We start from the raw sequence: 72,089 nt of genomic DNA, 5'->3' as shown, positions 1-72,089 counted from the left end.
AAATTATGGGTTTGAATTATAGGTTTGGATGATGTTTGGGGTTGATTTTGAAGCTTGGTTTTAAGGGGAAATCACAGGGGAGAAGACCAGATTTTTTTTCTGGTCTATCAGTGGCGCCCCAGCGCCACTTCTGGCGCCCCAGCACGAGGCAGAGCAGAGAATGGGGTTCTCTCTGACTTGGGGCAGCGGCCCAGCGCTACCTAGCAGCGCCCCAGCACTAGGTCATTTCCAGCAAGACTTATTTTTAGGGCTCGGGGGATGATTCCACTACCCTGTTTGGGTAGAATTTGAGTCCTGAGAGCCCAGAATTGGTCCCGGGAGTGAGGTTTTAGATTATGAACCTTTTATTGAGTTACTTTATTAATGGAATTCCATATTTGGTTATGACTAGGTGACCGCTAAGGGATCAAAGGATCGATCGTTCTCATGGGTCGTTCTTTTATTATTTCATGCTCGAATCAAAGGTAAGAAAACTGCACCCAGGATGTGACATGCATGGTTATTAATGAAGCATGTTGAGTGCTCTATATGTGGACATTGATTGCATATTAAATGCTTAGCAATCTTGCTTTTCTGTGAATGGTACTGACTTATTAGTCAGAATTGACAATGATGTCAGTATTGATTGTGAAGCTGTGACTCATTAGTCAAGTTCGACAGTAGTACTGAGCACTGGTTGTATGGTATTGGCTTATGAGTCGAGAACGGTATTAGCGTGTTTAACGCAAGATGAAAAGATTAGATCTAATCGACCTTAAGTTCGATGAAAACAAAAGCGCTTGTCTAATCTAAAGGCTAGTTACTTAGAGCCAGGGCCAAAAGGCCCAGTTGACTGCATCATCACATGGCTAAGGGTGCGGAGGCCAAGTTCGTGACTCACTCATTAGTCACTTATCTTATTCAAGTTTGTGACTCCATAGTCACTCATCCGGTTTAAGTTCGTGACGTACTCATCAGTCACTTTCCTGATTAGGGCTACACGCCCCAGCATGATTATTAGAATCTCGATACCATCTAATTAGGGCTACATGCCCTAGCATGATTATTAGAATCTTGATATTATCTTATTAGGGCTACAAGTCCAGTATGATTATCATAATCATCAATGGTTATTGTATACATGCAGTAATGAAAGAAAAGCTCACCCAACCTTGAGTGGAGAGCTTAGGTGGCGATGTGTACATATGCGGCCGCTTGACCACCACGGGCAAAGTGTTTCTCAAGGGAGCTAGGGGTTAACCCTATTTTTGCCGCTTAGGTCGGCAGGTTGTAATTTTTACATTGTAATGACCATTTTGGATTGTGAATAACATGTAAACGTTTTTATGGGCCCATGTACAGTTTTATGGTTTAAATAAAATATATTATTTCCTTTTGATCGAGTTTTTCACCTTAGCCTATTAATAACACCTAGATGCACGTTTATAACCAAATGACTCGTTTAGCGAGTTAAGCACGATTTAAAGTCTACAGTAACGGTCTTGGAGTAACCAAGGCGTTACTGTTAGGAACGAGTTTCATAATACGCAGCAGAACGGTGGTGGGGTTGGCCTAGTGTACAACAAAATTTTTGTAACATATTTAAACTACCTTTAAATATGCGGATCAATTAATATACATACATTAATCATAAGCAATTTAGGAATAGAAATCATACCTCTTGAAGCCTATCAAGTGTCCTTGCTATCTTTTCGTAATAAGAACGATCTTCCTATTCAAGCTGCTCCCAGGTACTCACACCAAGATCTTCCACGGCGTTCTCTACACCTCAAGAAGTGTGTGGGCACTTAGAGAATAAAGGATAGTTTATTTGTGATTCAACTTGATGTACTCAACATATGAAATCAAGAGAATAGACCTGAGAATTGGTTCTTTATCTTTTCAGGGAGAGAAAAGTATCGTTCTGTTTTTCACAAAGCGAATAGACTGAGTTGTCTGAGTTATCTGTATATTTTCTGATTAGTCATACTTAAAAGAAAATATTCAAATTTTAAAAAATAAATCTATAACCAACTTACAATTTATCTTTTTAATTAATTAATTATTTTATTAATGAAAATATCCAAAAACTAATTTTTTTGAATGATCCATTAATTATTTAATTAATTAAATAAAAATGAAAATCCTATCCCTGAAAAAAAAATAGCAATACACGCCACACACAGTCCATGGACTGTGTGTGGACGTGTACCACCCCTATTTTTAGGGATATTTGATTTTTCTATTTTTATTTAATTATTTATTCAAACTAGTTTGTCAGATTAAAATCTAACAACCTGATAACGAATTCAAATTTAAATTCAAATTTAAATTAAATTTATTTTTAACTAATTATCAAATATAATTAATTATTTGAATAAATATTAATCTTTTAAATTAAAATTCATTTTGAACTTATCAGATTATTATCTCCCACTCAAACAAAGATATTTAATTAATTCTACCAATTAATTAAATCCAATATTTTCGAAAAATAGATATTAATTTATTATAATTTCTAAAATTATAATTAATTAATTATTTAATTAAATTTCAAAATTAATTTAATTATTTAATATAATTTTGAAAATTATACAATAATTAAATATTAATTAATTTTGTTAATTACAACTAATTTGTAATTAATTAATTAATCACTATTATCATATAATTGCATATTTGGCTCGAAGAACAAATTTCTTCTTAAATATGTCTTTAAACTATTTTTCCCTTCATATCAACTCTTGCCTTGAATAGTGTTGATAGAGCTGCAGTGGGGACCTATGGACCTATAATTCCAAGCTCCAATAAATTTGAGATTATTAATTAAACTCTTTAATTAAATAATTTTAATTTATTAATCTCATGATTATTCCACTATAAATATGAGACTGCACTCTTGTAATTATAGATATTTCATTTACTGAGTACTTTATAATTATAAAGCGTCCATTGATATAATCATTGCATACAAATTGACCCTCTAATAATGGTTCATAATTAATCGGGAATAAAATTACCGTTTTACCATTTTAATTATCTCTTGTTTCCTTAAGTACCATTGACTTTACTAATGAAGGTTAATTCATAACTAAATTATGAATTTGAGCTCAATAACCTTTTAGTCCCAAAAGTCAACCCTTAAGAGAACCATTATTCAATCTCTTGCGAGAAGGCATAGATTCCATATATGTATACTATGTCCCTGGCCATTTACATTAATGAGTTCCCAAAACAAAAGTTTCTCGCCTGATCATTTTGACAGACCCTAACGAGTGAATCAAAGGACTCATATAAAATAAACAGGAGTTCATAGTAACTTCAAGATTAAGATCTATTTGTATATGATCATCAGTTGATATATTTAATTAAAACTTTGAAACGGTATTTAACTAAGTATTAATAAACATATCTGGTCCAGTTCTATATTGTAACGCCCTAGATACCCAAGACCGCTACACTGTGTACTTTATAAAGGTGCAGGACTTGCTATTCAAGTCATTAATTTAAAAAAAAAAAAAAACGTGTCACTAAACATGTATGAGCTAGGGTTAAAAAGGTTTTGGTCTCAAAAGTTTCACTTTATATAATTTAACAGTTTTATATACATGGGATCCCGAAAAGAAGTAGGGTTTAAAAGTTAATTTACAGAATCTCCAAAATACAGACAACTATCAGCCATACTAAGGCAACCGTGGCGGCTGAGCAGCTAGTCATGCACATTCAGCTCGCATAGCTCTCCAAGTCAGGGTTGATCAAGCTTGCCCTTGCCTTTACCTGCACCACGTAGCACCCGTGAGCCAAGGCCCAACAAGAAAACATAACGTGCAACACAAACAACAATAACAGAAAGTCAATTCTTTAAGCATGATCAATTATTAAATATTCCACATTAACCATTCAGCACATACTCAGAATCAAAGATGCAACTAATTACAAATAACATTTAGGTCTCATAATAATCAGGTAACATAATAGTCAGGGCCGACAACTTAGGCCGCACCCTCTGTTTACCCCACTGACTCCGGCCCGCTTAAACTGAGCTCAGTGCATAATAAGCTGTCCTCGGCTACCAATGGCCAAGCCGCGCCCTGTGCGCTAGTGTAATCCTTGGCACTCTTAGGCCGTTGGTTCACTGTTTACATGGCATAATACCATCCTTTCAAGCATACACATTAGGGAACCCTTAGTCCCATTACAGATATACAACCAGGTGCAGTTTTCTTACCTTTAGTTTCTGCGTTCACTGATTACGAGCGACGCTCCTCGAGCACGATCCATTCCCGAGCCCTAGCCTTAACACCTAGTCACAACCAAGGTATTGGATTCCATTAATATTCAAATAAGGGTTTCCGGATACAATACTACCTTTCGAGACATCGAATTCCACCAAGCACGGTGGTGAAATCAATCCCGAACAACCTAGGCTAGATTCCCGCGCTTAAAATCCCCAAATGATGAGGAATATACCTAAGGGCTAGGGCCCTTGAACCCTAGCCGCGACCCACCCCTAAAATAGAGCCCAAGGCCCTCGGCAAGCAGACAAGCGCCGCGGCCCTCCCCAAGGGCACCGCGGCGCTCTCCCTTGGCCGAGCCTCCATGGCTCTCTTGCTTCGTAGGGCCGCAGCGCTCTAGAACAGAGCTGCGGCCCTCCCCTTCGTACCCAGAAAATTCGCCATTTCTAGCATCCTAACCCCATCCAAAACCATTCCAAAGCACCCTAACTCAAAATCCATTAATCACAAAACTTTTATAATGACTCTAACAACATATTCCAACAGAAATTCAGCCTAAAAACCTACCAAAACTCCATTTTGATTCTCTGAAACCCAGCAACTCAGAACACCTAAACCATTCATGCAAAACTCAAATTTAAACCTCTAAATTACGAGTTGAAGCTTACCTCTGCTGCTGAACCACTTCCTTGACAAATTCCTGAGCTAAAACCCAAACTTCTCAGCTTAATTCAATCCTTAAACATTAAAACCATAAACACCTCAATTCTTACCTTGATCCTGGTTGGGTGTCCCTTAGCTGAGCACTAGATTCAACCTACAGGTTTCCAACCCAAATCACTAAATTCCCAACTGGTTTTCCTTGAGTTTGCTGTGTTTCCTTGAAAGAGAAGAGAGAAGGAAGAGAACAGCTGAATAGGTCGGTTTATATTTTTGTTCTACTACTTTCCATCAACTTAGTCTAATCTTAGCCAATTAAATCAATCCCGAGGCTCGGGGTACCGGAAATGTCCCCGAGGGAAAAACGGTAAATTTCCCCAATATTCCTGCCTAGACTTCCTAACCTCAAATATATCTCCATATATTTATTTCCATAACCCGATAGTCTAAATAACTACCCGATACCTAAAATACCCCTGACTTATCCAAAGTCAAATATTAAGTCTCGTTGTGACTTTTCCTACTATCTGGCTCCCTTGGATCGCCTCAAGTCGCACGCTACAAATCTACCCACATAATAATGTGGTTCTCACATATATAACATTTAATCACATTTACATTCATATAATCATACAAGCATGCTTATCATGTAATCATGCATTAAATCAATAAATTCACACATAAGCCAATTATGCCCTCCTGGCACACTAATCAAGGCCCTTAAGCCATATTAGTGATTTTGGGTCGTTACAACTATCCCCTCCTACTGAGAATTTCGTCCTCGAAATTTACCTGAATAGCTCGGGATACTGATCCCACATCGCTGTCTCTAACTCCTAGGTCGCCTCCTCGACCTTGCTATTTCTCCACAACACTTTAACTAACGGAATTGTCTTATTTCGTAAAACTTTGTCCTTCTGGTCCAAAATCCGAACTGGTCGCTCTTCATAGGACAAGTCTGTCTATAACTCCAAATCCTCATACTTCAGCACATGTGTTGTATCTGAAACATACTTCCGCAACATGGAGACATGGAATACATTATGAACCCCTGACAGTGACGGTGGCAAGGCCAACCTATAAGCCACCCGTCCAATCCTCTCTAATATCTCGAAAGGTCCAACAAACCGAGGGCTCAGCTTGCCCTTTACTCCAAATCTCCTTACCCCTCTCAATGGTGAGACTAGCAGAAACACATGGTCCCCAACCTGGAATTCCACATTCCTACGCTTAGGATTAGCGTAGCTTTTCTGTCTACTCTGCGAAGCAAGCATTCTGGCTCGAATCTTCTCAATAACCTCATTAGCCTTCTGAACCATGTCTGGCCCCAAATACCTTCTCTCACCCATCTCATCCCAGTGAATGGGTGATCTGCACTTCCTTCCATATAGCATTTCATAAGGAGCCACTCCAATCGTGGATTGATAACTGTTGGTATACAAGAATTCAACCAACGGTAGGTACTTACTCCAAGATCCCTCGAAATCAATCACACACGCCCTAAGCATGTCTTTTAAGACCTGATCGTCCTCTCAAACTGTCCATTAGTCTGAGGATGAAAAGCTATGCTAAACTTCAGTTGGTTCCCCATAGCTCTCTGCAGAGCTCCCCAAAACTTAGAGGTAAAAATAGGATCTCGATCAGACACAATAGACTTTGGAACCCCATGGAGACGAACTATCTCCTCACATACAATTCTGCATACTGTTCCACTGTATAGGTTGACTTCACTAGTAGAAAATGAGCTGACTTGGTGTATCTGTCTACTATCACCCACACCAAGTCACAATGTCCCGCTGTTCTGGTTAGTCCTCCCACAAAATCAATCGTAATGTCCTCCCACTTCCATTCTGGGATACCCAATGGCTGAAGCAATCTCGCTGGTCGCTGATGCTCAGCCTTTACCTGCTGACACGTCAAACATCTAGACACATATGCCACCACATCCTTCTTCATCCTGGGCCACCAGTATAATGCCCGTAGATCCTGATACATCTTCGTGGTACCCGGATGAAGTGAGTATGGCGTAGTGTGTGACTCATCCAGTATCTCTCGTCTGATCCCTTCATCTTCTGGAACAAAAATCTGCCCCTGATATCGAAGCATACCAATCTCAGAGACGGAATAATCTTTAGCTGTCCCCGCTAAAACATGCTGCCTCACTTCTTGAAACTACACATCCACCAATTGTCCCTCCTTAATCCTCTCTAGCAGGGTCGATTGTAGGGTAATATTAGCTAACTCACCCACCACCAATTCTATCCTTGCTCTGGTCATTTCATCTGCTAACTCCCTCGAGATCTGGGTGGAGCTATACAACTGTCCTGGGCCCCTCCGACTCAATGCATCCGCCACCACATTGGCTTTCCCTGGGTGGTAAAGGATATCCTAATCATAATCCTTAACCAGCTCCAACCAATGCCTCTATCTCATGTTCAGATCCTTCTGAGTGGAGAAACATTTCAAACTCTTGTGGTCAGTGTATATCTTGCACTTCTCCCCATACAAATAATGCCGCCAAACCTTCAGGGCGAATACCACTACCGCCAGCTCCAAATCATGAGTAGGATACCGCTGTTCATATTCCTTCAGCTGCTGCGATGCATAAGTTATAACTTTCTCATTCTGCATCAGCACATAGCCTAAACCTATCCTCGATGCATCACAGTAAACCACAAACTTTCCTTCCTCAGAAGGAAGACTCAACACAGGTGCAGAAATAAGTTGTCGCTTCAACTCTTGGAAACTGTTCTCACACCTCTCTGACCAAACAAACTTCTGATTCTTTCTTGTCAACTTTGTCATTGGTGAAGCGATCTTTGAGAATCCCTCCACAAACCGCCTGTAATAACCTGCCAACCCAAGGAAACTCCGCACCTCCGAGGCGTTCCTTGGCCTCGGCCAATCTCTCACTGCTTCCACCTTGGATGGATCCAGCTTAATCCCTTCTACACCAACTATATGCCCAAGAAAAGTCACCTCTGGCAACCAAAACTCACACTTCTTAAACTTAGTGTATAACTGATGCTCCCTTAACCTCTGTAAAACCTGTCAAAGATGTTGCTCATGCTCTGCCTCTGAACTGGAGTATACCAAGATGTCTTCGATGAAGACAATGATGAACTAATCTAAGAAGTCCTTGAACACCCTGTTCATCAAATCCATAAAAGTTGCTGGGGCATTGGTCAAACCGAAAGACATGACCAAGAACTCATAGTGCCCATATCGCGTCCGAAAGGCTGTCTTTGGTATATCCTCATCTTTGATCCTCAGCTGGTGATAACCAGATCGTAGATCAATCTTTGAGAACACCGTCTTTCCCTGTAGTTGATCGAACAAGTCATCAATCCTTGGTAGAGGGTACTTATTCTTTATGGTCAACTTGTTTAATTCTCGGTAGTCTATACACATCCTCAACATCACGTCTTTCTTCTTAACAAATAACACTGGAGCGCCCCATGGTGAGTAACTAGGTCTGATGAATCCCAGATCCAGAAGCTCCTGCAACTGTATTTTTAGCTCCTTCAATTCAGCTGGTCCCATTCTGTACGGTGTCCTTGATACTGGTTCTGTCCCTGGTGCTAACTCAATCTCAAACTGAATCTCCTTGCGCGGCGGCAACCTTGGTAGATCCTCAGGAAATACGTCCAAAAACTCACACACCAATCTAGTCTCTCTCGGTCCTGCCGGCATAACCCTAATAGTATCCACTACACTAGCCAAAAAACCTATACATCCATCCTGTAACAAGGCTCTGGCTCTCAATGCTGAAATCATGGGTACGCGGGGTACAGACACTGCACCCACAAAGACAAAAGGATCCTTTCCCTCAGGCTCAAAAGTCACCATCTTCTTCCTGCAGTCGATTGTAGCCCCATACCTAACCAACCAATCCATCCCTAAGATCATATAAAAATTCTCCATATCTAACTCAATCAGATCCACCGAAAGTTCTCCACTATCAACCATCACTAGCAGTGCCCTAATCCATCTCCTAGAAACTACCAGTTCCCCTGTAGGCAATAAAGTTCCAAACCCCGCAGTCCGATATTCACTAGGTCTACACAATCCATCAATCACTTTACTAGAAACAAAGGAATGTGTAGCACCAGAATCAATCAATACAGTAAAAGGAGAGGCAGCGCTAGAAAGCTGATCTGTAACTACCGAGGGACTAGCCTCGGCCTCTGCCTGAGTCAAGGAGAATACTCGAGCTGGAGTCAAGCTATCCACCTTTCCTGCTTCACCTTTCTTCATTGTTGGGCAATCTTTCCTGAGATGCCCCACTGTTCCCCACACAAAGCAAGCCTTGGCCCGACACTCGCCCAGATGGCGTCTTCTACACCTCGGGCACTCCGGAAAGGTCCGCCATGCCTCGCCGCCACCCTGATGGCCACCCTGACCACCCCGACCCCTCCTGTCAGGACCAGCAGCAGTCAAAGTGTCAGGAGTCTTTCTTTTGAAGTCAATGGGGCCTCCGCCCCTACCTATCCCCGAATAAGGAGGCACCACCCTATGGCCTTCGCGCCTCACTGCACTTTCCCTCCAAATATTGTTCTCCGCTTCCTCAGCAGTAAGAGGCTTCTCAACTGCCTGATCATAAGTTGTTCCTCCAGGTACCGTTGTAATCCTGACATCCTGGGCTATTATAGCAATAAGCCCCTGATAAATCTATCTTGCCTAACAGCATCAGTAGGCACAAGATCTGGTGCAAACTTTGCAAGCATGTCAAATTTTAGGGCATACTCTGTAACATTCATATTGCCCTGCACCAAACTCACAAACTCATTAACTTTTGCTGCCCTGACAGCAACATTATAGTATTTTTGGCTAAACAAGTCTCTGAAACCTTCCAAACTCAGAGTAGTGACATCCCTAGTCTGTGAAGCCACTTCCCACCAGATGCGGGCATCCTCTCTCAACATATAAGTGGCACAGGCAACTCTATCATGCCCCTCTACTCTCATGAAATCCAGTATAGTCGTAATCATAGTCAGCCACTGCTCAGCCTTCAGTGGGTCTGACCCACCTTCAAAGATTGGAGGTTGTTGCTTCCTAAACCGCTCATATAATGGCTCCCACCTGTTCCCAACCTCCCCAGACTATACAACTAGTATCACTGCAGGTGGTACAATAGGGGCAGCGCTCCCTGATGGAGCCTGTTGTTGCAGTGGGTGAATCTATTCATCCTGGCTCTGTAATCGAGCCTGCATATCTGCCATGAGTTGCCGCCAGTTCTCAGGAACTGGACCAGATATGTTTATTAATACTTAGTTAAATACCGTTTCGAAGTATTAATTAAATATATCAACTGATGATCATATACAAATAGATCTTAATTCTGAAGTTACTATGAACTCCTGTTTATGTTATATGAGTTCTTTGATTCACTTGTTAGGGTCTGTCAGAATGATTAGGCTAGAAACTTTTGTTTTGGGAACTCATTAATGTAGATGGCTGGGGACATAGTATACAGATATAGAATCTATGCCTTCTCGCAAGAGATTGAATGATGGTTCTCTTAAGGGTTGACTTTTGGGACTGAAAGGGTATTGAGCTCAAATTCATAATTTAGTTATGAATTAACCTTCACAAGTAAAGTCAATGGTACTTAAGGAAACAAGAGATAATTAAAAGGGTAAAACGGTAATTTTATTCCCGATTAATTATGAACCATTATTAGAGGGTCAAGTTGTATGCAATGATTATATCAATGGACGCTTTATGATTATAAAGTACTCAGTAAATGAAATGTCTATAATTACAAGAGTGCAGTATGAAATAGTCATGAGATTAATAAATTAAGATTATTTAATTAAAGAGTTTTATTAATAATCTCAAATTTATTGGAGCTTGGAATTATAGGTCCATAGGTCCCCATAGCGGCTCTATCAACACTATTCAAGGTAAGAGTTGATATGAAGGGAAAAATAGTTTAAATACATATTTAAGAAGAAATTTGTTCTTCATGCCAAACATGCAATTATATGATAATAGTGATTAATTAATTAATTAATTACAAATTAGTTGTAGTTAATAAAATTAATTAATATTTAATTATTGTATAATTTTCAAAATTATATTAAATAATTAAATTAATTTTGAAATTTAATTAAATAATTAATTATAATTTTTGAAATTATAATAAATTAAATATTCATTTTCGAAAATATTGGATTTAATTAATTGGTAGAATTAATTAAATATCTTTATTTGAGTGGGAGATAATAATCTGATAAGTTCAAATTGGATTTGAATTTAAAAGATTAATATTTATTCAAATAATTAATTATATTTGATAATTAATTTAAATTTGAATTCAAATTTGAATTTGAATTAGTTATTAGGTTGTTAGATCTTATCTGACAAAGTAGTTTGAATAAATAATTAAATAAAAATTGAAAAACCAACATCCCTAAAATTAGGGAGGCTACACGTGCGTGTAGGGCAATTTTCAAGGATAGGATTTTTATTTATTTAATTAATTAATGGATAATTCAAAAATTGGTTTTTTAATTAATTAAAAAGTAAATTGTAAAATGGTTACATATTTATTTTTTAAAACTTAAATATTTTCTTTTAAGTATGACAAATCAGAAAAATATTCAGATAAGTGAGACAACTCAGTCTATTCGCTCTGTGAAAAATAGAACGATAGTTTTCTCTCCCTAAAAATAAAGAACCAATTCTCAGGTCTATTATCTTGATCTCATGTGTTGAGTACATCAAGTAGAATCACAAATAAACTATCCTTCATTCTCTAAGTGCCCAGACACTTCTTGAGGTGTAGAGAACGCTTTGGAAGATCTTGGTGTGAGTACGTGGGAGCGGCTTGGATAGGAAGATCGTTCTAAATACGAAAAGATAGCAAGGACACTTGATAGGCTTCAAGAGGTATGAATTCTATCCTTAACTTGCTTATGATTAATGTATGTATATTAATGGATCCGCATATTTAAAGGTAGTTTAAAGATATTACAAAATTTTTGCTGTACACTAGGCCAACCCCACCACCATTCTGCTGCGTATTAGGAACTCGTTCCTGACATAAAAACCCAACAAGTCAATCGGTCCAAACTGTAACCCCCAGCTTCGTGCCTTCTGAACAGATTCCAAGGAATGTTCACAACAACCCAATAAGGCGAGCTGGGACCAATTCGAGGAGACAAAACACCCCAACGAATCCATACGTGCCGCGATCAGAGCCTTCTGCACAAAGGACCCAGTAGATATGCCCCAATCGAACGAGGATAGCCTCACCGATAAGACACCCGCCCTCATCGGTTAGACATCAAACACCACCGCGCTCATATAGGAACGCTCCAGTTCGAGGAGATAGCAGGAGAAATCCTTTTCCCTCATAGGACATCTATGTCCCATGGCCTCGAACTAATAATCTAGTTCCTCGATCTCAGCCGTGGGATGTAAGTTTCGCTAATGAAAGTTACTGGATGAAGAGCCAGCGTGGAGGCAGATCCGAAAGTGACCTCAGAAATCATTTGAGTTTCGCACAAAGTCTTCGTTCTAATCCACAACCTAACCTGTGTGATCAACTAAACTCACAATGGAGGTATCCAGCTCGTCGTGATGATGTGAGTTATACTCAGCATGGGGGAGATCCGTCTATCATGCACAACAATGGGAATGTCTCACCTAACCGAGCTCATGCTTGGAGGGAAAACAACCCATCTAACGCATACAATAGGATGGGGGCTGGTGATCAGCTCCCAACTAACCTAGAGACCAAAGATCCAACCCTTGAGCGGTTGGCCTTGATGGAGGAGCATATGAAGAGGCTCTTATCTGGAAAAGGAGTTGATGATTGTGATTCCAATGCGGAGCTCGATCATTTTGCTCCAAATATCGCGGAAGCTCCATATCCTGTTGGCTTCAGGATGCCAACCATGCCTACATATGATGGAAACACAGACTTATCCAATCACCTCAGGACATTCAATACACTAATTATGGCCCACAATGTCGGGTTCAACCTGAGATGTCTCCTGTTCCCCGCAACTATGATTGGACCCGCTAGGTTGTGGTTCAACAAATATAAAAGACATTTAATCACCTCGTGGAAGAAATTTTCTTCCGATTTTAAGAGACAGCTTTAAGCTTTGAAGGAAACTCGGGTTGAGGTCGATTTGTTGGCCAACATAAAACAACAACCTGGTGAGTCCCTGAAAGCATATCTGAGCGGATTCACCAATGCAGTAGCACGAGCTAAGGATGTTAATGATAGTTCTAAGCTCATGGCGATGAGGACAAGAATCACGGTTGGAGGTGATTTATGGCAAGAGCTCCAATGAAAAGGAGTAAAAAGTGTAGATGAATTCCTAGCACGAGCTCAAGAATGGATAAATCTAGAGGAGGTGTGATCTATTGTCGTAGGAACCAGCAAGACCCTTGTTCAGCCTGATAGAACGGTGGCAGATGTTGCTACTATGGCTCAACCTGTTACCCGGAATAACTAGATGGGGAACAATAAGTGGAAGGGGGTGGAGAGGGCAACCAGAACGGAGCCAAAAGAATAAGCCTGGGGAAAAGTTCGAGCCCATTTACACCAACTATACCAACCTGACTGATACGCAGGAGCATATTTTCCTGGAAAACTCAAATCGCCTACCATGGAAGAAGCCAGAGCCATTGAGGCACCAGAGGGTGAAGAGAGATCCCTCTAAGTTCTGCAGGTATCACAATGACATTAGTCATAACACTAATGATTGCCGACAATTAAAGGATGAGATCGAAACTCTCATCCCAGCTGGACCGTTAGCCTAGTATGCTTGAAACTGAGTAGTTCCCAACCAGTAAACCAGGCAAAATACTCATCCAACTCCGAATAATCTGAACAGCCAACCCTAGGCTCAGACAGATTAGAGGAACCAAGTCGATCCCCCTCCAATAGTAGGAGGGGATATAACCATTATTGTCGGAGGACCCTGTTTGGCGGGCACAACCCACAACGACGTTGAATTTATCCCGAAGCAACAATTATCAAAACAACAGCGGTTGGAGAAACAACCAATCATTTTCACACAAATGATCCGCTGGTTGTAACCATTCAGCTTTCAACCCAAGGGGTCGAAGGATATTGGTTGATAATGGGAGCTTAGTAAATGTGTTATTTAGGTCCACCCTAGAAAAAAATGGGATTGTCCATAACTGATCTTAAGGCCACCTCAATGACATTATAGGGATTCTTACGAAAAGGAACGACAACCATAGGGACGATCAGACTAGTAGTTACTCTAGGGGATGATCTGCGAACTATTTTCCAAAATACTCGAGTACATCATAATCAATTGCCCAGCCGCCTACAATGCGATTTTGGGACGACCTGCGCTGATGACCTTTGAGGCCATCACCTCGATCTGACACCTAGCGATGAAGTTTCTCTCAACATCAGGTGTATGTGCTATGAGAGGAGACCAGCTCATCGCCAGAGAATTCTATAGCATTTCCATGAGGGGAAAGTTACAACCTAGGAAGCAAGCAATGGTCATAGTTGAAGGAGGATAGGAGCCCCGGGTAATGGTAGTTACTCATGGGGCGGAAGAACCTCGAGAAGGAAATAACGAGGTTGCCCAATAGGAGGACATTGATCTGAGATTAGGCAAAGATAGGTTTGAACTCCAAGCATTGGAGAAGCTTGAGGAAATCAGTGTTGACCCAGAGTCACCTTCAAGGGTTATAAAGGTGGGGAAAAACCTTGGAGCCAAAAGGAAGAAAGAGTTAGTTAAGTTCTTGAGAAATAACCTAGATGTCTTTGCCTGGTCGCACGAAAATATGGTGGGAATCAATCCGAATATAATAATGCATACTCTAAATTTGGAAAGAAATGTGCCTGCAAAGGCCCAAAAACGAAGAATTTTGGGGAGAGAACGCTAAGAAGCTTTAGAAGAAGAAGTAGCCTGCCTACTTAAGTGTGGATTTATCAGAGAACCAAAATATCTGACCTGGGTTGCTAACCTTGTCCTGGTCCCAAAACCCAATGGGAAGTTGAGAACTTGCATTGACTTCTCTTATCTCAACAAGGCCTATCCTAAGGATTGTTTCCACTACCTAGAATCGATCAGTTGGTAGACACAACGGCTGGTCAAGAGCTTATGTCTTTCGTGGATGCATATTCTAGATATAACCAGATTGCGATGAATCCTGCAGACTAAGAGCACACTAGCTTCATGGTTGAGCAGAACGTATACTGCTACAAAGTTATGCCATTCAGGCTAAAGAGTGCCAGTGCAACATACCGGCGGTTAGTCAACAAAATGTTCATCAAACAGATCGGGAAAAACATGGAAGTATATGTTGATGATATGCTCATTAAATCAAAGACTGCTAGTAACCATGTCTCTGGCCTAGAAGAGTGTTTTGGTGTACTAAGGAGGTATGACATGAAGTTAAATCCTCATAAGTGCACTTTTGGAGTTTTGTCGGGAAAGTTTCTGGGGTTTAAAGTCAACACAATGGGGATAGAGGCAAATCCAGAGAAAATCGTATCGTTATTAGAAATTCCTTCACCTAGGTCACGTAAGGAGGTACAGAATTTAACTGGAAAAGTGGCGGACCTAAACCGCTTTGTTTCAAAATCCACTGACACGTGTCTCCCGTTTTACAACATACTCAGAGGAAACAAAAAGTTTGAGTGGGTCGAAGAATGTGAATAGGCATTTCGTGATCTGAATGCTCACCTATATGAACCCTCTGTACTATCGAAGCCTATAGCTAGAGAATGTTTGCTTCTATATATGGTTGTGACAGAAAATGCGGTCAGCGCCATATTAGTTCGAGAGGAGAATCGGGCGCAGAAACCAGTATACTACGTGAGTAAAAGACTTATAAGAGCTGAGTCCCAATATCCTTTAATAGAAAAGCTCATGACTTTCTTGATTTTGTCCTCAAGAAAACTCAGACCGTACTTTCAGTCCCACACCATCCACGTCTTAACCGATCAACATTTAAGGCATGTCTTGCAAAAGCCAGAAACATCGAGTCGTCTACTAAAGTGGGCCATTGAACTTAGCCAGTTTGAGATATTGTATATGCCATGCACAACGATCAAGAGTTAAGTGCTCGTTGACTTTGTGGTTGAATGCACAGGATTTTAGGATGAGCCAATGAGAGAACCAGTATAGGAGTTATGGAAAATTTTCGTTGATGGATCCTCTAACAAGAACGGATCAAGAGTTAGGATAATTCTGATCTCACCCGAGGGGCATCGATTCCATACAACTCTCAGGTTCGGGTTCGAAGCATCCAACAACGAGGTAGAGTACAAAGCTTTATTGGCAGGAATAAGGGTGGCGAAAGAACTGAAGTCAAAGGAGATCCAATGTTATAGTGATTCCCAGCTCGTGGTTAATCAAATATTGGGGGAGTATCAAGCTCGTGATATCAAAATGGTAGCTTACCTAGCTAAGGTTAAAGGCGAGTTATCCAAGTTTGTGTTCTGCTCCATTGAACAAGTACCGCAAACAGAATTCCAATGCAGATGCTTTAGCCCGACTTGCCACCACCAAAGAGGCGGATACACTGAACGTATTCCCGGTGGAGTTCTTATAACAACCAAGCATAACGACAAATCAGTTGAGGTTGGAGTGATTGACACAAAACTAACCTGGATAACCCCCATAATGGAGTACCTCACAACTGGTAAACTACCAGATGACCAAAAGGATGCAAGAAAATTTCTATACCAAGCCCCACGGTATGTCATGGTCGAGGGAATTCTATACTGACGAGGGCATTCGCTGCCCCACCTGTGGTGTGTTCTGCTTGGGGAAGCACAGATTATTCTACAAGAGATACATGAAGGCTTCTACGGAGACTAGAATGGGGGGCAAAATTTAGCTCTAAAGATATTGAGACATGGATATTCTTGGCCTACACTCAAAAAGGACTCGACCTTGTACGTACAAAAATGTGTGAAGTGCCAACGCTTCGCCACAATTACTCAAGTTGTACCCATTGAGTTAACCATGATCCCATCCCCATTGCCATTTGTAGTATGGGGAATGGACTTGATTGTTTCATTACCAACAAAAAAAGGAGGAGTTCGCTATGCAGTTATCGTCATCAACTACTTTACGAAATGGGTCGAGGTCGAGCCCCTGGCGACTATAACCTCGAAGAGAGTCTTGGATTTTGTCGTAAAGAACATCATATGTCATTTTGGGCTCCTGAAGAAGATTTGGTCTAACAACAGAACTCAGTTCGATAGCGATCTCTTCACAGACTTTTGTGAGAAATACGACATAATCAAGAGTTTCTCGTCAATGGCATACTTACAAGCTAATGGGCACGTTGAGAATGTAAACAAAACCCTCAAGGAGAGCTTAAAGAAGCGACTAGATGAAGCCAAGGGATTATGGCTTGAGCAGCTTCCACAAGTACTCTGGGCCTATAGAACCTCACATCGCACCTCCACAAGGCGTATTCCCTTCTCTTTGACTTTCAGAAGTGAGGCTATGCTTTCGATTGAAGCACTAGTGACGACACATAGACAAAAAACCTTCGTTCAAGATCGAGACCATGAGTTACTTAGCGCATCTCTAGATTTGATCGAGGAAAAATGAGAAGAGTCACAATTTGCAGCTCGCCCATTATCAGTAGAGAATCACTTGTTACTTTAACTCGAAGGTGAAAGGCTGTAGACTCAGACTTTGTGATTTAGTGCTTCGAATGGTGTTTTTGGCGAGTAAAGATCCCAAGGACAATTTATTAGGACCAAACTGGGAAAGGCCATACTAGATTGTAGAAATCCTACGTGAAGGAACCTTTAAACTAGCTCGGTTAAGTAGAGAGTTAGTCCCACGGACCTGGAATGCCCTACGTCTTAAAAAATACTATCAGTAATAGCTGACATGGTTAATTCTTCTATGATTTTTTTGGTACTTTTCTATGTAAGGCTTATTTATAAAAGTCATTCTATTTAAATGACACTGGATTTTTGCTTAGAACCAATATTTTCATCTTATTCTTGTCATGTGTTGTGGGCTCATTTTGTAAAAGTGACCTAGAATAGCCATAAATTCTGGTCACTTGGGGGGCATATAACCCTCGAAGAGCTTTTAAAAGAGCTTAGCAAGCTTAGCATATTTGGATAAATATTTGAAACTTAGAATTTGGAAAATTGATTATTCATCGGCTTTTTAAAGCTCGAATTTTCAAGGCAATTTAGAATATGAACTAAGTAAACAAAACCTAGAAGTCAACTAGGAAATCCTAGATATAACCAGGTCCGATGCCTGATTCCTATCAAGTATAATGTTATTAGGCGGGTAAACTCCTGGACATAACCAGGTTCGAGGCCTGATTCCTAACAGGTATAATGCTATTAAGTGGATAAACCCTTGGGCATAACCAGATCTGAGGCCTGATTCCTAACAGGTATAATGCTACTAGGCAGGAAAATTCCTAGGTATAACCAGGATATCGGCTAAAATCATTTAGTCAAGTCATTAGAAATATATCTCAATCTAAAGATAACCCCTACGAATTTGAGTGTGCAAGAATTCAAAATTTATAAGCATGAGAAGACAAAAAAATTGAGGGGAACAAAAATAGATCACAAATTAACGAACATGTACTAAAAAGTATATAAGTATCTCGAGGAGAAATAATATCGATCTAAGCCCGAAGGCGATTGTTTCAGTTTGTGAGAACTTAGTTACAGGAAAAAGAAAACAAAATAAATGGAATACAAACATCACTGAGCTCCGACAACTTGCTCATGTGATGACACCTCTTCTTCGTCCCCTTCAACAGCTCCGGAAGCATCCACGGTCTCAGAAGGCTCTTGCGAGTATCGGCTCTGAAACTTGGCGAAATAACGCCCCCAAAGCTCCGGCTCCATAAAAGAGAAATCCTTGTCCTGGTTGTAAGCCTAGCACTAGTAGAGCATCTCCTCCAAGGAATTTGTTAATTTGTCAACGTCCAGCTTCGCCTTTTCAACATCATCCTTGGCTTTGGCCTCGACCTCGGATAGCTTGCTCTTTAATGCATTGACCTCCTCAAGCTTTTTGTCATTCTCGGCCTGCAGTTGATCCCATCATTGGCTCACCTCAATGACCTACTCTTTGGCTATTCGCTTGTTCTTTGGAGATACGACCTAGGCAGCCTTGAGCTCCTCTTTTTCGGCTCGGAACCTGATGATGCCACAAAGTTGGGCTAAAGCGGACTACAAAAGGAAGACATAAGACGGGATTAGCGCATGAAATTAAAACAAAACAAAAAAGAGGAAATAATATAGAAGGAAGAAAGATGACTCACAGTCAGGTTCATCCCCAAGGCGGACTTTAGAACATCCCCAGGGGAACGCTGTTCCATGGCACATGGATCTTTAACATTTGCTCGATAGGCGTGACCCGCCATATGGTTCGCCATGTCGTAGATAGTCCCTCGGAGTGCTTCTAGGATCCTTTCCAACTCGAGGGGTTTGATTGGGATATGAATGGTGGGAACATCACTTTGACCAACCTGGGAAACTGAAGCAGGATCATCATGTGGAAGAGGTGGTGGAACCTCAAGAACGGTAACCGTAGTTACCGGAACTAGAGGCAGCGTTTGCTGTTGCTATTTTTGGGCGGAACTAGCACATTTATCCTTCGTAGGAGATTCAGTGGCAGCTCTGGGTTTGGAGGCGTTCTTCTTTGATACTCTGGCCTTTTTAATCACAGGTCCAGCTCCGGCCCAACCAGACTTAAAGGCACCCTTTAGGTCCATCTCTTCACTTGCAAAAGGACGAGCAAAAAAATTCAGATACAAGAAATAATTAGTCAAAGTAATGCAAGGAAAAGAATAGAGCAAGAATCATACCCTTCAAGCTAGAGGAGGAAACTATTATGATCTGCTCGGGGTTACGAACCGGACTGGGTAAAACCTTTAACTCATGGACTATCGGGGGAGGAGGGGACTCTAATATTATTACGCCTTGGGTCCTACGGGGTTAGACTCTTCATCCTAGCTAGTTCATCTACGGTCTGCCTAAAACCTAGGGAAAACACATCTTGACGTAGGGAAGACCACGTCACACGATTGGTACCGTAGTCTTCAAAAATGGTGGACCTAAAGTGAAGTGGATTTTCTACCACTACAATACATATGGGGTAGCTATGGTTGTAGCGTACCACCAGGTTATCCACACATTGGAGGAGGGTCGTGTTCAAATCCAGATCAATTGGATGTCGGCTCACGAGCTGTCGGGGGTTGAATTGAACTAGCCTAAAACGGGTTGTAGCTCTGTTTAATTCTCTATAAGGGTTACCTTGGCTGTAAGTGGCGGCTGTTTCCCTTGACTCAGCTCGATCTGGGTCTGGATGCTACCCATCTTCAGGAGCCTTTCTCTTGCGCACTAGTGGTACGATCTCTTCTTCCTCTACAGTGTCTTCAACAGCAGGGAGGACTTCTTGATGAGGAGGGAGCCCGGGGGTGGACCTTGAGATCTCATGGCCAACGTCTAATCTTTTCAGATCAGCTTACAGGCCACCATGGTAGCATCGTTCACTACCATTCGAAACTCATTCTCCTTCGAAGGGATACGAGACAATGTCGTATATTGACCTACAAGGGTCTCAGATCGCCCTGTCCTCTTATATATGGCTGCACAAAGTAAAAAATCAATTAGGTTGGTTAAACTCAATCAAAAAGGAATTCTCGTATGAAATTTGAATAGCTAAGAAACTTATGAGGACGCTTGAAGTACCGGTGAGTGCAGTTCTTGAACCTGTTTGACATAAAGAATTGATCTTTATATTCATTCGGGTGGTTGGGGATGTTGATGATGGAGGCCATGTTGGGGAATCGAGTGAGGTAGTAAAAACCATCACCTCGCCCCTTCTGCTCAGGGTTGGCTTTGAGGAAGAAGATATACATGATGTTGGTAGGGTGGGGATCTCCCACTCGTGCTTCAAAATTAAATATTTAAGGCCCGCAAAAAGCCGTTAATGAATTTGGAGGGGGGGGGGGGGAGCTGGAAAGGCGCTAGTTTGACGTAATTTAAAAAGTCTACGAAGTACTGGTCTAAGGGAAGGAAAGCACGTGCCTTCAGATGCTCATCACTCCAGGCCCCAAAGTCATCCTGAAGTGGGGCACAACTCCACTCTCCTTCAAACGAAGGTTGGGCAACAAGGCCGTCAGGTCTCATTTCGATCTCGTGGCTCAACAATATCTTGTTCACTTTGCCTTGAGTTTTTATTCAAGACTCGATGTTCTCGGCCTCAAAAAGGGCGTCAAGGCCGACTACGATCTCCCTATACACCACTGGGCCGAAGTGGGGAAGGGGGTTTTGGGCACTACCTGCTTGCCCTTACTCTTGCTTTGAGAAGAGAAGCTCACGATTGATTTCTTCTCATGGGCCATGATCAATCTTGCCTAACAACAAAGTGGTCTTTTAGTCGCGACCTAAAACAAAGTCTAGCTATGGTGACCAAGGTATAGTGACCTAGTGGTTCAAGTTCGATTTGTTTAAACCAAAATATACGTGAGCTAAGATATATACTAGCACCAATGCATGTGTACACGCGCGTTCCATGTCCACGTGCTATAGACCTGGGAAATCCCATGATATTTTGAGATTCGCGTGTCAGACCCAATATCTTTTTAAAAGCAGTTTAATGCAAAATCGCTCAGGGAATCATAACCATTAAGCTACCCATAACCGAACTTAAAAACCCCTCAAATTCTATGCATAAACAGGTAACCCATGTAACACCCTAATCTCCAGGGACCGTTACGGTGTGCATTTTAAACAGTGCTAAACTCGCTAATCGAGTCATTTGGCCATAAGCGTGTAACTAAGTATGATTAGCGATTTAGGGTAAATTTTTTTGGTTAAGATACAATGTTTCATTAGAACGTTTAATGTATACATTGGGATCCCAAAAAATATAATTTAAAGGTTAATTACAAGAAAATATTTACAACCAGCCAACCTAAGTGGCAAAATAGGGTTTAACCCTAGTTCCTCTTAAAACCCTCGGCCGTGGCGGTCGAGCAGCTGTATATGCACACATCGCCACCTAAGCTCTCCAACTCAAGGATGATCCAGCTTTCTTTGGCCTTTACCTGCACCACATAGCACCCGTGAGCCGAAGCCCAACAAGAAAAATCAATATGCTCATGAACAGTAATAACATGTCATCAAATCATAATGTGCATGCCTAGCAATAATAGCCTTAATCACGCATGCAAATAAGTTCAAATAATGATGGTTGTGGGACCTACCCTCTTGTATGGATGACTATCAAGTCAATCCTAAACAGATGAGTGATTAACACTTGAGGTTTTGATAACCATGCTGGGGCTTATAGCCCTAATCAAATGAGTGACTGGGGAGTAAGTCACTAACATGGGTTCTGCACCCTTAGATGAGTGATTGATGAGCAAGTCACTAGTGTGGGTTCTGCCCCCTTAGATGAGTGACTGATGAGCAAGTCACTAGTGTGGGTTCCGTACCCTTAGCCATGTGACAATACAGTCACCTGGGACTTCTGGCCCTGACTCTGAGTGACTAGCCATAGGCTAGACAAGCGCTTATAGTTTTCATCAAACTTGAGTTCGGTCTGGCATTAATGTTCATGATGAGTCATTCAATGCAGATGTCGATTAGATCTAATCTTTTTGGCTCTGCGTTCATGACGCTTATGCCGCTCCTGACACATAGGTCAATAACATACGACCAGTGCTCAGTATTGCTGTCAAACTTGACTAATAAGTCACAGCTTTACAGTCAGTTCTGACACCCTTGCCGATTCTGACTAGTAAGTCAGTGCCACACACAAGTAAGCAATGCTACCAGGCATATATCATATGTCAAATATCCAAATGTAGGGCATTCAGCATGCTTACTTAACGATTGCTAGCATAATTAGGACCACGCACAAACACATAGACTCAAGCTCTGATCAAACTCATATTCAACATTCATGGCATGCCCTAACCACATGTTTCTCGTGCATCACATGCATGACATACTGGATGCAGTTTTCTTACCTTGGGTTCGAGCGAGAAATAACAATTGAACGACCCTTGAGAATGATCAATCCTTTAATCCCTTAGCGGTCACCTATTCATAACCAAATACAATCTCCAATTAATGAAATCAACAATAAAAGGGTCTTGACCTAAACCTCACTCCCGGAATCGTACCCAAATGGTGAGTAGATTCGATCCTGAGCCTTAAGAATTGAAACCCTGAGCCAAAATCCCTCAAAAATTCTTAAAACAGGATTCTGAAAGAATTTCCCAAGCGCTCTAAGCAGAATAGAATTGCCCCTGACTAGCGTTGTAGCGCCCCCTTGTGGGCGCTGTAGCGCTACAACTAGGCAGAAATGCCCTGGTTCTTCTTCCCTTCGACACCACCATTTCCAACCTGAACCAAAAGCTTCCAAACTCCATTTAAACCCCCAATTGAATCCAAAAACCATCTACACATGACCTAGGCATCATAACCTAAGTAACCTTAGCCAAAAACTCCCATTGAAACTCAACTTTCAAACCAAAACCCAACTGAAACTCAAATAGAAAAACAGAGCAAGAAATAAGGTTTTAATGGCCAAAAACTCACCTCAATCTCAGCTTAGAACCCTCTTCAATGGTATAACACAACCCTAACTTATCAAAGCTTGGCTCCCTAGCTTGGTTCCTAAAAAAGAACTTCAAAAAAAAGCAAAGAGAAAAGAGAAAGAAATGATGAACGGTTGAAGGAGGTGGAGGTGTTCTATTTTGGTTCAGCCTTCCACAACCATCTAATGGCTAATATATATCCCTTAGGGTGAAAAGACTAAAATACCCTTAGGTCATTTCAAATCCTCTTAAAGCCACCAAGGGTAAAATTGTCTTTTCCCACCTATCTCGTTAATCATAATTAACACCCTCCAATTTCCGCTATTCTCAAATGCTAATAAATAATATCCCATTACCCTTTAATTCCCGCTAATGTTCAAATCTCCAAATTACCCCGAGACTCACCTCGAGCCCCGAAACTAACCCCGTTATGACCAGACCGATAACTTGCATTCCATGATCGTCTCATGCCGAATGGCTCGAAAAAATCCACATATAATGTGGTATTATTCATAATTCACCCACATGCATGAAAATACACAATTACGCCCTCAACGGGCAATGTAACGCCCCAACTCCAGGGACCGCTACAGTGCACATTGCAAACAGTGCTAAACTCGCTAATCGAGTCGTTTGGCCATAAACGTGTAACTAAGTATGATTAGCGGTTTAGGGGTTAAAAACTTTGGTTAAGATATAACGTTTCACTAGAACGTTTACTGTATACATTGGGATCCCAAAAATATAATTTCAGAGTTTATTACAAAAGACTATTTACATCAAGCCGATCTAGGCGGCAAAAACAGGGTTCAGCCCTAGTTCCACTTTCAAACCTCGCCAAGTATTGGTCGAGCAGCTGCATATGTACACGTCATCACCTAAGCTCTCCAACTCAAGGATGATCCAGCTTTCTTTTGCCTTTACCTGCACCACAAAGCATCCGTGAGCCGAAGCCCAGCAAGAAAACTCATATGCTCATAAACAGTCATATCATGATTTCAAGTCATATCTGGCATGCCTAGCATTCATAGCGCTATTCAGCATGCAAATGTATTCAAACACATGCTGGGGTATCCAGGATAAGAAATCCTGGCCTTCTGATTGGAGGACTATCAAGTCAATCCTAATCAGATGAGTGACTGCCAAATAAGTCACTAACCAAATGGAAGAGTGGCTGCTAGGTTAGCCACTAGCCTTCAAGCGCTTATAATATTCATCAAATGAGTGTCGCAACACTTGAGGTTCCGATAAACCACGCTGAGTGACCGACAAGCGAGTCACTAATTCAAATGGAAGGGTGGCTGTTGGGTAAGCCTCTAACCTTCAATAGGTTCTGGTAAACCATACTGAGTGACTGACAAGCGAGTCACTAATTCACGTGGAAGGCTGGCTGTTGGGTAAGCCTCTAACCCTCAATAGGTTCTGGTAAACCATACTGAGTGACTGACAAGCACGTCACTAATTCAAATGGGAGAGTGGCTGCTGAGTAAGCCACTAGCCTCCAAGCGCTTATTTCATTCATCGACCCTCGGGGTCGGTCTGGCATTAATGCTCTTTGAGTCATTCAATGCTGATAGTCAGATAGACCTCATCTTTGATGGCTTGCGTGATACACGCTAAGACCATTCTGACTAATGAGTCAGTACAACGTGACTAGTGCCCAGTACCACTGCCGAACCTGACTAATGAGTCGCAGCTTCACAGTTGATACTAACACCTTTGCCAATTCTGACTAATTAGTCAGTACCATGCACAAGTAAGCAATGCTATCAATGTGTAACATATGCCAATTATCCAAGGACAGGGCATTCAGCATGCTTACTAAACAGTTGCTAGCATAATTATGATCATGCACAAACTCAGAGACTCAAGCTCTGACCAATCTCATATTCATCATTCATGGCATGCCCTAATCACATGTTTCTTGTGCATCACATGCATCACACTTAATCATCCAGCATGCCTTGACAATAATCATATGCAAATGGGCAAGATTGCCAAGCATTCATTATGCTATCAATGTTTACATTTAAACATTCAACATGCATCAATCATAACCATGCATGTCACATATGGGGTGCAGTTTTCTTACCTTTGGTCCAAGCACAGGTTACCAACAAATGAGCCACAAGCACGATCCTGATCCAAGCCTCTAGTGTAAACCTAGTCACAACCACAAATGGTGATCCAATGAGTTCAAGTTCTAAAACCAACCCTTGAACTAAAACTTAGCCTCCAAGACATCAATCCTCACTAATCCGGGTAGTAGGAATGATCCCGAGGCTTAAAACAATGTTCCCGGGGTCAAAGCACCCAAACGGGCTCAAAAGCCTGCCTGAGCCGTGGCCCTGGCACCCTGAGCCGCGGCCCCCAGCACCACCAGAAGAAAGCGCCGCGGCGCCCAACACCAAGGGCCGCGGCGCCCAGCAAGGCAAAACTGGGGCACCTGCTTCATCGAGCAAGGGCCGCGGCGCCCAAGAACAGGGCCGCGGCCCAACTTCGGGGCAGCCATTTTCCCTTCGTTTTAACCTATTAGAACCTCCCAAAAACATGTCTAAACATTCCCAAATCATTAAATCAAAGTTCCCAAACTCCCCAATGGTCCAAAACCACCAAAACCCAAGGTTCAAACAAACTAGAAACCCAACGATTCACAAAGTCCAATTCAAGCTTAAAAACTTTTAAAAACTTAAAACTTAAACTTGAATTACCTCCGATTGAGTTGTTTCCAACTAAAACCTCCGGCTAATAAGCTTCTAATTCTCCTTAGGATTGCTATGCCTCGATCCTCGCTTGATTCCGAGTCCTAGAACTCAAGTTACCTTCGAAAAGAACGTTCTTTTTCTTTTTCTTAAAAGGTTACTTCAAGCTTAAGTAGCTTCCAATAAAACCTAATGCTCGGGGTCCCGAAAACACCCCCGGGGACATTATAGTCAAAACTTCCAGAGTTTCCCCCTGGTCTTACTAACTCCCAATTTATCACCAAATGTTAATTCCCATTACCCAATAACCCGGTAATGCTATAAATACCCCTTGACTTACTCCAAGTCAAGCCTAAATCCCGTTGTGACTTTCCCACTAGCTTACCTCCTAGGATCGTCTTGTGCTGGGTAACCCTGGCATAACCAGATAATAACAAAGCACCACGCCCATTTCACATATATGCCAAAAATGCCCGAAATAGCCAAAATATGAAAATCACCCAATTAATCACAAATGGGTTCACATGCATATTTAATACACCTAAACATGCATATTATCATTAAATAGCATAATAAAGCAATTATGGCCCTCCCGGCCTCCTAATCAAGGTCCTAAACCTTATTAGGAAATTTGGGGCATTACAGGAAAAATTACCAAAATGCCCTTATGATTAATAATGGACCCATATGCATGCATTTATCATCATATTATAATATAATTCACATAAACATGCATATAATTATTTAATAACATAATAAATCAAGTATGGCCCTCCCGGCCTCCTAATCAAGGTTCTAAACCTTATTAGGGATTTTGGGGCATTACAACCCATACGATTCATCAAAGACCATACTATTTCAAAACACAAAAAACTACCCATTTTTTGCGTACATTATTTCTAATCGAACCTAGTGTCATTTTTTTTACCTAATCAAACCCCTATTAAACTCGGACATGGCCAAAGTGAGAAACTATACTAGAAAATTTTTGAAAGAAAAATAAGAGAGAGAAATTTAAACCAAACATAGAAATACTTACAGCGTAGATGTTTGATCGAAGGGGGTGGTGATAGTTCCGAACGTAGTAGCCTAAGAGCTTCTAAGGAATGGTAAAATGGCGAAGCTTTTTGAAAATGCTCTGAGAAGAAAAGGGAAATTTTTAAAAGAAAACTTTTTGAATGCTAAGGTGGTGAAGTTCAGGTCTGGCTCTCCTATTTATACGTAAACTTTGGGAACCAATCTGGGCCACTCGATCAGGTCAGTTCGGGATCCAAAGGCCAAGATTAAATGACTCATGCAGTGGCAAAAAGTTGACAAGACAGTTGTCACAGTGTTCGAAAACTGAATGTGCACCTATTATAGACGACCACGTGTTTGACACTCGAGTAGTGGGTGGGCACAATTTCATATAATAGAAGCATAAAAGCCCCTACTATGTGTGTCAGAAGTGACGTGATGCACGAGCAAGAGCTTGGGGGGCAAATGTTGTACCCCAAAATAAGCATGAACTTAATCATTCAGCACGGGGGTACAGCTGGCAGACAAACACATGGAAAAATCGTACAAGTAGAGCATCTAGCTAACTCTGATGTGATCAGCTCGAGTTAGGCTTGGTAATATGACAATCAGATAATCTCTAGATTGCCTCTCAAGACAATAACCTAGTTCGAGGTATGCAATGGCTAGGTCTCCTTTTGGATACTCTGAACCTGGTCTGTATCAAAGTATGTTCGCTCTTTGACATCCAGCTCGAGGAAAATGTTTAGCTTGTGGAAACCTAATCATGATGCTCAATGAAGGATCGCAAAAGACTTGGAGGTTCCGTATACGCTCATTAATGTCCAGGTTGTATTACACATTTATTGCCCGAGATAACGGTAGTAAATTCCATAGGCAATCATGTAATGCCCCAAAATCCCTAATAAGGTTTAGGACCTTGATTAGGAGTCTGGGAGGGCCATAATTGATTTATATATTATTAAATGATTATATGCATGTTTATGTGAATTATATTATGATATGATGATAAGTGCATGCATATGGGTCCATTTTTAATTATAAGGGCATTATGGTAATTTGGTTCATTGAGGGCGTAATTGTGTATTTTCATGCATGTGGGTAAATTATGAATATTACCACATTATATGTGTATTTTTTCGGGCCATTCGGCATGAGACGATCTGATAATGTAAGTTATCGGTTTGGTCATAACAGGGTTGGTTTCGGGGCTCGGGGTGAGTCTCGGGGTAATTTGGTGATTAGAACATTGCCGGGAATTAAAGGGTAATGGGATGTGATTTATTAGAATTTGAGAATAATGGGAATTGGATGACGTTAATTATGATTAGCAGGATTAGATGGGAAAGGACAATTTTACCATTGAGGGCTGTTAAGGAAAGAAGATAAGCCTAGGGGTATTTTGGTCTTTTGACCTATAGGATATATATAACCTTAAGAAGCTTTAGGCAGTAGAAAAAAAGAGCACCTCCTCTTCCTTCAAACAGATCATCATCTTCTCTTCCTTCTCTTTGAATTTTGAAGCTTAAGTTTGAGGATTCTAGTGTGGGAATCAAGGCTTGAGGGTTTAGGCTTGTGTTCAGCCATAGAGGAGGATTCAATTCGGGTTCAAGGTAAGGTTTTAGTTCAATTTTATGATTCCTTACTCTGTTTTTAGAGTTATTTTTGAGTTAGAACTTTTGATTATAGAATTGAGTAATTGGTATGGTTTTTTATAGTTTAAGGCTTGGGTTTTGTTGGTTATATGTTGGACAAGCTGTGGTAATAGTTGGGAACTTTGATTTGCATTGTTGGAGGTGTTTAAGTGAGGTTTTGAATTGGGTTCGAAGAGGAAAAACAGGGGGTTTTGGCTGGGTTTCAGGTGGGGTCGCGGCTCTGTTCTAGAGCGCCACAGCCCAAGCTCGATGAAGAAGCAGGTGGGTGCAAGAAGGTCGTTGGGTCGCGGCATGGGAAAGGTAGGGCCGCGGCCCGTGTTGAGGATTTAAGGTTGTCCGCCTCTGTTTTGGGGGGCGGGTCGCGGCATGGTAGAGGTAGGGTCGCGGCCTATAGGGGCATTTTTGGCCAGGGAAGTGTTCTCATCATGGGAATCCAAACCATAGGCCTTGGGATCGTTGCTACTACCCGATTTAGTGGGATTTGATGTCCCGGAGGCTAGGTCTTGGTCTGGGAATCTTTATTATTGATTTTATTGATGGAATCCCATATTTGGTTATGACTAGGTGACCGTTAAAGAATCAAAGGATCGATCGTTCTCAAGGGTCGCTCATTTGCTACTTCTCGCTCGAACCAGAGGTAAGAAAACTACACCCAGTATGTGATGCACGAGAAACATGTGATTAGGGCATGCTATGAATGTTGAATATGAGATTGATCAGAGCTTCAGTCTCTGTGTTTGTGCATGATCCTAATTATGCTAGCAATTGTTAAGTAAGCATGTTGAATGCCCTATATTTGGATATTTGACGTATGATATATGCCTGGTAACATTGCTTACTTGTGCGTGGCACTGACTAACTAGTCAGAATTGGCAATGGTGTTAGTATTAACTGTGAAGCTATGACTCACTTGTCAAGTTTGGCAGTAGTACTGAGCACTGGTCACCTGGTATTGACTAATAAGTTAAGAATGGTCTTAGCGTGTTTAATGCAAGCCGATAAAGATTAGATCTAATCGAAATCTGCATTGAATGACTCAAATGAGCATTAATGCCAGACCGACCTCAAGTCCGATGAAAAGCTCTTGTCTAGCCTAAGGCTAGTCACTTAGAGCCAGGGCCAGAGAGCCCCAGTGACAGTTTAGTCACATGGCTATGGGTGCTGAGCCCAGGTGATTGTTTCGCCACATGGCAGTGGGTACCGAGCCCCGTACTGACTTGTTCATCAATCACTCATCTGATTAGAGCCATTACTAGAAAGCCCAGGTGACTGCTTCGTCACATGGCTATGGGTACTGAGCCCCGTGGTGACTTGCTTGTCAGTTACTCATTATAGTTAAACAGAACCTCAAAGTGATATTCACTCATCTATTCAGGACTATAAGCTCTGTATGATCATAATGATAATCATTCACATGGCTATGGGTACTGAGCCCCTGGTGACTTGCTTGTCAGTCACTCATAATGGTTAACGGAACCACCAGTGTTAAATCACTCATCTGATTAGGATTGACTTGATAGTCATCCAATCAGGAGGGCAGGATTTCTATTCCTAGACTCCCCATCATTGTCTGAACTTATTTGCATGCTTGAATAGGCTATTTTTGCTAGGCATGCACATTAAGATTTTGTGACATGATATTACTGTTCATGAGCATATTGAGTTTTCTTGCTAGGTTTTGGCTCACGAGTGTTATGTGGTGCAGGTGAAGGCAAAAGAAAGCTGGACCATCCTTGAGTTGGAGAGCTTAGGTGACAATGTGTACGTATGTGGCTGCTCGACTGCCATGGGCGAGGGTTGAAAGAGGACCTAGGGTTAAACCCTGTTTTGCCACTTAGATCGGCTAGTTGTAAATACTTTCTTGTAATGAACCTTTAAATTATATTTTTTTGGGATACCAATGCATACATTAAACTTTTTAGTGAAACGTTATATCTTAACCAAAAATTTTAATCCTAAACCGCTAATCATACTTAGTTACACAATTATGGCCAAATGACTCGGTTAGCGAGTTTAGCACTGTTCAAAATGCACACCGTAACGGTCCCTAGAATTTAGGGCATTACAAATCATATCCCAGTGTAAATGGGAAATTACTGTGATTGATTATTTACCATATTTATGCACGCGGTTATCCTTATTCAGGAATACCCACTATAAATATCAAGAATAATGGACAGAAAAATGGACTGCTTTTTAAGATACAGAAACTCTGTAGAAATTGTAAGAGATTAATAATATAGCCTCGTGGACTAGGTTGATATTAACCACTGAACCATGTAAAAGTGTGAGTATGAGAATTTGTTTATTTGATTAATTACGGTTTAAAATGGGCACTAATATCTCCATTATCAAATTTCTTAATCCATTGTTGGCGAAAAATTGCGTCAACAGAATCCATACTTTCATAATATATCGAATATTGGTCCCCTTAAGGGTTAATTCTAGAACTTAATAGTTATTGAGCTCAAATCTATAATTTTATTATAAATTAATTATGTGCTGGTGAATTAATGGTACTTAATAATCAAGAGGTAATTATAAGGGTAAAATTGTAATCTTGACCAGCTCTAATTAACGAACCAATAAATGGATGACAAAACTACATTTATTGATTATATCAATGGACTACAAGAGAAAACTCTATAATTATAATTTAATAAATACTTAGAGTGAAATTCCATATTTATAGTGGAGTAAACATAGAATTAAGGGTTTATACCTTTTTGGACCCTGTGTTTTGTCTCATTACCTGTTTGGACCCTGTGTTTTTAAAAATTATTTTTTGGACCCTATGTTTTGCAAAATAGTTAAAATAGAACCCTAAACTCAATTTTGATGAAGAAAAAATTGAATATAACAACACGGTTTTTAAGCAGAATGATTTTATTTTTGTTTTGAATTGTTAGTTTGGTAAATTATTTGTGATTTTAGTTGAGAAAACATTGACCGAAATCGGGTTTATGGTACTATTTTAACAATTTTACAAAACATAGGGTCCAAAAAGTAATTTGTCAAAACACAGGGTCCAAACAGGTAATTGGATAAAACACAGGGTCCAAAAAGGTATAAACCCAAGAATTAATAAATAAGATTATTGGATTAAAGAGTTTAATTAATAATCTGGATTATTGAAGATTCGTATTATAGGTCCATAATTCCCAGATCAGCTCTATCCTACACTGTCAAGGATAATGATGTCAAAAGAAAGATTTGTAGAGAGAATGACTTAATTGCAAATGAATTAATTTTCCCGGGCAAGGAATTAATTATGGGCAATTAATTAATTATTTAACTATATAGTTTTTATTTTGAAAAACTAGATGTTAAAATAAATATTAATCATGTTTGGATTAACATAAAGAGAAAGATTAATAACTATTTTATTTATAATAAGATATTTATTTATTTATTTAAAACTTATATTTTAAGATAAAGTTAATTTTGAATTAACTGATATTTATTTTGGGATAAATATATTACCTTAAATATTATTAAACAAACAAATGAGAAAATTAGGGTTTACCCTAATTGTATGGGGCGACACACACTGTACAATGAGTGTGTGGCGCCACACATAGATATTAGATATCTCTGGGATTTGAATTTTGAATTTTGAAATTCAAATAATTTGTTTATTTAATTATTCTTTTAGATATGATTTAAATTAAATAGGTTATAATTAATCAGTTTTATTTTAATAAAATAAATATTAATTAATTAAGTTAATTATATTTATAAAACTGAAAGAGTGATACTTTCAGGAATAAGTTGATTGTAACGACCCAAATTCGCTATTAAGGCTCAAAGGCCTTGAGTAGTGTGCCTGGAGGCCATAATGGGATTCTGTGTGTGACTTTAATGAGTTTAATGCATGATTATGATTTAATGCACGTTATATGACTATTTGATTATTTTTGATGCATGACTATGTGAATTAGTATGCATGTAGACCTGATTGAGCATATTTGTAATTTGGCCATTTTGGGCATGACTGTGTTGATATCTGTGATCTATGACTCGAGACGATCCTAGAATGAGCGGGTTAGCGGAAAAGTCAAAGCGGGAATCTGTACCCGGCTTGGGTTAAGCCTGGGGAGTTTAAATGAGAATTTGGAAATATATTGAGGTTAATCTTGATGATGAGGAATGTATATTTGATTATTAATCAGGTATTGGGTAGCGAGCGGGAATTATTAGGAGCACTTGAGGAATTAGTGGGAATTTGGGTAATATGACTAAAATGCCCCTTTATGGACATAAAGGTTTAGAATTATTAAGGGAGGGCATTTTGGTCTTTAGGCTTGTAAGAGATGAATTAAAGGGGGGCTTTATACTTAGTGGATTTTGTAGAAAAGAGTTATAGGCTGAAAAAGAAAGAAAGAAGGAAGAGAAAAGAAAAGAGGGAAAACAGAAGGGTTTGGCTTTTGAGAACGGTTTGTGGCTCTCCCAACCATTTTCCTTCATTTTTCTTGGAGCCAAGCTCAGTGGAGAGCTAGGGTAGGCTGAGCATCAAGGATCCTAAGCTAGACTCGAGGATTGGCAAGGGGTTAGCAAGATTACATCAGAAAGTTGAGGTAAGTTCTTGGGGATTTCTGTTTTAGGGCTTGACTGGTTTGAACTGTGTTTTTGAGCTAAATGGATGGGGTTTTTTGGGGAAAACAGGTCAAGGTTGTGAAGGTGCAAGCTAAGGAGGTCTAGGGTTCAATTCAAGGTCGAAATTCCACCCACGGTATGATTTCTAAGACCCTATCTTTGTTGTTTGAGTGAATTTCTGGTTTTTGGGTTCATTGTGTTAGATTTTGAGTTTTGGGTTGCTTGAGCTTGGGATTGAGTTCATGGGATGCTTGGGATGAGTGTGAGGAGTGGATATGTGTGTTTTTGGGTTTGGAAAAGGTTTGGACAAGTTTGGGGTTGAAATGGTAGAAGGAAATCGCAAGATGCGATTTTGGGTTTGGTCTGGCTGCAACTAGCGCTACAGCGCTAGTCAGGGGGCACTGTAGCACTAGCCCCTGTTTCTGATGGGGTGGTTCTGCTTGTAGCGCTACAGCGCCCTCTTTAGAGCGCTGTAGCGCTGCACTTTTCATAGAGGGGATTTTTGGGCTTTTGTGAAGGGATTTTGACCTAGGGTTCGGGGCTCAATTCCGCCACTTTGTTTTGGGGATCTAGGACTCCCCGGGGGCTCGGGATTGGTCCCGAGGCTAGGTTTTGGACTCGAGGTTTGGTAATGACTTTGACTTATGGATTTTGCTTAGGTAAGCGCTAGGGCTCGAGTAGGATCATGCTCAAGGAGTCAGGTTGATCAAGGCCATCGAATTTAAAGGTAAGAAAACCATAACACCCGGGATTAGGGCATGGGCCCACAGTGTTATTGCAGGGCATGGCCCTAGATTGTTTTACTTGCAAATGTATGACCTTGAATGAATTATTATATGTTTGAATGATTATTTCGAAATGTATTATGCGTGCAATTATAATGAAATGAACGGCTGAGGCCGAGAGCGGCAAAGGCCAGGTACGGCCTTGGGGCCGGAAGTAACACTCAGCACATGGGATGCTATAGCCAGGGTGGGACCCAAGGGATACATGAGTTATCCTTACGGTGAGGACCGAGACCCCAGGCTTTGGTAAGGCCTCTGGGGCGGCATGGCCGTGCTTGTTTAGTCTGATGGTTTTCCTGTTTATCAGTGGATTATGTCAGCTATATTATTTGCATATGTTATGTACTATTTGGGTTTTCTTGCTGGGCTTCGGCTCACGGGTGCTCTGTGTGGCAGGTAAAAGCAAGGAGTCCGTCAACCGGCCATGAGTATGGAGAGCGTGGGGGCGGCGCGTACATGTTCGGCCTGCCTGACTGCTTTGGTTGGGGGCATTTTGTATATGGCTGTATTAACCCATTCTTTTGATAGTTAACCTGGTGTAAATCCATTTTTGAGTTGTAAATATTTTGTAAACCTTATTTTGGGATCCCAGATGTTTGATACTTAATGTTTTCAATGAAACTAAACATTTTCAAAGAGTACAGCCTTAAACTCTGGTTTATACACACTTTTGGTTTTAGAAACCACGTAGAGTCAGTCAAAAGCACGATTTTGTTTTAAACTCACTAAGTAACGGCTCTAAGGTAGTAGGGCGTTACATTGATTGAGAAATTACAAAGTTTAGACTGTTAGACTTTCTCTCTAAAAAGAGAAAGCGATAGTTTTTCCTAAACTTGAAAAACTATTCAATTCATCTTCTCTCAATCAAACATCTCTAGATCTCATGTGTTGAGTACATCTAGAGAGTTCTAAATCAACATTTTAAATCCTACGTGCCCACACACGTCCTTATGTGTTTGAGGATTGGTCTAGAAGATCAAGCCTATCAAGAATCCACGAATCTTTTTGTATGAATCAACGATCTTCCAATCCAGATTCTGAAAGCTCACACCTTGATTTTCCAGACCAATCCTCAAACACACAAGAACGTGTGTGGGCGCGTACGATTCAAAATGTTGATTTAGAACTCTCTAGATGTACTCAACACATGAGATCTAAAGATGTTTGATTGAGAGAATATGTATTAAATAGTTTTTCAGGTTTAGAAAAAACTATCGCTTTTTTTCTTCGATAGAGAGTCTGACAGTCTAAACTTTTTAATCGATTAAAACAACTTGTTCTTGAAAGTATCGCTCTTTCAATTTTATAAAGATAATTAACTTAATTAATTAATCTTTATTTTATTAAAATAAAAATGATCAGATATAAACTATTTAATTAATTAATTTAAATCATATTTAAAAAGAATAATTAAATTACTGATTAAACAAATAATTTTAAAATTCAAAATTCAAATCCCAGGGATACAGATATCCCTGTGTGTGGCACCACACTCATTGTGCAGTGAGTGTGTCACACCACACTAATAGGGCTCTCCCTAATTTTCTCATTTGTTAGTTTAATCAATATTTAAGACAATATATTTATCCCAAAATAAATATGAGTTAATTCAAAATTAACTTTATCTTAAAATATCAATTATAAATAAATATCTTATTATAAATAATATAATTATTAATCTCTCTCTTTATATTAATCCAAACATGATTAATATTTATTTTTAAAGTATAGTTTTTCAGCATAAAAACTATATTTTTAAATAATTAATTAATTCATAATGAACCAATTGCCCATAATTATCACATAATTATTTCTTTGCCTTGAAAAATTAATTCTTTTGCAATTAAGTCCTTCTCTCTACAAATCTTTTTTTTGACATCCTTACCATTGACAATGTAGGACAAAGGTGATATGGGGACCATGGACCTATAATACGAAGCTTCCATAAAGCAGATTATTAATTATACTATTTAATCTAATAATCTTTGTAACGACCCAAAATCACTAATATGACTTAAGGGCCTTGATTAGTGTGCCAGGAGGGCATAAGTGGCTGTAACGCCCCAACTCCAGGGACTGTTACGGTGTGCCTTGTAAATAGTGCTAAACTCACTAATCGAGTCATTTGGCTAAAAACCGTGTAACTAAGTATGATTAGCGGTTTAGGGATTAAAAATTTTGGTTAAGATGTAACGTTTAGCTAGAATGTTTGATATATACGTTGGGATCCCAAAAATATACTTTCAGAGTCTATTACAGAAAGATATTTACAACAGGCCGTTCTAGGTGGCAAAACAGGGTTTAACCCTAGTTCCTCTTTAAACCTCAGCCATGGCGGACGAGCAGCTGCATATGTACACATCATCACCTAAGCTCTCCAACTCAAGGATGGCCTAGTTTTCTTTTGCCTTTACCTGCACCACATAGCACCCGTGAGCCGAAGCCCAGCAAGAAAACACAATAAAGCATGATATAATATCAACAATGATCATAATAATCATCCAGGACTATCAGTCCATAATAGGTAGGTGACAGTAGCCAAAGTCACAAAAATGGGTACAGCTCCCTCTAGCCATGTGACGATAGGGTCACCAGGGCTTAACTGATAAGTTATCCTTTCATAAGTTCAATCAGGATAGGTGTATGGTGAATGGTCACCAACATAACCTTCCTCATGACCATAGAGTCATAACCTGGGGACAGCACCCTTTAGCCATGTGACGGTAGGGTCACCAGGGCTTAACAAATGAGTGAGCATCTCACTAGCTTCAGCAGGATAGGTGCATGGTGACTGGTCACCAACATAACCTTCCTCCCGACTCTAGAGTCGTAATTGTGGAACAGCGTTCCCTAGCCATGTGACAAACAGTCACCGGGGCCATATGCCCTGGCTCTGAACATCTGGTCTTAGACCAGGCAAGCGCTTATAAGTTCATCGACTTTAGGGTCGGTCCAGCATTAATGCCATGGAGCCATTCAACGCTGATATCGATTAGATCTAATCTTCACTCGGCCCTGCATCCTCGACGCTTATGCCGTTTCTGACCCTCAGGTCAGTGAAACCCGACCAGTGTTCAGCTCATTGTGAACTTGACTAATAAATCACAGCTTCACAGATGAGTCCAACACCATTGCCGATTCTGACTAATAAGTCAGTGCCATACACAAGTAAGTCATGCCACCAAACATATGCCACATGTCCAATATTCATAAACAAGGTATTTAGCATGCTTACTCAACAAGTATTAATACAATTAGGACCATGCACAAACCCAGAGGCACAGGCTCTGAACAATATCATAATCAGTACTCAAAGCATGTCCTAATCACATGTTTCTCATGCATCACATGCATTATACTTAAGAATCCAACATGCACCATTCATAGCCATGCATGTCATGTTTAATAACCAACCAACATGCATCAAGAATAGCCATGCATGTCACATATACACAGGGTGCAGTTTCCTTACCTCAGATTCGAGCTAGAATGATTAAAAGAACGACCCTTGAGAACGATCAACTTTTAGTCCTTTAGCGGTCACCTAGTCATAACCAAATATAGGACACCATTAATAAAAATAATCAATACAAGTTCCCAAACCAATATCTAGCCTCTGGGACATCAATCCACACTTAACCGGGTAGTAGGATTGACCCCGAGGCCTATGGGTAGCATCCCCAAGTCAAAAACTCACTTTTGGCCAAAAATGCCCTGATGGGCCGCGGCTCACCCTCAGACAGAAGCATAATTCTTCCCAGAAACACACTCAGGCCGCGGCACACCATAGCCAGGCCGCGGCACATTACGCAAACCAGCAAGCCACCAGCTTGCTTCCCCTGCGTTTCTCCTCGAAACCAAACCTTCAAACTAGTCCTAAACCTCAACCTAACATCCAATTCAACCACTAAACATTATCAACAACTCACCCACATCAAAACCCAAGTTAAACATCAACTAAACTTCCAATAATTCCAACTATTTACCAAGAAATCACAAGCTGAAAGTTAAAAGCCAAAACAGAGTATACCATGAAACTAATGGCTGGAACTTACCTCAAACTTGATTTTGAATCCCCTTTAATGGCTGAATCAAGTTCCTAAGCTCCCACCTTTGATTTCCTAGCTTAAATCCTCAATTTGGGCTCTCAAAATTCAAAGAAAAGCAAAGGGGAAAACATGTACGGGAGAGAAGAAGAAGATGAGGATGGGGCTCTGTTTTTGGTTCTGTTTTCCATAGCCTACTATCCCTCATATAAATCCAATCTAAATGACCTAAATGCCCCTAGGTCATTTAAGGTTCCTAAAGCCACCCCAAGGGCAAAACCGTCCTTTCCCGCCTATCTCGTTAATTATAATTAACGCTCTCCAATTCCCGTTATTCTCAATAATCTCGAATACCATTAAATCATATCCCATTACCCTTTTATTCCCGGTAATGCTCTAGTCATCAAAATGACCCCGAGACTCACCCCGAGCCCCGAACTTAAACCCATTATGACTAGACCGAGCACTTACATCTCATGATCGTCTCATGCCGAATAGCTCGAACCAATCCACCTTATAATATGGCTATATTAATTAATCACCACCATGCACCCAAAATACACAATTACGCCCACAGCGGCCAAATTACCAAAATACCCTTATAATAATAAATACTCTCATATGCATGCATTTACCATCATATAATAATATAATTCACATGAACAGGCATATGATCATTAAATAACATAATAAATCAATTATGGCCCTCCCGGCCTCCTAATCAAGGTCCTAAACCTTATTAGGAAATTCGAGGCATTACAGTGGCTATGTGTGTGTTTATTAATTTAATGCATGATTATATGATAAGCTTGCTTGTATGGTTATATGAATGTAAATGTGATTATATGCTATAATTGTGAGAACCACATGATCATGTGGGTAAATCTGCAGCATGCGACTTGAGGCGATCCTAGGGAGCTAGTTAGCGGGAAAGTCACAACGAGGCTTAATACTTGAGTTTGGGAAAGTCAAGGGGTATTTCAGGTATGGTATGGTTATTTAGGTTATCGGGTTATGGAAATAAATAATTGGAGATATATTTGAGGTTAGGAAGATTAGGTGGCAATACTGGGGAATTTTAACATTTTGCCCTCGGGGACATTTCCGGTACCCCGAGCCTCGAGATTGGTTTAATTGCTTGAGGATAGATAGATAAAAACTTAGGAAAATAGTGGAAAGTTAAGGAACCGACCCTTTCCTTTCTCTCTCCTTCTCTCTTCTTCTCTCCCAAGGAAATCATTGAAAACTAAGGGGATTTGGCTGGGAATTCAGAGATTTGAGCTGAGGAATTGGAGGATTAACTCAGTGGAAGCTAGGGAATCAAACTAGAAACTAAGGTAAGCACTGAATTTCATTTTTGATCAGTTGATTGTGAGGTTTTGGGCTGGAATCTAAGAGTTCTTAGGTTCTTAATTTCAAGGTTGAATTAAGGCTGAAAGCTTGGGAGTTAACCCAGAACTTGCTTAGAGAAGTGGTTCTGCAGTGAAGGTAAGCTTGAATTTATGATCTAATGGTCGAATTCTGGTGTTTTCATGGCTGGTTTTTATGTTCCTGAGCTTCTGGGTTTCAGAAATTAAAATGGGATTTTAATGAGTTTCTAAGCTAGGTTTTTGCTGGATTATGTTACTAGAATCATGTTAGAAGTTTTGTGATCAAAGGATTTTGGAATTAGGATGGTTTGGGGTGGTTTTGAGCAAGGTTGGGATGTTAAAAATGGTGGATTTTTTGGGCACGAGGGGCTGGGCTGCGGCTCTGTTCTAGAGTGTCGCGGCCCTGCAAAGCAAAGAAGAGCCAAGGAGGCTCTGCAGTTGGGAAGCACCGCGGTGCCACAGGGCAGGGTCGCAGCGCGTGTCTATGGCCAGAGAGGCCTAGCCTCTGTTTTAGGGGGCAGCACGCGGCGCAGGTCTTTAGGGCCGCAGCCCTTAAGGGCATTTTTGGTTATTTGGAGGTTTTAAGTGTGGGAACCTAACCTAGGGTGCTCAGGATCGATTCCACCACAGTGCTTGGTGGAATTCGATGTCTCGAAAGCTAGAACTTTATCCAGAAACCTTTAATCGAATATTAATGGAATCCCTTATCTTGGTTGTGACCAAGTAAAAGCTAGGGCTCGGGAGACAGATCATGCTCAAGGGGCATTCCACGTAACCGAAGCGGTTGAAAATTAAAGGTAAGAAAACCGCACCCAGTTGTGGATTCATAATTGGACTAAGGGTTCCTTGTTTTGTATACCTTATAGAGGATGGTATTATGCCATGTAAATGGTAGACAAACGGCCTAAGAGTGATGAAGTTTACATTAGCGCACAAGACGCGGCTCGGCCACTGGTAGCTGAGAATAGCTTATTATGCACTGAGCTCGGTTTAAGCGGGCTGGAGTCAGTGGGGTAAACAGAGGGTGCGACCTAAGGGTGTCGACCCTATTTATTGTGTAATATGGTTGTTGTGGTTGATTGTTGAATACGATATGTCGAATGGCTAATTGTTAGCTTGTGAATTCATGTTTATGTCAATAAGTTATTTGTTTATTAGGGATTGCTAAATGTTTAAATATGCTTAAAGGGTTTATGATTATTATCAGTACTTGTGTTTTGATATTACGCTTTCTTGCTGGGCCTTGGCTCACGGGTGCTTCGTGGTGCAGGTAAAGGCAAGGGCAAGGGCAAGCTTGATCAGCCCTGATTTAGAGAGTTCTGGGAGAAGAATGTACATGAACAGCTGCTCAACAACCACGGTTGAGGGGAGACAGGGACAGGAGAACCACAAACATCTATTTTGCCTTTAGAATGGCTAGTGGTTGTCTGTACACTGGAAATTTTGTAAACAGACTTTTAAATGTTGTTTCTTTTGGGATCCCATGTATAAAATATTTAATTATATGAAACGTATCTCTTGAGGCGAAAACCTTTTAACCCTGGCTCATTCATGGTTTCAATAGCATGTTTTTAACTAAATGACTTGATTAACAAGTCCTGCACCTTTATAAATACACAATGTAGCAGTCTTGGCTATCTAGGGCGTTACAATCTTATTTATTAATTCCATTATTACTCCACTATAAATATGGAATTGCACTCTATGTATTTATAGAATTATATGTACAGAGTTTTCTCTTGTAGTCCATTGATATAATCAATAAATGTAGTTTTGTCCTCCATTTATTGGTTTGTTAATTAGAGTTGGTCAAGATTACCGTTTTACCCTTCTAATTACCTCTTGATCATTAAGTATCATTAATCCACTAACGAATAATTAATCTATAATCAAATTATAGATTTTAGTGCAATAACTATTCAGTTCTAGAATTAACCCTTAAGGGAACCAATATTCAATTAGTTAGGAAAGTACGGATTCCATTATTATAAATCATGCTCCCAGCCATTCATGATATTGAATCTCCAAAACAAAAGTCATTAGCCTCATTATACTAAGAAACATTAACGAGTGAATCAAAAGATCCAATAAACACAAACAGGAGTTCATGAATACTGAGGATTTAAATTGATTTACAAATGATCATCTATTATGATAAGAATTAAATCTTTATGTCAAACGACAAGTTTATAAAGATAATTAATTCTCATCAGTCCTGTCATATATAATCTCTATTATATACAACACCTTTACTAAGAAGTCTATCTACATCAGTAATCTAAATCCAGATCACTTACATCCCGTATGCTTAGTAAATTGCACTAGTAACAATTCATTAAAGATTTCTTCATTTAATATGTTATTGACTATTTTATTCATTATATATGGTCTTAATTTTCTCATACTAATACAAAATCATATTCTCATGAATGAATAAGGAATTTAGTTGGTATTATTATATAATTAATTCAAACAATTATAACATTCAAATATAATAAAATTGTACTTTTATTTAAATCAATAAAATGTATTTACATGTTTTTAGGGCATTAATCCTATCACTCACACTCTGTGATTTCTCTATCATTAATTCTCTTCCTTGTCGCTTCCATCTTAATCTCTTCAATCTCCTACTAATTAATCAATAAAGTTCCATAACACACAACACAGAGGGCAAAACACCAGTTACAAAACCTATATCACGCAATCAATTACATTCTACATCATTACGATTTACCTTTATTAATTCCCCCATGTGTCCTTCACTCCACGATAATTTCTTTTTTGTACTACCAAGGTTCGTATGCAAACCTTCAACCTCTTTCTGACAATTTCTCAGCGACAGCCTGTTTCTAGCTTCTTCTTCTGTGAGCTCGTCAGATCAAATTCCAACTTCTCAACCTTTTTCTCCACCTTTTTAATCACCCTCTCCTTTGCATCCCTCTCCATTGGGCACCAATAACATCCTCATTCAGGTCGTCAATCTCTTTTACCAAACCCTTAATTACTCTTCATGCTTTTTACAGATTTGTTGCTTCTCCATCCAATTATTTGTCATAGCCAAAAAATCCATCTTCACGTTCTCCAACTCCAATTCTAGCTTCACAGGCAACACTAATTTAGCATCACTCGCAGCAGCTTTTGCCTTTGCCTCTGCTAAATCTCCCTCTAGCTTCTTGATCGTCTCCGCTAGGCCACCACGCTTCTATTCAACAACTTTTTTTTCTCTTCTCAAACTTTCTAAAAAGGCAACTTGCTCAACAATTTTGGCACTATTCGCCAATGCCGCATAGTATTCCTTTCTGGCTGCAAATGCACACAAGCAGCTCTGCCACAAACATTTAACAATAATATCATCAGTACAATGTGAAGCTCCACTACTAACACATATAGATTCACCAACAATACTTACCATCGATATATGGTTAGCCGATTGTTGTAGCAAATCACCTTTGGTACTCGGAGCACCTAATTCCTCTACAAGCAAATGAGGTCGGCTAATATGCAACATCTCCTCTAGTACCTCCATAGACGATGCGGCTGTCACTTCTAGTGTTTCCTTTACTTCCCCCTCTGACACCCCCACATGCAATACATTCATTTAATTATTTGTTATTGCATCCGTTCCACTAAAAAATTTCACATATGCAAGGGGGCAGACACCACTGGCATTTCGACAATAAACGAAGTTATGATAGCACTGTCAAATGTCATTGTAGTAAGCTTTAACTCTGGAAACTGAGGAATGGAAGACTGACAAGTTCACAAGTCATTTCCCTTCCTCACCTATATCGCTTGGAAGGAAGGTAGGTGTTTTAATTGCTGAGGACCCGAGTTGGTCTAAGAAGGTGTTTGGAGACACAAATCTAGAGATAAATTACGAAGAGAATAGATCCCGTTGCGGCAGAAGCTCCCCTCCTTCTGTTAAAGATCTAACTATCGTCGGGATAGCAACCTCTAATCCCGATCCACCTTCGGAACACAAAGTCTGTGGTATTAACACAACGATAACCTCTGTTGTTGAACACAATGCTTCAGATTAAGGCAACCCCAGATGCTCACCATAGGGATGAATCATTTTGGATGGCACAACCAACCCCGAGTCAGCAATCGTAGGATGAGCAAGTTCTGAGTAACAAGGTTCTTTATGTTTTGCGGCATCAGAACCTCCAAGCTTTGGACCATGGGGCATGGTGGCAGGAATTTGACTTTTACTAACCAATCCAGGGAAACCGCTCGATGTATTATCATCATCACCAAAAGCTTCTTCTAAAAGATGCCTCTTCTGTGAAGCAGAAGCGGAGTGTTTTCCACCAAAGCATGGTGGGACAACTCGATGTGCTCCTTCGCCCATCGAAACAGTAGGAGTAGATGATTTCGTGAGAGAGGGACTTTGGACCGAAGACTCCAAAGCTTTCACATTAACAGAGACATCTTTCGAATGTGATGGCTTCTGAGCAGTCGCAGACCATGAATTTCTCTTGATTGCCTCAGAAGTTGATTGACCCATTAGAGGAGTAGGTGTCTTCATCAATTTATTAGACAACATTTTAGAGGGCTCAAAAGTAGAGGCCTTAGACAACATTTTGGAGGATTCAAAAGCTGAGGCCTTGGCTATCTTGAATTATGTAGCCAATGCCTTCTCATCATTAGAATCTTCACAAAGTTTCCACTTCTTAGTATTATGTTCGGGCAGAGGAACCTGCTATAGAGGCTACATAAGCAGATGCTCTTTAGAGGTCAAAGTTTTTTTCTTCACGCGAGAAGATCTACGTGACAAGGCAGAAGATGGTTTTTCAGGAGAAGCATCCAAGAAGTGCATCTGCTCATAACTGCCCTTCGTCCTAATTTCAGGTCTGGTTGCCACTTGGCGCATGCCTTAAAGGTCTCAAAGCATGCCATGTCAAATTCTGTGTCAGTCAGCTCGAGTGTGTAGGGAGCAGGAGGCCGCTTTAATAAATCCCTCATGGACTTCTCGCATAAAGCAAGAAGTTCGGCCTTAGACCTATCACCCTAGAAGGATCGAACACGAACTGTGCTTCTGTCGACCTTTTTCGAAAAACAGATGTGAGTCACTATCTGCATACAGTAAGGGATAAGTATAGCCCTAATGCTAACAACAGAATCTTTGAACTCGTGAAAAAGTCTCTTCCTTATCAATAGGGATTACCTCGCAGGTTTTATATCGACATTAGGCCAGAAAAAATCTGCAGAAGTATGAATAATAATACATAAATATTCACAAATTAAATTAAACATGAAAATTATAGAACATGACAGCAGAGGAGATTGACAATGATATAAAAGACGAGAATAAGGCGATCATGAACCTTTGATAAAAGTCTTGGCGAGTGGGAAGACCTCCTTGGGCAGAAACCTAGGGTACCATTCCTCGTCAACAACAAAAAAGAATTCGTCCCAATTTCTATTGGAACTGTCAAAATCAGTGAAGAAGGTTTTTTCCTTCTTCGGAGACAGATAGAACATCTGCCATGGCCTATTTTCTAAAGTATTATTATTGGATTTGGTGAAAGAGGCATAAATATCCTCTGCAAAAATATCAACATCATGAAAAGAATCGAGCATCTGGGCTCCTATTATTGGTTGTACGACGTTAGGAAGGAACTGCGAGAGGTGTGCTTTTGAGGAAGAAGAAATTTGGACTAGAATGGATGGAAGTGGAAAACGTAATCATTCGATATGTTTTGAGCTGAGTACAATCTCTCTAGGCTTCACCACGTCTTTGAATCACCAATCCCTAATCTCTGTGAGAAAGCATGTTGATCAATACATTGTCTGGAATGTCGCAAGGGGAACGAAGATGGTCGTACATGGATTGATATCTCTTCCTATTCATTGAAACTACGAGTGTTTGCGAAGACATTTTCGAATCAAGTAAAAAGGATACTGCCAATTGGATTTCTTCTCTAAGAAAATGCTCAAGGTGAATGGAAAGAGTAAAGTGAAGAGTGTTGGGGAAGTTTTTCAATTCTAAGAATATGGATCATTTGAGTGTGCGCGGCAAAGTCCAACTGGCCAATCAAAATTGAGATGACGCATGCCAGACTTAGTAATAATTACTGGTCTATTAATTTCACCAAAATTTGAAGACTAGGCGAATATTATGGTTAAATGAAGAGTCTACCCATGACTTAATTAACTTATTCAATCTAGTGCATTGAAGTCTTGGGCCAAGGGGCAATTGTTGGGCCCAAAATATTCGACCCAACTCATTTCCTTTTGCAGGTTAAGTGAAACACATCATTTCAAGCTCTCAGAGGCAGGACGGCTACAGAGGCTACGTGGCAAAGAAAGACCCTCTAATTAGCTTCCGCGAAAGAAAGTGTAAAAAAGGCATTTCAAGTGTGAAAATCAGTTATCCAACAACCTATCACAGGGAGTTTTTCCTTATTGGTTCTTTGTATTATTTTGCCTATAAATAAGACTAGATAGAATTGATTAAGGACCGCAAAAAACTGATTTAGGCATTTGAGTGTCTTTCTTCGTGGAAAACCCATACGACTTAGCGTTTATCGGGAATCCAAGGACTTGATCGGAGAAGAACAATAAGTTGACAGCTCAAGAAGGAACACTTCCATAAATAGAAAGAACAATTTTAAGACCTCAACAGTGATTATGATTTAGGTTTTGAAATTTTTATATGTATTATATTGACTTTTAAAGTATATGGTGGATTTAATGTTGAATAGATTTTAATATGAATTTTAGATTTTACTACTGTTTTGGCAGTTTTTCTAAAGCAAGTTTTATAACTTAAGTTGTAAAATTTATTTTGTATGGTAAATAATTTTATAAAATAAAATAAAAAATTAAAGAGTAACATTGTTTATTATAAATTTCATACTTAGATTCGTTATGTATATATAATTAAAATTAGAATAGTTTACATAAATATGGAAAAAATATATATAGTTTTTAAATTTATGAGAAAAAAAATAATTATACAAAATATAGTAAATTTTGAAAAAATAAATTTTAAATATGATAATTTCATAAAATATAGCAAAATAAATTACCATAAACTTAATTACATATCTCTCTCTTCTTTTCCCTTCTCTCCCTCCCTCACGTTCTCTCTCTCTTTTCATTTCTTTCTTTCTCCTCCCCTCTTATAGTTTAACGTCAAACACATTCAAACACAATTGACAATTCCACATTCAATAAAAGAAATCTAAGAGAAAACTTAATAAACCCACAAAATTTCTCAGCCAATACATAAAAATTCAATCACAGATGAATGTTTATTAGCATATATCAACCCGAGAGATAACAATCAAAACTACACTAATTGTTTTAACAGAGAAGCATTGAATAAAGCGAATGGAATTGAGTGAAAGGAATATCAATCAACCTGAGAACGAGACTGTAAATCGGCGATTTGGAATTTTGAGCGAAAGGAAGCAACATCAGAAGTGAGATCAGCAGGTTCAGCGGCGGTGCAATCGGGAGGTGATTCAAAGAGTGAGAGAGAGAATTGCTTATCAATGACACCCACATCGAAATAGATAAGGCCAGAGCTGGGTACATCGACGCGAATACCTTTGACAGGGAACCAAAGAAAGAGCTCCTGAGCCGTAACGCTGGACAAATTCCCGATTTGACCAAAAGTCAAGGTACCGGAGACATTGAAATCGTAGTGAACCTGGTTATCGAACTTGGCATTACAAGGCTGGTTCAGCAAGACCTGGAAATTTCCGGATGAAGGGTCGTGCGAAAATTTAGTTATACCCTTTGGGAAAAGGCCAATTGGGAGACCGTGCAGCCGGAGATAATCGTAAATGGTGGAAGGACTACTACTGACAGCTGTGGCGGCGAAAGTGAGGAGGAAAGCTAAGAGGGAGAGAAGCTGCACCAATGCTTATGAATGTAATGGCTGGAAATTGTGGTGGTAATAAGTGACACTGACGGGATACTTATTGCTAGTCTCCAAGAAGAATATTAATACATTATTGGTGGAATGCTCTATTTGGAACTTACATGTTTGAATAGAAACCTAGTTGCAATACAGTTGCGGAGATTAGCTCTGTTTTTTTTTTCTTCTTTCTTCTTCTTTCTTTCTTATTCTTCTTTTTCTTTATTCAAATCTAGTTTTATTATTCTTCTTCTTTTTCACATCTGATTTTGAACTTCAGATTTGATTTCTCTGATTTTTTTTTTTCCAAATATATTTAAATAACCAGGTATCATGACGCCTGATTAATTTTATTCATATCTGATTTTTTTAGACCTAGGTGTAACCAGTTACAATAACAATTAATTTAAATTCTTTTGTTTAGATTTGATTTTGTTTTCACACCTAACTAAGTAACCAGGTACTATAGCAATTGACTCTTTTTTTTAGATTTGATTTTTTTTCTTCAAACCTCCCTGTAACCAGTTACGATTATGATTAGTTTAGATTTTTTTGTTTGAATCTTATTTTTTTCCAAGTCTGGCTAAGTAATCGTTTACCATTGCAACTGTCTCTGTTTTTTTTTTTTTCATTTTTTTTCAGACCTAGTTGTAACTAGTTACCTTCAAGATCAATTTAGTTTATTTTTTTCATATCAGTTTTTTTCTTCTTCCAAATCTCACTAAGTAACCAGTTACAATTAAATTGATATTTTGATAATGGTACATTACTTAAAAAAATAAAAATTATTTTTATAGTTGTAACCAGTTACTACAACACCTGTTAAATAATAAAACAGATTTTATAGTTGTAACCGGTTACCACACATCATTAAAAAAATGGACAGTGGCATACATTTATTATCACAAAAAAATCAAAATTGTTTTGATAGTGGTAATCAATTACTGTGGATAAAATATTGATTAAAGAATATAAAAAATAAAATAAAAGAAGAAGAAATGATAATAAAAAGTATGGTGATGAATGTCTCAGTTTTTTATTTCAAAGAATAATGTCAAAAAATATTTTATCAAATATAAATGATAAAAATCAACACAAATAAATTAAAATTATAAAAATAATCTCAAAATAATAAAAAAATAGGTACTAAAAAATTATAAAAAATAAAATATAGTATACAAATAAAATTTTACAAATATATGAGAAAAAAACTCCCATAAAAATATATAAATATATATATATGTCATAAAAAACTTTTTAAAAAAAATCTACCTTATTTTTCAAAATTTATAAAAAAAATTTATATTTAGTGTAATTTCCTGTTAAGATTATTTCAAGTGTAGCAGATCATGTTTGGAATATCGAAGTGATCGATAGACTTTAATACCCGAATATAGTCATAAACCTTTGCCCTCAGAATAATCTTTAGTAAACTTAAAAAACCTCAAAATTGTTTATTTTATTTTTTATAATTTAGGGGAACAGAAAATATCTACAAATTTATGACTAAAACTAAAAAATACGAGGATGTTAGTTTTCAATTGCGCTTGTAATTTGTGATGTATTTGGAAAAGGAAAAATCACATAGGTGGGCTTAGACTAACAAGCTTGGTTGCAATAAATTTTTTTCATAATTGTTTTAGGGTAATTCATAAATATTTAAAACATCTATCTTTTAATAATTTCGAGTAATCAAATCAGGAAGGTGAATATTTTTATCAATATCTATCAGTTAAAAAATGCACCACATTTTATCAAAATAACTTTTCAAAAATACAAATATATTGCATATTTATGTAAAATCCTTATAAAATTTTGGCTAATTTATAATTGTTTTGACTTGTTCTTGCCTAAAATCTTAATCAACCTAACAAAAGGAAATGAGAAAATTACACCAAATATGAATTTTTTTTTTAACTTTGAAAAATATGGCAGCTTATTTTCTTATGTTTTTATGGTAGTTTTTTTGTTGACAATTTTATGGGAGTTTTTTTTTTCTATATATTTGCAATATTTTATTTATATATTATATTTTATTTTGAATAAATAGTATTTTTGTTTTCGAATTATGACCACTATATGATTGTATCTCCTAAATAATTTGCAATGTTGAAAATTCCTCTCGAACTATGCACATTACTGAAATATGAGACTTTTGTTAGATTTTATCCTGAGTGGCTAACACGATGTGACATTTTGCCTGTTGATGTGGCACTGCGACTCTCACACATTATGTTGAAAATAAGTAATAAATTGTTATGCATATTTTAATATACTCATATTCTTAACATTCAAAATTTAATTACCACTTTATTATACCCATTTTTTTTTCCAAATCAAAATGCATACATTACTTACATTACTCTATTTCCTAAAAGAAAAAGCACTTTAATTCCTTATAAGGATTTCTCCAATAGTAATATAGGGTGTCGTTGACACCCTAGAGTGCTATTTAACATTTCTCTACATAATTAGCTACTAAGTAGTATCTTTTACAATGTAATGCCAAGGAGTACCATGTATATTTTATAACAAATATATACTAACTAGTGAAATGTATCATAATTATATAATTTGATACTGATTGGTTTCTAAAATAGTATACCATATGATATGATACTAGATAGCATCCTATATAAATAGCTACTAAATGGTAACTTTTATAATGTAATACTAAAAAGTATCCTAAGTATTCTATAACAATTAACTACTGACTAGTGAAATGCATTATAATTGTACAATTTGATATTAATTGGTATCTAAAATAACTTGATGCTATTATGTATACATACACTATGTGAAGATCATACAATTAACTACAAAGTGGTATGCGATACCAAAAAATATCCTATGTATTTTATAACATGATTCCAAAAATATTTTACAGTATGATACCAAAATAAAGTAACATAAGTATTAAATTAAGAAAGTAATAGCGATGTCTTGCTAATAGTCAAATTGTATTATGGTGATGTATTCCTTCACGTTGAAATGAATATCTTCTAAAGAAATGTATAATAAATTAATCATTTGGTTAATAAAGTTATATAAGGAAAATTGTAATGGTTGTGAGTAATTTAAGGAAAGTTTATTATTTTATTAAATCAAATAAAATTAGTTATATATAATAATAATAATAATAACAATAAATATGTTTTGGATATATTATTTTATCTTTAACAAAGTTGTTATTATTTTATTTTATTAGTATACATATGTAAAGTGCCCTCAAATAATTAGCAATGTTGTCCCTCAAACTTTGACTACTATCAAATTGTGTCATTTTTCTTAAAACTAATTTTTTTTTCTAAGAAAACCTAATTTTTTTTTCTTAAAAATAATAATTATATCCTTAAAAATTGAAAAAAATATATATTTTAAAAGATTAAGAAAATAAACAACACGAAAAGTTTCAAATTAATTAAATAAATTTTCTAATACTCAAAAATTAAAAAATTAATTAATAACAAATAACTATTTTTTACTTTTTCTTTTCTTTTACAATATAAAATAAATATATCTTAAAATAAAAATTAAAAATAAATCCTAAAACAAAGATTGTTCCCCTTCGTCCTCCTCCTCTTAAATTAATTTTTTTATTTAAGTCATTCGTCGTTTGTCCTCCTCTTTAATTAAATATTTTTTCTTTGCTTTAGTATTTATTTAAAATTTTCATTCTAAAATAAATTTATTTTGTATTGTAAAAGAAAATAAAAAATAAAAATAAAAAAGAGTTATTTGTTCTTAATTAAAATTTTAATTTATTAAAAATTTAATTATTATTTAATAAAATGGGTATTATTTGGTAGCGATCAAAGTTTGGGGGGGGGGGGGGGAATTGATAATTCTACACATGGCAGTGCCACATCAATAGACAAAATGCCACATCATCAATTTGTTAGCCACCTAGGTCAAAATCTAACAGAAATCTCATATTTCAGTAACGTGCATAGTTCGGGGGGAATTTTCAACATCGAGAATCATTCGGGAGGCACGATCATATAAAGGTAATAGTTCAGGAGGCAAAAATGTTATTTATTCTTTTATTTTTTATACAATTTTAGTAGCTAGTTTTAATATGTTTTGAGATTATTTTTATAATTTTAATCTATTTGTAATATTTTTTATCATTCATATTTTATAAAACATTTTTTTTTACATTATTTTCTTAAAAAAAAAAACAAAGACTTTCTTCACCATGCTTTTTATTCTTATTTCTTCTTTTCTTCCATTTTTTTTTATCTTCTTCAACATTTTCTCCACATTAGCCAGCTAACACTTTCAAAATCAGTTTAATTTTTTAAGTGGTGTGGTGGTAATTGGTTACAACTATAAAAATAATTTTGATTATTTTAGTAATATACCATTATCAAAATAACAACAAAATTGTAACATGAAACTTAGTGAGATTCAAAAGAAAAAAAAAACTGATATTAAAAAATAAAGTAAATTGATCGTGAAGGTATCTGGTTACAACTAGTTCTTAAAAAAATTAGATCTAAAAAAAAAACTAGTTGTGATGGTAACTAGTTACTTAGCCAGACCTGGAAAAACAAAATAAGATCTAAACTGATCATAATCATAACTAGTTACAGTTAAGTTTGAAAAAAAAAAATCAATCTAAAAAAAAAAAAAAACTAGTCACCATGGTACATGGTTAATTAGTCAGGTGTGAAATCAAAATTAGGTCTAAAGAAAAAATATCTAAATTGATGGTTACTATACCTGGTTACAGCTAGGTCTAAAAAAATCAGATATGAATAAAAAGAATTAGTCACCATGGTACATGGTTACTTAAACAGGTCTGGAAGAAAAAATCAAGTCTGAACAAAAAACATCTGAACAAATCGTGATAGTAACTAGTTACAGTTAGGGTTGGAAGAAAAAAAAATCAGATCTGAAGTGCAAAATCAGATGTGAGAAATAAGAACAACAACAAATAGAAAAAAGAATAACGTTAAAATAAGAAGAAGAAGAAGAAGAAGAAGAAGAAGAAGAAGAAGAAGAGGGAGAATGAATAAGGTAACTGGTTACAGCTAGGTCCACAAAAAACTCAGATTTGAAAACAAAACCAGATCGTAACAGTAACCGGTTACTAAGACAAATCTGGAAAAAAAACCAGAAATAACAAAGAAAGCGAAGAAGAAGAAGAAGAAGAAGAAGAAGAAGAACGTGAAGAATAAGAAGAAAAACGTGAAGAAGAAGAAGAAGAAGAAGAACGCGAAGAAGAAGAAGAATGTGACGAAGAAGAAGATGAAGAAGAAGATAGCGTCGGCGGTGACCGGAGGTACGACGTCCATTTTTGGTTGTTGGTGTCAAAGAGCTCCCATTGTTGTGAGGGAAAATGGTTGGCTGCCATTGTTGTGAGAGAAAATTAGGAGAGTGAGTGAAAAATAAGTGAAGGAGAGAGAAAAGTAAGAGAAAGAGAGTGTATTTTTGTTTATAGTATTTTGTGGGATTCCCATATTTTTTTAAAAAAAAATTGTTAGAATTACCATATTTTATGACATAAGTTTTAGAGAAAATTACATTTTATATGAGATTTTTAATAGAGTTTGCAAAAATATAGCTTTTTTTCAAGAAAAGTTAATCTAAGACTTTTTTTTTTTAAATTTCACTTTTATGGGTTTAGTTTCCCATATTTTTGTATAAAAGTTTGTTTATGTCATAATTTTACTCTTAATCAAGTTTTATTAATTTGGAAGGGTATGTTTGTTATTTGATTATTTTTTTAGCTTATTTGATTTTTTTATATTAATTTTATATAACTATTTTTATATTAAATTTTTCCATGGTTGTTTTGCAAATTTTTTATTAATTTTTTTTGTAATATGAATTGTGCTTATTATTTTTTTATTTATTATAAACATTTTTTTTTTCATTTTTTTTAGAATGTAAGTTTTTTTTCTTCAAAGTCTGGGTAAGGTAACAAATCACTTCATTGGTTTTTCAGAGTTATGTAAAAAAATAACCTATAGCTAGGTTAAATAACGGGGTAACAAGTTACTTGTTTGATTTTTCACAGTTATGTAAAAAATAATATTAGAGGTTAAATAACATGTGTTACAGTGAGATTAGTAACCTTCTACCATAAGAGGGGTAACCGATTACCATAAGAGAGATGACAAGTCACTCATATTAGAAATGAAAAGAAACATCAAATTTGAAGGAAAAAAAGGAAGAGTAAGTATGATTTAGTAATCTAGGTAACCAATTACCATAAAGAACCCAGAAATACACACACATCATAACGTGAAGGTAACCAGTTACTCCCATAAATATACACACAAAGAACGTGAAGGTAACCAGTTACCACAGATCTGAAGATAGAAAAAAAAAAACAAATCTGACCACAAACCAACCTCCTCCTTCGCCTCCGACCACCACTAAAAACCCCCCATCCCCTACGCGCAAAACCCCGTCGCAACCCCAGCCATCCTCGTTGTTTTACGCAACTTCGAGCACCACGAACCACACTCAGCCTAAGCGCCACCCTTCTCCCTCGCCGACCACCACCAGCACATCCCTCGCCTCAGCCTATCCCCGTCGTTTTGGATTTGGGGGCTTGCGAATGGAATCACGCAGAATGCGCAGATTGGGGCTGTGTTCGTTGATGGCGCGACTGGGTGTTCTTGGCTAGGTTTCACGGAGGTGCACACCTAAGGTGAATCGCAGGTGGTGGGGGTGGGTGGGCGAAGATGATGGTGGAGATGGTGAGGCAAGCGAGTGGAGGACAAGGGAGGTGACAGCTAGGGAAAAATGAAAGAGAAGAGGTGGCTTGGTTGAAGACACGATATGGACTCAAGTTTCAGATGAGGAGTTTTTGCTATGTTAATTATCATAGTACCCATCATTTTGCTGATGCTTTTTTGTTTAATTTTGAGTTCCAATATGTAATTAGTTTTCCCAAAAAATGAGTTTTTGTTAATTAAATTTTTCCATACAAATTAAGGAAAGATTAATTCCCATATTTTTGCACATTGATAGCTAAAAAGCCATATTTTTTAAAATTTCCCCAAGTTTTATACTCATGAATATAGAAATTATCATATTTTTTTACATATTTTTGTAAAGTGCCCAAAGGAAATCCCTATACCAAGTCTATAATCAAACATAAAGCCCAAACTCCCAAGTCCTAAAATAGGGTCCACAATGACCAAATGTCAGATAATGAGATCTAAAATATTCTTAAGCACAGATCTCCCAGTACTACTGCTCAAAATGAAGCCCAATGTTTCTATTTACATATGGATAAAGGTGAGACATAACTGGACCATATTTCACCTTAACTCCAAGTCCAAAGCACTCTTATCTATTATTATTAGGTATTTGTCCCATGAAAACAAACTGTAACTATATCCCAAATTCAGAGTGCAAAATGGGTGTTTCGGTTGGACCTTGTGAGTTGTGACCCATTTCATTTAAAATCCCACAACCAAAACCAGTAGCTAACCAGTGGTAGTACTAGTAGTTGTTAGTACCATCCCCACTTCAGTATTCCAATTCAATTCTTTCATTAAATATAAAATATAAAATATATTGTAACACCGACGCGGAATTTAGATCCTCTTTTGCTCAGATCTAGTCTAGACTATAGACTACTACTTTCTGTCGTTTTGCTTTTGTGCTCATACTTGATACGATACTCGTTTCTCTTCTCTTCTCGTTTCATTTTCAGATTGATTTTTTAAAAAAAGATTTTTGGCTGAGAAGGTTTCTCCAATGGCGGTGGCCGTTCGAGGAAGCCGTGGCGGAGGAGGTGGATTGGGTTTTGGTGGGTTCAGTCTCCGGAGCTTCTTCTCGTACCGGATCTTCGTTTCTGCTATGTTTTCGCTTCTCTTCATTGCCACGCTTTCTGTTCTCCTTACGACAAATCCTTCCACTCCACACCACCGTGATTCTGTAAGTCTTACCGTATATATATATATATATATATATATGTATGTATGTATGTATGTATTTTTTTTTTTTAATGATGGGAAAAACCCAGTTAGGAAAATTGAGAAATAGATCATTGCCCACATGAGAATTTCGAAATTTGAAGAAAACCCAATTGAGAATTTGTAAAATGCAGCATAACCCAGATTATAGTTTTGAACAATCTATGTTTTTTGTATACAGGCACTTCCGAGTAATGGTAACGCGTACGTACATAGAACGTTTCTTGCTTTGCAATCTGACCCGTTAAAAACCAGATTAGATTTGATTTATAAGCAAGCAAGTGATCATATGACTTTGGTGAATGCGTATGCGGCTTATGCTAGAAAGCTTAAGCTTGATATATCTAAACATTTGAGATTGTTCAATGATTTGGCTTCGGACATCTCGGATCTTCAAATGAAACCGACTTACCGCTCGTCCTTGTTTGAATCCGATGGTCCTGTTGATGAGGATGTTTTAAGGCAGTTTGAGAAGGAGGTGAAAGATAAGGTGAAAACTGCACGAGCAATGGTTGCGGAATCGAAAGAGAATTATGATACTCAGCTGAAAATTCAGAAGTTGAAGGATACCATTTTTGCAGTTAATGAGTTGCTTACAAAGGCAAAAAAGAACGGTGCTTTTGCGAGCTTGATTGCTGCAAAATCAGTGCCAAAGAGTTTGCATTGTCTTGCTATGAGGCTTGTAGGGGAAAGAATTTCAAATCCAGAGAAGTATAGGGATGAGGGGCCAAAGCCTGAATTTGAAGATCCAAGTTTGTATCATTATGCAATTTTCTCAGATAACGTGATTGCAGTATCAGTTGTAGTTAGATCTGTCGTGAAGAATGCTGCAGAGCCTTGGAAGCATGTTTTCCATGTGGTTACAGACAGGATGAACCTTGCAGCAATGAAAGTTTGGTTTAAGATGCGGCCAGCGGAAGGAGGTGCCCATGTGGAGGTGAAGGCAGTGGAGGACTATACGTTCTTGAATTCTTCTTACGTGCCGGTTTTGAGGCAGCTTGAGTCAGCTAATCTGCAGAAGTTTTACTTTCAGAATCAACAAGAGAATGTAACGAAGGACACAAGCAACATGAAGTTCAGGAACCCCAAGTACTTGTCAATGTTGAATCACCTTCGATTTTATTTGCCAGAGATGTATCCGAAGCTGCACAAGATTCTCTTTCTGGATGATGATGTCGTTGTGCAGAAAGACTTGACTGGGTTGTGGAAGATTGATTTGGATGGAAAAGTAAATGGGGCTGTTGAAACCTGCTTTGGTTCCTTCCATCGATACGCCCAATATTTGAATTTCACACACCCTCTAATCAGAGATAAGTTTAACCCCAAGGCTTGTGCTTGGGCTTATGGAATGAATATATTTGATCTTGATGCTTGGAGGCGTGAGAAATCCACAGAGCAATACCATTACTGGCAGAACTTGGTAAGTGTATATATGTTGTTTCCATAATACTTGAGCTTTTTGTTTCGAAAATTTTACTTGCAAACAACTTTAGATTCCCAATTTTCTCACAAAAATTGAAATATTGTTTAACAGTTACACACTCTAGTATCCGGATGTTTGACCTATTTCTTTTTTCTTTTTCTTCTTCTAATCAGAACGCAGATCGTACACTATGGAAACTTGGGACTCTTCCACCGGGCTTGATCACCTTCTACTCAACAACAAAGTCATTGGAAAAATCTTGGCATGTGCTTGGACTTGGATACAACCCTAGTATAAGTATGGATGAAATCAACAAAGCCGCAGTCATTCACTACAATGGAAACATGAAACCTTGGCTCGACATTGCTATGAACCAGTATAAGAATCTTTGGACTAAATATGTGGATAATGACATGGAATTTGTGCAAATGTGCAATTTTGGCTTATAGACAACTACTATCTAGATTGCTCTGAATCGTTCTTCAGGTGACATAAAATACAGAACTTTCGGTAATTATCTCTCATGTTTACTTGTTCTCACATGTTTTGGACCCTTTCCTAGTTGCAACCCTCAGAGCGAAGCTCAGTGATTCTTTGTTTTTGGTGGAAAATGGTGTCTGGTAATTCTTTCTTTTATTGTTCAATCAGTAATTCACGTCAACTATGGATGTGTAAACAATGAGATCGAGTAATGTATACGGTGCAATGAATTTTTGGTTATTTTGCCATATTGTAAGATTAAGATACAGATTGCAGGCTGATATGACTTATCATATCCAATTAGTGTACTTTCATATTCTTTTCCCATACTTTGTGTTTGATGTATTAATATTAAGTTCAACTGTAAACCAAGTTCTTGATTCAAGCCTTCTATCTTTCCATAAAGAGTTTCTTAAGATAAGACAAAAGAGAGGCTATTCATTATAAGTGTTCAGGAGCAGGTTCAGAGTCCTTGCATGGCTAGAAGATGCCTTTTTCTCTCCTCATTTTTTGGGTTCCATTTCAATTAAGGCTTTGCTGCGAGTTGAGATTTGGTTAAATCTAATTCTTTTGGTGCTTGGTAGAGGCCAGAAATTGAGCCGCTTAATAAGCAGTGGAATAGGTCTTCATGAAAGAAGATTCTGAATCTGCAGAATCTGAGGAAGTTTCAATATAAATGCTTTAGAAGAAATTACAAATTAGAGATCTAATGCTGTTGGTTGTCATTGTTGAAAGTGTAAAACAGAGTAACCAAACGGTTCTGTTTTTACAATATTACCCTTCTAGTTAATATGAAAGATTGCACCAAATTGAAATTTTTACAAAGTCAATTTGACTACCATCTTATTGTAAGGACTAGAGAGCCGTAGGTTGAAAATCAATGTAGGTGTGAAATCTCCAAATTGCAATTTCTTTTCAAAAGTCAGAGACATCTTATTGGACAGATTAAAAAAAAAGAGTTTCTTCCATGCTGCAATCCTCACATGTTTCCCATCGTATGTTTAGATTATAAATGCATGTTATATGGACTCCTAAGTTTCTAAGTAATGGGGACACATTTCTTTTGATATCTATATTATCTACCCATTCTTTGCAAGTTTATAATAATAATAGCTTGGCATAATTGCAATGAAAATAGGTTAAATGTCTTCCATTATGAACATAGAAAATTGTTGGATAAAGTGTCACCTTTCTAATATAATAATGTTATCGACATTACGCTATGTCCCACTTAGTGAATGGTTATGGTGGTGACCTCTTAAGAAATTCTCATACCAACAATTTAATCCTTTAATTACATTTTATACAATTGATGGCTTCTTCAAGATTCGTCTAAACTTTTGTGCTCTAACATTAAAAAAGAGGCATATAATATATATATATATATATATACACACATGAATATAAATGTGATTGACATTTCAGGCTTACATTCAAGAAAGGCAACTAAGGATAGTGCTAGTCTTTATTTGGAAGATTCTTATTATGTAGTTAGAGACCATAAACTAAGCTAATATGAAACAAGGACTTTTAAGATGATTGGGGATTGGCTCAGTAATTTTTATTTTGTGTTTTTTCATTAATGAATTCTCGAATCAAAACATTCGACATAGTATCTACAGAAATAATAGTATTAGGAAAATATCATTCTTGTTTAGAAATTGATGTTGTTTTAAGTTTGTATTTAAAAATAAATAAATAAAATACTAAACAATTGAATATAATAGTTTAAATTCGATTCTTTAATATTTAAAAATTCAGAGTTCCTAGAATTTAAAATTTAGATTGGTTTAGAATTTAGATATGAATGTGTAAATTTAAATATATTAAATAGGCGCGACCACTGAAATTGAAAAGAACTTTTTTTTTGCGTGGAAACTGAAAATGACATTTTAATTTTTATATTCTTTATTTTATTGAAATGATAAAAAAAAAAGGAAAATAAAGTTAGAGAAAGTAATATGAGAATAGAGGATTAATGAGAGAAAAGATGATTTGAGAGAACATGATATAAAAAAAATTAGACAAAAATTATTTTGTATGATAATTTTTTTATTCCTATTTTTAAAAATAATTATAGGAAAGCAATGTGAAACACTCATTCTTATTTTTTTGATAACAATAATTTATTTTTAAAAATAAAAATGTTTTTAGTATAATACCAAATCAGCTTTATATTAATTTAAAAAATTGCAATAAAAATAAGCTACTCTATTATAACACAATTTTAATATGAATAATCATCACATTACAAATATAATTTATCTCTACCATTAAAAAAAATTCTTAAAAAAATCAACTTCATTTAAACCTCACAATATTCTCTTGCTTGAACAAAAATACATGATAAGCATGATGAAACAATTTCCATCTTATATTTGAGGAGTGCTAAAGAGACTATATAGGCCACTCTCTTTTGGACTCTCTCTTTAATTTATTAAGATTTATCATCTTTTAAATAATACATATTTTAACAAAATAATTAGTCATAAAATTTTTACTTTATTACAATTATGCCACTGCCAATTTTTTTTCTATATTGAAAAAACTGAATTGTCTAAAAAATCATTTTTTAGGGTAAAAAAAATTCTAAAAAAGTCATTTAAATAAAAATATTTGACTACATAAGTACAAATCAATAACTTATATTAAAGTGTAATGATAAATTTGTAGTTTAAACTTTTTCCTTTTTATTTAATCTTACATAATAAACGGGTTGTAAACACTGAGAACTCTATCGGTAGGACTTCAAATAAAACCATTATAAGAGAATTCCCTATAAAATATATACAAGTTATTGCCTTTTAATAGCTTTCACCTTCAATACAAAACAAAATTAAAAATTAAGATACTTTTCTATAAATTTTATTTTTTGAAAATCATATAATTTTAATAAAATTTTCGTTAGTGTGCAGCTGCATTACTTTTCTTTTTCTTTTTCTTTTTATGGGAAGTTCTTGTTTTTTTGTTTTTCGTTATATATACTTATACATTATAATAATATTATATGCACCACCATATATAAAATTCTATACTCTTGGTTACAAATTACCAGTGGATAAAAAAAGTGAATAATTGGTGACTAAACTATTTTTGTAATATTGGATAAAAAATTAGTGTTTTTATTATTATATTTTAATCTAAATTATTGATATGTAGCTGAATGATTTAATTTTAATGATTTTTTTTAGAAAGTTTACTTTTTTAATATTGAAAAAAAAAGTGTTTGGTGGGTATAAAAAACTTTATGACTAATTATTTTGTTAAAATATATATTTTTTAATTTTGACAAATATCATGAAGAGAAAGTGCAAAAGAGAGTAGGCTGGAGAGTTTCTTTAGCATTCCTCCTTATATTTTATTTACTATAACTAATAACTTAAAGATGAAGAAATACCTCTAATTTTAACCAAGTTAGGAGACTGAAATTATCATTAACTGAAAGATGCCTCACCTCACAACCATCCATGAACCAATGGAGAACCATAATCCTTTCATTTAAAAATATATTAGTTAATTTTGTTTAGTTTTGAATTATATCAGTTTGAGTTTTAGAATTTTATTTGCATTCAATTCATTGTGTACTAATGAAATACCAAAAATACCACTCAATTATGTATTGCACATGGCTTGTGGTCTTTTTCAAACTAATGAGAAGATTAAATTATTAATATATCCTGCTCATTTAATTTTTAAATAATAATAAAATGGTATAAAAGTAATAATAAAATAACCGAATTTTCTTCCCTTCCTCTCTACCAAACAACTATAGTAAAAAAAATGGATAGTTGTTTGTAGTGCTCTACAATGAGCTTCCTAGTGTGCTAGGGTGTGTAGTGTCGAGTGTGGAATCTGTGATTTCTGCTTGAGTGACTGCAATAGAAAGGTGTGGCTATGGATAAGGGGAAACGATTTGGGAACATCACTCGGTCAATGTGCCTAAGGAGGAGCTAATGGTGGAGCTTTCTCTTTGTGGGAAGGACCAAGGTCTTATGTTTCCAAGGTTTCAGCTTGGTAAGGTCTTCTCAAAAAACACCATCGAAAGCTCACTAAGAATGGCGTGGGCCTCGTTGAAGGGTTGGAAGTGGAAGGAGCTTCAACAAGGACTGCTGGAGTTTGAGTTCCGTAATGAAGATGATGTGGAGTATGTATTATCAAGATGTCCTTGGGTGGTCAGAGGTGCGTTGCTTGTGATACAACAATGGCTGGTTCACTGTGCTTACATGAAGATATCTTTTGATTCTAGCCTAGTTTGGGTTATTGTTCCAGGCATCCCTCCGGGGTACTGGTCCCCGCACAATCTCAATAGTGTGGCAGCCAAGGCAAGCAATGACTATGAAATCCCAGACAATGCCACGAGATATGTCATCGGAACGTTGTGATCTGGTTTTTTCCTCAAATGAGAAAGTATGGAACCATTTTGACTGCAGTATAAATACTTCCGCCTCCCACGCATATGCTTCAAGTGTGGAGTTTTGGGACATGACCAAAAACTGTGCTTTAGACCACCAACAATGGTGGAAGATCTGAAGGGACAAATTTTCCCTCTCTACGGAACTTGGCTTCATGCTGAAACCTGGAAGCCTTCCTGTTTCGCAGTCTGGAGGCCCAAGGGGTTCGTGGACTGATCACTAAAGAAACAAAGACAATCAGTTGATCAAGTTTGATTTCTCCATTCAACTCTCGCGGACCCGCACCTGGGTTCCTCGCCGAGGAAAAGACGCATCGGAGATTATGAGGAGGGCCGGAGGGATTCAGAGCCAAGCCAAAGGAAGAACAGAGTGTACACACTTAGGAATACGGAAGGTGTACGAAAAGAGAAAGGACAATTCGATGCACAACATGTTGGTCACATCGTTGAGGCCATGCAGGAGAAGGAATTGGGGAAGGACATAGTAGGGGGTGTGTTTGACAAGGTTCTTACGGGGTCCACGGTTGGGACCACGAAAAGCAATATAGATGGAAATGAGTCGTGCCAGGACAAGCCTAATGTAACGCCCTGGATAACCAAGACCGTTACACTGTGTGTTTATAAAGTGCTAGTCTTGTTAATCAAGTCGTTTAATTTAAATCGTGTTATTGAAACTACAAAGGAACTAGGGTTAAAATGTTTTGGTCTCAAAAGTCACATTTTCATAAAGAAACATTTCCTGTTTGTACGGGATCCCAAAAATGTTAAGTTTGAAACTGTTTACAAAAGATTCAAGGACTAAATACAGTGTTAGCCATATTAAGGCAAAACAGGCAATCTCTGTCCTGATCCACTCCTCGGTCATGGCGACCGAACAGCTGGCTATGTACATTCCACCCCGCAGCCCTCCATCTCAGGATTGGTCCAACTTGCCCTTGCCTTTACCTGCACCACGTAGCACCCGTGAGCCAAGGCCCAACAAGAAAACACAACAACAGAGCATAAGTAATCAACAGACAATTAAGTATCTCATATTGCATCACATATTCTTAATCATATCAATATTCAGAATAGTCAAGTATTCAGCATACTAAACATATCAATTCACACCAAATCACATATGATAACTAGGGTTAGCGCCCTCAGGCCGCACCCTCCGTTATCCCACTGACTCCGGCCCGCTTAAACCGAGTTCAGTGAATATTAAGCCGTCCTTGGCTACCAGTGGCCAAACCGCGCCCTGTGCGCAAATATTGTGTACGGCACCCTTAGGTCGCTATCACATGTCCCATGGCATAATACCATCATTGGAATAATACAAATATCGGGAGCACTTAGTCCCATCACAAACATATAATCGGGTGTAGTTTTCTTACCTTTCGATTCGCTAACTTTGATCACTTGACTCCTTGAGCACGATCCCTCTCGAGCCCTAGCGCTCACCTAAACACAACCATAGGTCAAAGTCATCACCAAACCTCAAGTCCAAAACCTAGCCTCGGGACCAATCTCGAACCCCCGGGAAGTTCTGATCCACCAAATAAGGTGGTGGAATCAAACCCCAAACCCTTGGTCAAAAACCCTTGAAAACAACCCTAAAATCCCTTTATGAAGACAGGGTAGCGCTACAGCGCTCATTGGAGGGCGCTACAGCACTACAAGCAGAACCAAAATACCCTCAGCATGCATGGCCTAGCGCTACAGCGCCCAAAGGCTAGTGCTGTAGCGCTAGTCACAGACAGGCAACAACTCAGTTTCCCTTCCTGCGATTTCCTCGAGCCAAAATTAACAAAAACTTCTCCAAACCTTCACCAAACTCAAAAACAAGCTTATTGACACACTCCACTCATCCCAAGCATCCCAAATACTCAAAACCCAATCACATGCATCCCTAATCTCAAAATTCACCATTGTTGCTCACAGACTTCAGAAACTCAACAAAGACAATCAAACCTTCAAAGTTTAAAGCTTAGAATTTCATACCTTTAATGGGAATTCGATTTCAAGACAACCTCTACACCTCCTTAGCTTTCTCTTCCTCAACCTTTGGCCTGAATTCCCTAAAGTTCCCATCAAATCCAGCTTATGCTCCAAAGCTCAAAAACTAAAACCAGAAACTGAAGAAGCTACAAAGTCTTACCTCAAGTGATGGTGTGTTCTTGCTAAACCCCTGCCAATTCTTCAAGCCTAGCTTAGGATCCTTGATGCTCAGCCTAACCTAGCTCTCCTCTAAGCTTTGCTCCAAGAAAACCCAAGAAAAATGGTGAGAGAACCACAAACCAACCTTAGAGAAAACAACTCTGTTTTCCTCCCTTTCTTTTTCTTTCTTTTCCTTCTTTTCTCAGACTTCTGAAGTATTCTACCACTTCCACTAACATAAAGCCTCAATAATACCTATCTTTAAAAAAATCCAAATGACCTTAATGCCCTCCCTTTTAATTCTAAACCCTTTAATCCACTTAGGAGCATTTTAGTCACTTCACCCCAATTCCTGCTAGTTCCTCAAGTGTCTCTAATATTTTCCCGCTTACTTCCCAATACCTAATTATTCACCAATAATATTCCTCGATGTTAAAATAGACTCCAATATACTCACTAAATTTCCATTTATACCCCCAGGCTCACCTCGAGCCGGGTATAAATCCCCGTCATGACTTTTTCGCTAATCTGCTCACTAGGATCGTCTCGTGTCACAGATCACAGATATATCCACATAATAATGTGGTCTCAACAATTAACACATATATGTATACAATCATGCCCATAATGGCCAAAATTACGATTATTCCCTTCTACCCTAATCAGGGCCTACATGCATACTAATACACATAGTCATGCATCACAAGTATTCAAATAGTCATATAACATGTTTTAAATCATAATCATGCATTTTACTCATTAAAATCACACTTAATTCCCATTATGCCCTCCAGGCACACTAATCAAGGCCCTTAAGCCTTATTAGCGAATTCGGGTCGTTACACCTAATGACCTAAACTTGGACTAGTGTAGGGACAATCTTTTTGAGCCTAATATCCAGGTCATCCCTTGGCCATCTCAAGAGTGTTGGGCCAATGCCTTAGCTTTGTATATGGGCTCCTTAACAGTAGATAAATATCACATCCATCCTACTTTACTTAGTCCACCATGCTCCATAGATGATCTTAGAGGCCCTGAGCATGACAATGGCCTAAGGAAACGTAAAGCATCAGCAGTCTTCATCCCAATTTCTCCTAAAATGGGATTCTCAACACAAAAGATTGGTAAAATGTCTGAGGAAGGAGGACCATCGATAGTTGAAGGAATTCAAGGCATAAAGCCCCTACCTATCGATGAGCAAAAGCTGGAATTATCCACAGGTTCGAATTCTAAGCAAACAACCCAAGGCAGCATTCAGAAAAGAGGGTGACCAAAGAAAGGTTCGCCAAAGATCCCTATCGTGCGAGAATCTTTGCGAAAGAACACTAGCAGGAAGATCATGGCTCAGATCAAGAGGAACCTAAGAAATAATCTAATTAATGTCTCAATTGACCTTGACACCCAACCCGTTGAAGCACAGAGAACAGTTTAAAATTCTGTCAGAATTGTGGAGCTCAATGGGAAAGGAAGGAAAAAGGAACAGATGGCACAAGAAGAAAATGATGAGAATGCTATCTCAATTTTTTTTCGGATTGGGGCTCCGAAGACTTGCCCGGAAAAGTCCCCACATTCGTCATGATCATCCTATCATGGAATTGCCGAGGGCTTGGGAGAAGCCCAGAAGTTCAAGAGCTTGTGTAGCTCATTCGAAGTTGGCATCCTAATCTAATGATTATCTCGGAGACTAAGCTAAAAGTTGCTAAGTTCAAGGCTTTATCAAGTAAGTTTCACTTTCCAAATTTTTCCTATGCTAAGCCTACTGGGAGGTCAAGGGGATTACCTATGTGTTGGAAAGTCGGGGTCCAATGTAATATTTCATTGAGTAAAAAAAAATATGATGTGGGGATTTGTTTCCTCGGATCCTCCAAGGAAGGTCTAGAATTTAGTGGGAGTTTATGGCCCTCCTTCTTATAAAGGAAAACAAACATTTTGGAATGATCTTAGCAGTAAAAATTTGGCTAGTAATGACCCAACGATTGTCATTAAGGATCTTAATGGCACGCTCAAAGACAATGAAACTTTGAATTATTCCAAGAGGGGGAGTTCATCGACCTACTCTTTCGATCTGCAGTGTATGGTGGCTAGAACAGGGATGGTGGACCTTGGAGCCAAAGGACCTAAATTTACTTGGCGCCAGAGGACTCTTCATGGCGATTATGTATCTCCTGCTTTGATGAAGAAGGCTAGGCTAGATCAGGCTATAGCATCCGTTGATTGGTGCGTGGCTTTTCCCAAAGCTATAGTCACTAATGCTCATGTTTTAAGCTCTGACCACAATCCAATTGTAACGCCCTGCTAATTAGGGATTGTTACCAAGTGTGTTTAAAACCAGTGCTGGACTTGCTAATCAAGTCATTTGGACTAAACGTGTGACTAAGCCACTAAAGGTTTAGGTATTGAAACTTTTGGTCAACTCATAAATATTTTCATTAAATTATAAGCATGTTCTTTACACGGGATCCCAAAAACAACAGTTTAAAAGTTGATTACAAGACTCAAATTACAAAATAAGTCGTCCTAAGTGGCAAAAGTTGAGTTCATTCCTAGTTCCCTCGAACATCTCGGCCGTGGTGGTCGAGTGGACCGCATATGTACATGTCACTGCTATAGCCCTCCGACTCATGGCTGGTTGAGCTTCTCTTTACCTTTACCTGCACCACAAAGCACCTGTGAGCCAAAAGACTCAGCAAGAAAACACATTGAACAGTTCACAGCGTAATATAATTATCAAATAGTAATAACTGAAATAGGCACTTTCATTATACAAGTTGGCAACCATGGGGTCACGCAAGTGCGTGTTGCACTTCCTTTCAATCTGTTGGCATGTGAGCCAGTCAAGCGCATGTTGCACTCCCAGGGTGGCCCAGCCATGGTGGCCTGCACTCCACGTGCACAATGCCAATCCCAGCAAGTCCTTGACTTATAAGTCAAGCCTCAAATGCCCTCGACTTATAAGTCGAAGCCTTAGGACCCTCGACTTATAAGACGAGCCTTACGAATTCCAATATACGCTTGACTAATAAGTCGATCCCCATTTAACATCCTAATAACCCTCTGGTTTATAAACCAAGCTTCCTAGTCACAACAGACAATCACATAACTCATAAAACATACATATCAACGATTACCATGCATCATAATACATCCAAACAGCAGACATAGGCACAATCATAATTATGCGCACTACAGTGTACCTAATCAGATATCCACAAGCATAATTGTAATCTTATTCATCAACAGAGCTCAAGTCTTAATCATGTCTATGTTCATCATTAACTAAACTCTAATCACACATCCACGTCATGGGTGCAGTTTTCTTACCTTTGATCCGAATGCAAGTTACTAGCGACGCCCTTTGAGTACGATCCCCGATTCGAGCCTTTAGCGTAGCCCTAGTCACAACCATAATTAAGAATTCCATAAAAAATTGGAGAATAAGAGTTTCCAGACCAAATCCTAGTCTCCGGGACGTCAAATTCCACTCAAGAAGGAAGTAGAACCGATCCCGAGCCCAAATGGCTAAGTCCCCGATCTAAAAACCTCATTAAGGCCAAAAATCCCCTTAAGGTCCGCGGCCCGCCTCTGCCTCCGAGCCCTCCTGGCTCTTTCTTGCTTCGTAGGGTTGCGGCATACCAAGAACAAGGTCGCGACCCAGCCCTTCGAACCCAGATTTTCTGGGTTTTTCCCTTAGCCAAACCCAACTAAAAACCATCTAATTCCATCCCAATCTTCCAACACAATTCCCATACTTAACATACTTCCTTCCAGCAACCAAACCTAACTAAAACACTGAATTAAAAACCCATCAACAACCTAGAATTCCTCCCCCAACTATCAAACATACAAAACTTAAACTTTAGTCAATAACCACCAAAATTTTATAATTAAACCTTGAATTAAAGATCTTACCTCTGCTGTATTGACCCTCTTGAGCTAAACCTCTAGTTCCCCAAGTCTAGGACCTTAATTCCCAAGCCTTGATCTTCAATTTTTCCCCAAACTCCTTCCAAAACCTCAAGAGATAGAGAGGAATGAGTGAGCTGCTGAGAGTTGAGTTTCCTAACACTTCTGAAACGTTCCCAGCCCTCCAAGTCCTATACTTGGACTAAATTGACTATTTTGCCCCTTACCCTTAGCCTATTCATCAAGTGTTCACAAGGGCAATTTTGTCCTTTGTCTCAAATCTCGCTATCCACAACTTATATCCTATAATTCCCGTTACTTCCAATATTCTCACATGATTACCAATAATTTCTCATTACCCACTAATTCCCAGTAATGTATTAAAATACCACCAAGCTCACCCTGAGCCGGGTATAAGATCCCCATTGTGAATTTTCCGCTAACTTGCTCATCGGGATCGCCTCTTGTTAAGTAACCCAAATATATCCACATAATAGTGTGGTATCAATCACACAAACACATATTTGCATTTATTCCCTGAACGAGTCAAATTACTAAAATACCCTTCTTATAAGAAACGACCCACATACACATATTTAATATTTCTAACATGCAAGCTTAATTATACCATAATATAATTCACATAATAACTCAATTATTACCTCCCGCCCCCCTAATCCAGGCACTAAGCCACATTAGGAAATTTGGGATGTTACACCAATTATCTTGAATACTTTGGGAGATGAGAATAACGGAGGTGGCCAGTTTAAGTATTTCAATATGTGGTGTAGGGACAAGCGAAGTTTCTGGGTTGTTAAGAAAGCGTGGGTCGACAATTTGAATACCAACCCAATGGTGAACTTCCATAAGAAAATGTGTTTGACTCGATGTGACTTAGCTAATTGGAACAAACACCAATTCAAAAAGGTCTGGGTTTAAGTGGAGGAAGCAAAAACAAGGTTGGGAGAAGTAGAGGAGACGAAACAAGTGAACCAGGTAGCTGCCGAAAAGGAAACACTTGGCCTCAAGGAAGCGCTCATGCATGATGAGATCTTTTGGAGACATAAATCTTGGGTCCAATGGCTGGAAGAAGGAGATAGGAGCTCCAAATTTTTCCATGTCTCCATGTTGACTGTAACTCGAAGTAATACCATTTTGCATATCAAGGATCAGTCCGATAGTTGGATTGATGATAGAGGGGCCATAGCCAAGATGTTCAAACAAAGACTTGCCCAAATGTTTGTTGGAAATAGCTCCAAAATCCCTTCAGAGCTCCACCAAATCCTTTCGACTGGTATTCCACTTGATCAAGTTGACGATTGGATTGCAATTCCAGGGGACGATGAGATAAGAAGAACTTTATTTAGGATGGGCAAGGACAAGGCCCCTAGCCCGGACGGGATGCCAGTGGCTTTCTATATACATCACTGGGAGACGGTGGGAAAGTATGTGTAGCAATGGTTCACCATTTTTTCATCAATAACGAGTTGTCGAGCTTCATTAACAATACAAGTCTTGTTTTCATCCTTAAAAATGACAGTCTGGCAGATGTTAATGATTACCCCCCAATTGCATTGTGTAATGTCTCATATAAAGTGATCTAAAAAATCTTAGCCTTGCGCATGAGAGGATTACTTCCCACTTTAATTTCTCCTATTCAGTCGACGTTTGTTCAAGGAAGGCCCATCCATGATAATACAATGGTGGCTAGAGAGGTAATTCATTCTATGCGCAAGGGGAAAACTAAAGAATGATTTATGGTGATCAAGCTTGATATGGAAAAGGCCTATGATAGGGTGGAGTGGGATTTCGTTAAGGAGGTGTTTCATGGTTTCGAATTCCCTCCTATTTTTATCAATTGTGTGATGCAATGTATTAGAATTGAAAGAAGGGGAATTGTCATTAATGGATCGTGGTGTGGTACCATCTCACCTACTCGGGGGCTTAGACAAGGCGACCCTCTTTCCCCAACTTATTCATTTTAGTTTCTGAGGTCCTCTCTAGATTGCTTGAATGTAACCTTCAAGTTGGGAAACTTTATGGCTTTAGAATGGAAATATATGGCCCTACGCTTACCCATCTAATGTTTGTTGATGACATTATGCTTTTTGGTAGGGCCACAATTAAGGAAACTAAGGGAATGATGGACCGTCTCAACATCTATGCGAGGTGGTTTAACAGAAGGTTAGCTTGGCCAAATCAGAAATATTCTTCCCAAGACATGTTGGGGGAAATAAAGTAGCTTTGGTATGTGAGGAAATGGGAATGAGAAGGATGCAACATGACATTAAGTATCTAGCCTTACCTCTTTAGCAGTAAAAAAAAAAAAGATCAAGAGACTTCAATTTTGTGATCAAAAGGGTACTGCAAAGAATTCAGGTTTGGAAAGGAAATTTGCTATCTAATGCTGAGAAAGAAACTCTTATTCAAATAGTAGGGTCTTCTACTACATCTTATGTGGTAGTAGGAGATGTGATTCCCCTAGGTGTTGCTACTCGAATTGATAGATCCCTAAGGGATTTTTGGTGGGGTTGTGACGACAAAAGGAAGATCTAGTTGGTCAAATGGGACACGCTTTGTAGGCACAAAATTTTCGGGAGGGCTTGGGTTTAGAAGCGTGCCTCTATTATATTATTTTATAATATAATATAATGTAATATTATATTATATTATAATATAATGTTTTAGATTAAATAAATGTGACAAAGAGTGTCACATATTGTAACATATAATAGATAGTTACAATATTTAGATATATGAGAAATATCCAAATATGTAACATATTTGGTGTTACAAATTTGTAACTTCCAAATATTACCCTTTATTGTGTAAATTTGGTGTTACACAATATTGAGATGAATTTTATAATAGCCATATGTGAAATGGATGTTAGAGATATGATTTTAACCCCAATAATGTGTTTTAAGAGTTACAAAATCGTTTGGGAGGGTTTAGAGCCATTTGGAAAAACAGAACATTTTCAAGTGCTGAAATTGGTCAGTGGTCGCGGCCTGTGGGACAGAGAGCAGTGGCCGCGGCCACTGATGTCCCTGGCCGCGGCCACAGGTGTATTTCTGACCAATTTTTCAGTTTTTTCAATCTCTGTTGAATGGCTCAAAAAACCCAAATAACTCCCAAATCTCATTTTAATTCCATAATAATCCAATTAATCATTGGTAACAGCCATGGGGGTTGGTGGAATTTGAAATTCAAAAGGTGTCTCTAAACTCTATAAATAGGAGCCTATAGCTCACTTGAAAGACACAACATTTCTATCCATTAGAGCACTTGGCTATAAATACCTTGAGTCTTGATAATTCCATAAAGCATTTCTAATATCTGAAAGAGATCCCTTAGTGCTCGAGTTAGGGGGGAATAAACTTTTGGATGAAGGTTTTAAACCTTGTTCAAGTTGGCGATCCCCAACACTCTTCACTTAGGTTGTGTAAGTGAGAGTTTACTTTTGTTTTTGTTCTTACTTTTTACACTATTGTTTTTCTTCTTCTTCTCTTGTTCTATTTACTTGTAACCTTTGTTTAGAGTTGTAATCTTTTTTTCTTTTGTTTCAAACACCTTTACTTGTAATCTTTTGCTTAGAGTTGTATTATTCACTATTCTCTTCTTCTTCTTCCTTGTTTATTTGTATTTTTCAGTTATAGAGTTGTAACTCTTTTTAATCAATAATTATTTATTTGTAATATATTGCATAGAGTTGTATTTTCTTACCATTTCCATTGAGGCAAAAACTATTTTTCCTAACATTCAAAAGCTTACCCTTGTTTGTTTCAATGGAAGGTGATACCATCTAGATAATGAATCAAGACCTAGTGAGGTTGGATAGTGTTATCCAAAAAATTAGCATTGATGACGTGGCAAGTGATCCATGGACACGTGGCTGACACCTGGAAAAGCTCTGCTAGAGTATCGACCAGAAGACGCATTAGAAGCAGTAAGCAGCCTAGTCTTACCTGCACTAGTCTGGTCGGTAGTTCCGCATACAAAACAACATTAATGAGAAGATCTTTGTAAATCCCGAATTTAACTCACACAATCTCCTGAGTATCCGATTATTCAGGAAAGAATATCTGTAACAATCTTTTGTAATCCCCCTTGAGCCTATAAATAGCAAAAGATAGCTCAAGGAAGGGACTTTTGGCTTTTGAATCATTTGAGACTAAAGTAATTCTCCTAGTGATATTGTATTGTTCTTGAGAGGTTAGTGAAACTCATTGAACCCTTGTTCTTTGATCACTCCTTTGGTTCTCATATCAATAACAATCTAAGTGGACGTAGGTTATTACCAGATCC

General features: G+C 38.2%; 2 protein-coding genes across 2 annotated transcripts; one reads left to right on the top strand and one right to left on the bottom strand.

Annotated features, from left to right (window-relative positions):
* Positions 1 to 46,975: 46,975 nt before the first annotated feature.
* Positions 46,976 to 55,157, bottom strand: LOC133814265 (uncharacterized). Its single transcript, XM_062247252.1, has 2 exons — positions 55,091 to 55,157; positions 46,976 to 47,463 (listed from the first exon to the last, which is right to left on the bottom strand). The coding sequence occupies exons 1-2, from the start codon at positions 55,155 to 55,157 to the stop codon at positions 46,976 to 46,978; spliced, it is 555 nt and encodes a 184-aa protein (XP_062103236.1).
* On the top strand, positions 54,893 to 57,657 carry LOC133817814 (probable galacturonosyltransferase 9). Its single transcript, XM_062250418.1, has 3 exons — positions 54,893 to 55,387; positions 55,607 to 56,845; positions 57,022 to 57,657. Exons 1-3 carry the CDS (start codon positions 55,208 to 55,210, stop codon positions 57,295 to 57,297), a joined length of 1,695 nt encoding a protein of 564 aa, XP_062106402.1. The 5' UTR covers positions 54,893 to 55,207; the 3' UTR covers positions 57,298 to 57,657.
* Positions 57,658 to 72,089: the final 14,432 nt, after the last annotated feature.

Source organism: Humulus lupulus, chromosome 2 (assembly GCF_963169125.1).
Source record: "Humulus lupulus chromosome 2, drHumLupu1.1, whole genome shotgun sequence".
NCBI lineage: Eukaryota > Viridiplantae > Streptophyta > Magnoliopsida > Rosales > Cannabaceae > Humulus > Humulus lupulus.
The sequence above is the reverse complement of the archived record's forward strand: the minus strand, read 5'-3'. Positions and strand labels throughout refer to the sequence as shown.

Coding starts and splice junctions, on each gene's coding strand:
- LOC133817814 (XM_062250418.1), top strand. CDS start 55,208: ATGGCGGTGGCCGTTCGAGGAAGCCGTGGCGGAGGAGGTGGATTGGGT. Junction 55,388..55,606: donor CTCCACACCACCGTGATTCT/GTAAGTCTTACC, acceptor TTTTGTATACAG/GCACTTCCGAGTAATGGTAA. Junction 56,846..57,021: donor ACCATTACTGGCAGAACTTG/GTAAGTGTATAT, acceptor TCTTCTAATCAG/AACGCAGATCGTACACTATG.
- LOC133814265 (XM_062247252.1), bottom strand. CDS start 55,157: ATGAAACGAGAAGAGAAGAGAAACGAGTATCGTATCAAGTATGAGCAC. Junction 47,464..55,090: donor CAAAAGCAAAACGACAGAAA/GTAGTAGTCTAT, acceptor TCTCCCTCTTAG/CTTTCCTCCTCACTTTCGCC.